The following is a 72,089-nucleotide window of genomic DNA, read 5'->3' on the forward strand; positions in this document are numbered from 1 at the left end:
GTGGAGTAGTCAGGAGGTCTCGTGGAGAGTCTATTGGAGAGTTAGGTGAGGGGTGTTAGGATGGGTCAGTACTACAGCTACCCAGAAGTTAGAAGTGATTTTAATTCTTCTAAGTTTTCCTGGATAACTATTACTGTAAGACAGTTGGAGCCATCCGAAGTTTGCAATTTAAATTGGTGTTTTGGATGGTTCCCATTGCAGGGCAATTGCCCAATGGAAGTTTGAGCTTCCCAGGAAATTGCTAAATTGCTGTACAATCCTCATGGCCTTATGTGGGACTTTGGGAGGGAGACGACTTCCAGCTTATCTTTGGGGTAGTCCCTGGGTACGACGCCTCGGAGTTCAGAAGTTATGGGCATATAGTTTATGCACATGAAATTCTATGAGGTTATTTCTAATTTAAATGTTATTTTAATTTTGGTAGACATTTGATAAAGTTCTACTTTAGCTTTTAAATAAGGTTGAGGTGCTTGGATAAATGAACTTGCTCAAATGAAAAGCAACTTTGTAATGGGCAGCAAAAAAATCCTGGCATTTTGAGTGGTGGGAATTTGCAGTTTGTCTGTTTTGAGTTCTCTGCAACGCATGTTATTCATCAATGATTGAGGTCTGGAATTCCTGACCAAATTTTCAGCGCAACTATGGCAAAAGAGCACTCCTGCTCCTCCTTCAACAACTTTCCACTGCCAGCCACTGTTTAATTTTCGGGAAAAAGTGGCATCCATTTGTGCATTGCTGACAGATTGTCATGAAGAGATATTAATGTGTATAACGTTATTGGAAATTATTTTTAAATTGGACTTGTAGTTGGGTCTGTGTCGATGTGTGTGACGTACGTAGCTTAATTGGATTAAAGCCAGATAGTCTGGGTGCTTTTATGTACCGTAGTTTGAGATGTTAATTAGACAAATGTAAGGATAGAAGGTAAAGAGTACATTTGCATTTGCTGAATAAGCCATTCAAAAGAACGGGTAAAATCTTGCACCTAGCTGGGAGACGTTAAGCAATGTGTTTATATTGCTAATAAAATTGGTGGAATGAAAGGATTATTGTTAGGAGAGGTAAAATTTAAAAAACCTAGTAATACAATGGAAAATTTACATTCAGAAGGAAAGCTAGGTGTAAACAGAAAAGAGTTTGTGTGTGTGTAAGGCAGAGGCATTTAAGACCTAATCAGCCTATACACCTCCAACTAATTTGCAAAGGAACCTCATTTGGACTTCATAAGGTCAAATGTGCTTTGCCTGGTGTCTGCTTAAAGTCTATTGGTTACTGTTGCCTTTGTGGAGATTTACCTGAGGGTGGTTAATTTGGGGATTTGTTAAAAAGCTATTATAGTAGTACTTTGTAGCCATGTGTATGTGTTTAATTTGTTGCTAAATTAATAAATGTTTAATTTAGTTTTAAAGAAAAACCACGAGACTCGGTGGTCTTATTCCTACTGAATTCAAAGTCTGCAACTCGAAATTACAAATTGCAAAAATGGGTTATGACAGTTGTTTCAAGTTTCCCTCTGGGATTTGAACAACTCAGCCTTTCCCATCGGCTGTGTCATAACACACATCTACCGTGACAATGGCATATATTGTGAGGTCACACAGTGAGGTAAAATAGAAATGTAATCTTGTTGCAAAGACCCCTAACGTCTGCAGTATTTTGCTTTTGAAATCATACGGTAATTGTGATCAAAGTCTTCAAAGGCTCAATTCTTCTAAAATATGGGGTTTGATATTCCTTTACTCAACACTTTTTCAAGCTTCCGGGACTTACTGTGTAGCTTTGTAGCCGTGGGTGGCACTGTCATTGCTTCCAGCAAATAATTGCTGAAGCTGTAAGAGCAGCAGGGTAGATTTTTTACTGCTTCATGGGAGCATGAACCAAAATTGGCAAAAGATTTGTTTTTTCCAGACATTAAATAATTGTTTTTCACTCCCTACTTTGCTGTATTGAATGCTAATGCCATCCCTTCATCAATAGTGGGGGAAAACAGAGGCCTCTTCTGAATCTGCTGTCTTGGTTATGCTTATTAGAGCGAGGACAAACTTCAGAATCTCGAGAAAATTTCTGGAACAACTGTGTTCCGCCTACCAATATCAAGGTTGTAAAGGTTTAACATCTTACTAGCACACGATCAGACGTGACAATAAAAGTTTGGTTAAAGAGCAGCTTTATTAAGAGAAAGGCAGAATAGGCTTCTACATCTAAAGCAGCGATTTACAGAAGAATGTGAGCTATCAACTTCCATGTTGTGGCTGGACAGAGGAGTGTACTCCTTCTCGTTATCACAGAATCACAGAATCACACAGTGCAGAAGAGGCCCTTCGGCCCATCGAGTCTGCACCGACACGTGAGAAACACCTGACCTACCTACCTAATCCCATTTACCAGCACTTGGCCCATAGCCTTGAATGTTATGACGTGCCAAGTTGTCATCCAGGTACTTTTTAAAGGATGTGAGGCAACCCGCCTCCACCACCCTCCCAGACAGCGCATTCCAGACCGTCACCACCCTCTGGGTAAAAACGTTTTTCCTCACATCCCCCCTAAACCTCCTGCCCTCACCTTGAACTTGTGTCCCCTCGTGACTAACCCTTCAACTAAGGGGAACAGCTGCTCCCTATCCACCCTGTCCATACCCCTCTTAATCTTGTATACCTCGATCAGGTCGCCCCTCAGTCTTCTCTGCTCTAATGAAAACAACCCAAATCCATCCAACCTCTCTTCATAACTCAAATATTTCATCCCAGGCAACATCCTGTTGAATCTCCTCTGCACCCCCTCCAGTCCAATCACATCCTTCCTATAATGTGGCAACCAGAACTGCACACAGTACTCCAGCTATGGCCTCACCAAGTTTCTATACAACTCCAACATGACCTCCCTACTTTTGTAATCTATGATAAAGACAAGTGTCCCATATGCCTTTTTCACCACCCCACTAACATGACCCTCTGCCTTTAGAGATCTATGGACACACACGCCAAGGTCTCTTTGTTCCTCAGAACTTCCTAGTGTCATTCCGTTCATTGAATACTTCCTTGTCAAATTACTCTTTCCGAAGTGTATCACCTCACACTTTTCAGGGTTAAATTCCATCTGCCACTTATCTGCCCTTTTGACCAACCTGTCTATACCTTCCTGTGCCCCAAGACACTCGGCCAGCCTTTGTGTCATCCGCAAACTTACTAATCCTACCCTCCACATAGTCATCTATGTTGTTTATAGAAATGACAAATAATAGGGGACTGAGCCCAGATCCCTGTGGTACGCCACTGGACACTGGCTTCCAGTCACTAAAGCATCCTTCTGTCATCACCCTCTGTCTCCTACAACTAAGCCAATTTTGAATCCACCTTATCAAATTACCCTGTATCCCATGTGCATTTGCCTTCTTTATAAGTCTCCCATGTGGGAGGTTGTCAAAGGCTTTGCTGAAATCCATATAGACTACATCAACTACACTACCCTCATCTACACATCTGGTCATCTTCTCAAAAAATTCAATCAAATTTGTTAGGCATGACCTCCCTCTGACAAAGCCATGCCGACTATCCCTGATCAAACCTTGCCTCTCCAAGAGGAGATAGATTCTCTCCTTAAGAATTTTCTCCAATAGTTTCCCTACTACTGATGTGAAGCTCACTGGCCTGTATTTCCCTGGCTTATCTCTACAACCCTTCTTAAATAGCGGAACCACATTAGCTGTTCTCCAGTCCTCTGGCACCTCTCATGTGGCCAAAGAGGAATTAAAAATTTGGGTCAGAGCCCCTGCGATTTCCACCCTTGCCTCCCTCAGCAGTCTGGGACACAAATCATCCAGACCTAGAGATTTGTCCACTTTTAAGCCTGCCAACACCTCCAATACCTTGTCAGTCCCTATATCAATTTGCTTAAGAACCTCGCAGTCTCTCTCCTCGAGTTCAATACCTTCATCCTCATTCTCTTGGGTGAAGATGGTTGTGAAGTATTCATTCAACACTCTAGCGATGTCCTCTGGCTCCACCCATAGATTGCCCCCTTGGTCCCTTATGGACCCTACTCTTTCCCTGGTTATCCTCTTCCCATTGATATACTTATAGAGTATCTTGGGATTTTCCCTACTTTTACCAGCCAGAGCTTTCTCATATCCCCTCTTTGCTCTCCTAATTGCTTTCTTAAGCTCTACCCTGCACTTTCTGTAGTCCACAAATACCTCCGCTGATTTGCTTCCCTTTTACCTGCTAAAAGCCTCTCTTTTTCTTCTCATCGTATCCTGAATATCTCTGGTCATCCATGGTTCTCTGGGCTTGTTACTCCTTCCTATCACCCTAGAGGGAACATGTTGAGCCTATACCCTCCCCATTTCCTTTTTGAACACCCCTCACTTCTCCTCTGTAGATTTCCCCACAAGTAACTGTTCCCAGTCTACTTTGGCCAGATCCTGCCTTATTTTACTAAAATCCACTCTCCCCCAATCCAAAACATTTTTTTGCAACTTGTCTATTTCTTTGTCCATAACAAGCTTAAATTGCACCATGTTGTGGTCGCTATCACTAAAATGCTCCCCCACCATCACCTCAGCCACCTGTCCGGCTTCAATTCCCAGAATTAGGTCCAGCACTGCGCCATCCCTTATTGGACGCTCTACATATTGACCTAAAAATTCTCCTGTACACATTTCAAGAAATCCACTCCATCCAAGTCCTTAACACTATGTCTATCCCAATTAATGTTGGGAAAGTTGAAATCACCTAATATAATTACCCTATTGTTATTGTTTTTACACACCTCCGCAGATTGTGCACATATTTGCTCCTCAATTTCCCGCTGACTATCTGGGGTCTATAATAAACACCTAACAATGTGGCTGCCCCTTTATTATTCCTAAGCTCTACCCACAAAGCTTCATTCGATGCCCCCTCCAAGACACCATCTCTCCTTAGTGCAGTAACTGACTCCTTAACTAATAATGCAGTGCCTCTTCCTCTTTTACCCCCTACCCTGTCTCGCCTGAAGATTCTATATCCCGGAATGTTGAGCTGCCAATCCTGCCCCTCCCTCAACCATGTCTCAGTGTTGGCTACTATATCACAAATCCACTTGTCAATCCTCACCCTTAACTCATCTGTTTTACCTGTAATACTCCCGGTATTAAAATAGAGGCCATCCAGCCTTGCCTTACTCCCTTGAAACTTAATGCAGCTGTATTCCCTCTGACTTGATTGCTTTACTGTATTATGATGTGTCCCTATTCTGCTAACATTCTGTGTCCCCTCCCCCTGCCGAATTAGTTTAAACTCCTCCCAACAGCACTAGCAAACCTGCCCGCAAGGATGTTAGTCCCGCTCTGGTTCAGATGTAGACCCTCTCGCTTGTACAGGTCCCACCTTCCCCAGAAACGGTCCCAGTGATCCAGGAATCTAAAACCCTCCCACCTGCACCAACTCTTAAGCCACGTATTCATCTGCGCTATTCTCCTATTTCTGAGCTCGCTAGCACGTGGCACTGGGAGTAATCCAGAGATTACAACCCAAGAGGTCTTGCTTTTTAGTCGACAGCCTAACTCCCTGAATTCTTGATGCAAGACCTCATCCCTCTTTCTACCTATGTCATTGGTACCAACATGTACCATGACCTCTGCCTTATCACCCTCCCCCTTCAGGATGCCCTGCAGCCGTTCAGTGACATCCCGGACCCTGGCACCAGGGAGGCAACACACCATCCTGGAGTCACATTGACGGCCACAGTAGCGCATATCTGTTCCCCTGACTATAGAATCCCCAATTACTATTGCTCTTCCTCCCTTCCTTCCCACCTGTACAGACTGTCTGCTTGTGGTGTCAGAAGCTTGGCTCTGTCTGCACTCCCTGGAGGAACCAGCGCCCTCATCAGCCTCCAAAATGGAATACCAATTTGTGAGCGGGACCCCAGAGGACTCCTGAATACCTGCCTGTTTCTCTTGGACTGCCTTGTGGTCACCTATTCCCTTCCTTCCTCAAGTCCCTTCATCTGTGGCGTGACCACCTCTCTAAACGTGCTATCCACGATGCTCTCAGACTTACGGATGCTCCACAGTCTCCCCAGCCACCGTTCCAGCTCTGAAACCCGAGCTTCCAGGAGCTGCAGCCGAACACACTTCCTGCACACATGCTGGTCCCTGGCACCGGAAATGTTCCCAGCTTCCCACATGGAGCACGATGAACACACCACGGCTTTGAGCTCTCCTGCCATGACTTATCCCTTTAAATTAAACCTTTCAAATCAATTACTCTAGGGCCCTTCTTTCCTGATCCTCGTTACTCTAGAATATATAAACTATAAACCACAAAAAGACCTTAAACTATAAGCAATTAAAATAGTAAATACCCTACCCACTACTTACCAGTCATTCCTTTCCCTTGTAGCCTCTACTGCTGCAGCAGGGCAAGACCACGTTCTGAAGATTTAAGAAGTTGGATAGCAAGGAAAAAATGCAAAGAGCGCCTCTTCCCCTATGCACCGAATTCCCACTGTGCACCAAATTGCCAATACCCACACTCACTCTGGCTGTGTCTCACTCAGGGTGAGTGTCTCACTCAGGATGAGCTTTTTCCCATGTTCGTTTTCTTCTTGCGTCGCCTTCAGGCTTCTGTCGTTCCTCCTCCTCCTTTTCACAATGGCAGTCAAGCTGGGCAGGAGCCTCAATTTAGGCTGGAACTTGTCCAGCAGAATTCCCTGATGCTACAAATTAGAGGCTGCAGCAGTTAATGAAGGTGGCTCACCACCACCTTCTCAAGGGGGCAATTAAGAATGGGCAAAAAAAAAAAAATACCGGCCTAGCCAGCGACGCCCACATCCCGTGAAAGGTTAATAAAAAAATAACTGTCCCTGTGCATTCCAGTACGCAAGCATACATTCTTATCCAATTACAGGTGTGCTCATATGAACAGCACTCTCCTGTCCATGAGTGCACACACACACAAACGGACATTCCCACATACTCCGGCTCCTGGAATTCCATGGTCTTACACTTCTAATGAGTACAGGCAGGTTCAAAGTGCAGCAATTTCTCATGATTTTATCACTTTTCGGATCAATACCCAGGCAAAAGTACAAAATTCTTACAAACTCAATGCACAGACATAATTCTTACAAGGTTCATGTGCCATAATAAAAAAACTCTTTCTTGAAGGCAGGTATTTCAGAAACACCACCATGCAGATAACAACAGGACAAAGTGAGTAATGGAGCACTCTCCCATTTGCGCCTGTGGCAGGATTACCCTGGGTCAGGCCTAAACCTTTGAGTGAGATTAAGGTCCTTTACATCTGGTGTAATAACTTGAATTGAATCACGTTGCTCCAGGCACTGAGTGGTGTGCCCTCCTCCAGTAGACGCCCGCCTGTTGGGGATGGAATTATCATTCCCACGCCCCTCCACCGTGCTCAACCCGAGATCCACCAACCAATTGTTACACCAGAGGAAGCAATCAGAAACACCAGTCAACCGTTACCTTCTATCCCAACAACCTATTGAGATTTTATTGCACCACATGTTTCTAAAAGTTGTGGGTTAAAATGTCACTTTGGACCATTAATTATGAAAGTATTCATGCAACATGCTTGCATAAAATACATAAACATATTGGCAGGTAAAATCAAAGAAAATCCTAAGGGTTGAAATTTTCCCCTGTCGGGGGAGGGGTTATGCGGGGCCGGGCGGGAGTGAGTGTGAACCCGATTGGCGCCCCCGATCGGGTACGCGATGCCAGTAAAGCCCCGCCCAGCGTGACGCTCGCCCGGAAGCGCTGAGTGCTCCCTGTGCGGTGGGGGTGGGGTGGGGGGAAGTACACAGAGGTGATTCAGGGAGATTTGTTCAAGGTTCAAACACTTAAGTAAAGAATTGGAAATATTTTAAGATATGTCCCCTCATGTGACAGTGTCACATGATCTGGGACATGTCAGGGAACATTAATTAAAAACTTTTAAAATTTTATAAACACTTCATGAAACCTCATCCCACCCGTGGATGAGGTTCCATGAAAAATGCGAAGGCCGCCTGGGCTCTTCGCCTGCCCCCCCGCCAACCTTAATGTTGGACGGGCAGCTCATTTAATTGATTTAATTAGTTTTAAACAGGCCTTAATAGGCCTTTGACAGTTCTGCGGGCGCACAGCCGACACAGCTGCGCCCCCACCAAACTGACAATCTAAATAACGCGCGGTGACTTCGGGACGCCCGCCTGACGTCACCTCGCGATATTTTATGTGTCGGCGAGCGGGCGCCACCTCTGCTCACCAACCGGAAAATTCTCCCCTTAGATGTTTTACCAGTACATTAAGAGCAAGAGAATAACTAGGAAAAGTTAGGGCCTATCAGAGATGTACATGGTAACTTGTGCGTTGATGCTGAAGATGTGGACATGGTTCCCAATGAGTACTTTGACTCTGTCTTCACTAAGGAGAGGGAGGATGCAGACATTCTATTTAAAGAGGAGGAGTGTGAAATATTCAATGCAATAAGCGTAGTGAGAGAGGAAGTACTGGAGGACTGGCATCTTTGAAGGTGGATAAATCACCAGATGGGTTGTATCCCAGGCTGTTGAATGAAGCCAGGGAGGAAATAACGGATGCTCTGAGGATAATTTTCCAATTCTCAATAGATATGGGCAAGGTCCCAGAGGACTGGAGGTCTGTGGATGTTGTACCATTATTTAAAAAGAGTGCGAAGGTTAGGCCAGAAAATTATAGGCCGGTTGGTCTGACTTTGGTGGTGGGCAAATTATTGGAAATAATTCTGAGAGACAGGATAAACTGTCACTTAGAAAGGCACAGATTGGTCAGGAATAGTCTGCATGGTTTTGTTAGGGGAAGATCGTATTTCCCTAACATAATAGAATTTTTTGAGGAAGTGAGAAGGAGCATTGATGAGGGCAGCACAGTTGATGTTGCCAACATGGTCAGGAAAGTGAGACCTCATAGGATACAGGGGCAGGTGGCAGGTTGGATGCAAAATTGGCTCAGTGACAGGAAACAAAGGGTAATGGTCAATGGATGCTTTTGCGAACGGAAAATGGTTTCCAGTGGTGTTCCACAGGGCTCAGTGTTGGGTCCCTGGCTGTTTGTTGTATATTTTAATGATTTAGACTTAAATGTGGGAGGCATGATTGGGAAATTTGCAGATGACACAAAAATTAGCCATGTAGTTAATAGTGAAGAGGATAGCTGTCAACTCCAAAATGATATCCATGGTTTGATCGAGTCGGTGGAAACGTCAAATGGAATTCAATCTGGAAAAGTGTGAGGTGATGTATTTGGGGAGGGCAAACAAAGCAAGGGAATACTCAATAAATGGGAAGTTATTAAGAGGGGTTGAGGAAGTGAGAGACCTTGGAGTGCATGTCCACAGGTCCTTGAATGTGGCAGGACAGGTGGATAATGTGGTCAAGAAAGCATATGGAATGTTTTCCTTTATTGGGCGAGGTATTGAATACAAAAGCCGGGATGTAATGATGGAACTGTATAAAACGCTGGTTAGGACACAGCTGGGATTTTGTGTACAGTTCTGGTCACCACGTTGAGGGAAGAACATAATTGCTCTGGAGCGAGCATAGGGGAAATTTACAAGAATGTTGACAGGGTTTGAAAATTACAGCTATGGTGAGAAATTGGATAGGCTAGGGTTGTTTTCCTTAGAACTAGAGGAGTCTAAGGGGTGACCTAATTGAGGTGTATAAAATTCTGAGGGGTCTAGATAGGTAGACAGGAAAGACTTGTTTCCCCTAGCTGAGGGGCCAATTACTGGGGGGCATAGATTTAAGGTGACTGGTAGGAGGATTAGAGGGGACATGAAGGAAAACTTTTTCACCCAGTGGGTGGTGGGTGTCTGGAATTCACTGCCTAAGTTGGTGGTTGAGGCTGAATGCTCAACTGATTTAAAAGGTACCTGATCTGCATCTGAAGTATTGTAACCTGCAAGGCTATGGACCAGGTGCTGGGATGTGGGATTAAAATGAGCGGCTAGTTTCTTTTTTTTCCTTTCTGTCTGGCCGGCACAGACATGATGGGCTGAATGGCCTCTCTCTGTACTGTAGCCTTTCTATGGTTCTATGGTTCTAAAGTTCCTAATACGTTAATGAAGGTTACAATAATGCTCAAAGGAATTGTTACTGAAACAGACCGTGCAATTTCAATCCATTAACATGCTCTAGCCTATCTAATTTAACATTAAACATTTTACTTGCTTCCATTAGTATTTTGAACATAATGTGTGCCATTATTAAATGTATAACCCATAACAAATGTAATAATAAATGTATAATCGTCATAACCCATAATATCAAATATTAAAGACAAATTTGGCAGTCTGATATAATCCCGATTAATTACGCTTTAGCTTTTAGTTTACTGGTTTGAATTTTTAACATCTATTACTTGTTCTTGTCCCTTTAACCTGTCAGAAATTTATTTTATAGTATGTTTAATTCACAAATACAATTCAGCAACACAGCTTGACTCCTTCATGTAACTTCTTTCCAGTGAGGTGCCCTGAATGACATCACACGAATACTGTATTACAGAATACAACATAGTACTGATTTAACCTATTAAACCAATAAGCAAACAAGTCATTTTTTTAAAATGATGTAATGACTTCTCCATAAAGAGAAATCAACTCACGTAATCAAACTCATGTCAAAATTTACAATTAGCAAGTGCAGTTTGTATTTCGCTATTGGAAATTTGTCGACACTTTGCTCAATCTATTCTGCAAGGAACTGTGTGGCTTCCTGGATTAAAACGATGCCCTTTCCCTCCTGGGCCACAGTTAAGTTTCAATTTTGATTGATCGATGGGATGAAATTGTCCTCTCTCTGATAAGGTAAAATTCAGAAAGTTCTTGAGTAATGAGCTTGAATGGTTGCAATCCATTTTCAAGGTATAAAGCTAAAGTGCACAAGACTATTTGGCGTTAAGAGACAATAAACGGCCCAATGTGGATGGAGTTCACCATCTCAGCTGGCATCGGGCATCATGGCGGGCATGAGCGGACAATATGGCGAGAAGGCCAAAAATCACTTCACAACGTTGTGAAACCAGTTTGTGGCTATCCGCTCCGCCCGTCAATGGTGGGCCACCTTTCCTGCTGTCGCAAGTCGGGAACGTTATTTTAATACATCTGCATCTTATTATAAGCCCTGCTCGGCAGAGTCATCCCCCCCCACCTCAAATTTACCGCCCATGTCAACAGGAAAACACGCCGGCCCTGAAAACACCTTGACAAGTGTGACATGCAGAGGTCGGGACTGTTTGGGCCTTGCTCACATTGCGGACATCCAAGGAGCAGAAGATACTGGAGCCCCACAGCTACTGGGTCCTGGAGGAACATGTCCGCTGCATGCTGGGTGGATTTTCATGGACATGGCTCCGCTGTGAAGCAGCTCGTGGGAGGTGGGAATTCACAATTGATGCCTGGGATCTTCAGGGTCTTGGCTATAGGCTGCTACAGATGATCGTCAATCGGGTGGAGAGGAAGGTCCAGCTATCAGTGGGAGAGGAAGGTGTAGAGAGGGTGGTGAGGTTAGGAGGGGGAGAAACGTTGGTGCAATCGTGTTGGGATGGAGGTGAGGTCGGGAGGTAATGGAGGGAGCACGGTGGGGAGGAGAGTGTAACTGGAGAGAATGCGGCAACTGGGCAGGTAGGTGTAAGGGGGAGGAAGGTGTAAGGGAAGGAGTTCGGAGGGGAAAAGGAGTTCGGAGGGGTGCAGGACTTTGTGTGGAGGAAGGAGTTTGGAGGCGGGTAGGACTTTGGTGGGGTGGAAGGAGTTCAGAAGGGGAAGGAGACCAGAAAGGGGTAGGAGTTCGGAGGGGGGGAAGGACTCCAGGGGGAGGAAGAAGTCTGGGGGGGAGGAAGGAGTCTGGGGGAGGAGCGTGTAAGGGCAGAGGAAGGAATAAAGGGGGGATGTCCAGGTGAATGTGCAAGGGAGGGGTCGGTGGAGTCAGTGACTGCCTCCTGGGGAGGGAACTGAGGACGGACGTGGTAGGAGGGGATGGGGAAAATGAGGGAGGACAGAGTGAGCTGGTAAAGTGGGAGGGTGAGGGTGCGATGGGGGTGATAGAAGGGACGGCGAGGGTGGCTGGTGGGGACTCAGAGGCAGACACGAATGCTGGGGGTGGGAAGGAGGGGGTCGAGGAGGTCAGTGTGGATGGGGGTGGGATTCTCGGGAAGAGAGTGAACGTGCATGTTCACCTGGACATCCTGGAAAGAAAAGGGTTCTGGTTGGTAGGTGATGGTGGGGAGGTGGAAGGTGATGGCAGGGGCGTGAAGAGTGATGGGGGAAAGGACATGGGTGACTGGGGGAGGGGAAAGGATGCGGGAGCTGAAAACAAACCTTACAACAACCATGCACCTGAAATCAAAAGTGAGCGGAGCCTTGTGATGGGCGGGAACAGGTGCTGCCTGGGAGTGTGATCAGTGGGTGGGCGGAGAAGCAGGTCGGCTCAGATGGACAACTGAAAGCGAACCCCCATCAGGCAGCACTGAAAATGCTCGGGACATTGAGATGAGTGTGATAGAGGAAGGCTCCGCGTGCGTGGGAGAGTGCTTGCACGAGGCTCCGAAAGGCCCTGCCACACACACACTTCTCCCTCCATGATGCAAGTTGGAATTTGAAATGGCTTTGGAGGTTGCTAAGACTTTTTTTACAGATGGAAGATGTAACCCTGACTGGTTTACAGAAATTAAGCAAGAGTAAGCTAATGGAATTGATGGGTAAGCTGGAGTTAGAATTACCCGTAGGGGTGAGGAAAGCGGAAATAGTTGAGATAATAGTGCTGCATTTGAAAATGGAAGTGAAGGAACCAGAGGAGGTTGTAGATTCAGACGGAGACAAGCTTGCCTGGGCACAGTTTCAGTCACAACAGATGAAGCTGGAACTAAAATTTTGGGTGAAGGAAAAGGAAAACGAGAGAGCATTTCAAAAGGAGCAAGCAGAACGGCAGGAGTGAGGAAGGGAGTGAGATAAGGCAAGAGAATGAGTGGAAAGGGAGAGGGAAAGGGAATACCAGCTTAGACTGCTGGAACTAAAACCAAAGGCTGGCTTTGACTCTAGGGAGATTATTAATGGGGAAGAAACTGCCACCAAGCAAAAGCCCAGTGGGGAGATGTTTAAGTTTATACAAGCCATCCCAAAGTTTGAACAAAGGAATGTAGAGGCTTTATTTATTTCATTTGAAAAGGTGGCTGAGCAAATGAAGCAGCCAAAAGAAATATGGATATTGCTCTTACAGGGTAGGTTGGTGGGTAGAGCTCATGAGGTTTATGCATCGCTATTGGAAGAGGTATCTATGGATTATGATGCAGTAAAAAAGGCTATTCTGAGTGCATATAAGTTGGTCCCTGAGGCATAGAGGCAGAAATTTCAGAATATAAGGAAACAGTCTGGCAGACCTATATTGTGCTCCTCCTGCTCTACATGGGAAGCCGGGAACATTTCCAGTGCCCGGGGCCTGCATGTGTGTGGGAAGTGTCTCCAGCTGCAGCACCTGGAAGCCCAGGTTTCGGAGCTGAAGTAGCGGCTGGGGGCACTGTGGAGCATCCACGAGGCAGAGAGTATTGTGGATAGCACATAGAGAGGTGGTCACACCGCAGGCTAACACTCTGCAGGCAGGAAGGGAATGGGTGACCACCAGGCAGAGCAAGGGGACTAGGCAGGCAGTGCAGGAATCTCCTGTGGCTATTCCCCTACAAAACAGATATACTGCTTTGGATACTGTTGGGGGGAGTGGCCTCTCAGGGGAAAGCAGCAACAGCCAAATTCGTTGCACCATGGTTGGCTCTGCTGCACAGGGGAGGAGTAAAAAGTGTGGGAATGCAATAGTTATAGGGGATTCAATTGTAAGGGGAATAGATAGGTGTTTCTGTGGCCGCAAACGAGACTCCAGGATGGTATGTTGCCTCCCTGGTGCTAGGGTCAAGGATGTCTCAGAGCGGCTACAGGACATTCTGAAGGGGGAGGGTGAACAGCCGGGGGTCGTGGTACACATTGGTACAAACGACATAGGTAAAAAAAGGGATGAGGTCCTAAAAGCAGAATATAGGGAGTTAGGAAGTAAGTTGAAAAGTAGGACCTCAAAGGATTACTACCAGTGCCACGTGCTAGTCAGAGTAGAAATAGCAGGATATATCGGATGAATATGTGGCTGAAGAGATGGTGTGAGGGGGAGGGTTTCAGATTCCTGGGACATTGGAACTGGTTCTGGGGGAGGTGGGACCAGTACAAACTGGACGGGTTACGCCTGGGCAGGATCGGGACTAATGTCCTAGGGGGAAATATTTGCTAGAGTGGCTGGGGAGGGTTTAAACTAAAATGGCAGGGGGATGGGAACCTATTCAAGGAGTCAGAAGAGGGAGAAAAGTGATAAGCAGAGAAATCAAGGGCAAGAATCAAACAGGGCTTCAGTGAAAAATAGTGGGAACGGGACAAGTAATGTTAAGAAGACAAGCCTTAAGGCTTTGTGCCTTAACGCGAGGAGCATTCGCAATAAAGTGGATGAATTAACCATGCAAATAGATGTAAACAGGTATGATATAGTCGGGATTACAGAGACATGGCTGCATGGTGACCAGGGATGGGAACTGAACATCCAGGGGTATTCAATATTTAGGAAGGACAGATGAAAAGGAAAAGGCGGTGGAGTTGCATTGCTGGTTAAAGAGGAAATTAACGCAATAGTAAGGAAAGATATTAACTCTGACGATGTGGAATCTGTACGGGTTGGGCTGAGAAACACTAAGGGGCAAAAAACGTTAGTGGGGGTTGTATATCGACCTCCAAAGTGTAGTGGTGATGTTGGGAATGGCTTTAAACAGGAAATTAGAGAACGCATGCAATAAAGGAACATCTGTAATTATGGGTGAATTTAGTCTGCATATAGATTGGGCAAATCAAATTAGTAACAAGACCGTAGAGGAGGAATTCCTGGAGTGTATCCGGGATGCTTTTCTGGACCAATACGTTGAGGAACCAACTAGAGAACAGGCCATCCTAGACTGGGCATTGAGTAATGAGAAAGGGATAATTGGCAATCTAGTTGTGCGAGGCCCCTTGGGGATGAGCGACCATAATATGACAGAATTCTTCATCATGATGGAGAGTGACGTAGTTGATTTTGAGACTATCTGTATCTACCTGTACTACCTGTATCTTAATAAAGGAAACTACAATGGTACGTGGCGCGAGTTGGCTATGATGGATTGGGAAACATTACTTAAAGAGATGATGGTGGATAGGCAATGGCAAACATTCAAAGAGCACATGGGTGAACTGCAACAATTGTTTATTCCTGTCTGGCGCAAAAGCAAAACAGGAAAGGTGGCCAAACCATGGCTTACAAGGGAAATTAGAGATAGTATTAGATCCAAGGAAGAGGCATACAAATTGGCCAGAAAAAACAGGCCTGAGGATTGGGAGCAGTTTAGGATTCAGCAAAGGAGGACCAAGAGATTGATTAAGAAGGGGAAAATAGAGTACGAGAGTAAGCTTGCAAGGAACATAAAAACTGACTGTAAAAGTCTCTATAGGTATGTGAAGAGAAAAAGATTAGTGAAGACAAATGTGGGTCTCTTACAGTCAGAAACAGGAGAATTTATAATGGGGAACAAAGAAATGGCTGACCAACTAAATACATACTTTGGTTCTGTCTTCACAAAGGAGGACACAAATAACATACCAGAAATGTTGGGGAACACAGGGTTTAGTGAGAGGGAGGAACTGAAAGAAATCAGTATTAGTGGGGAAATGGTGTTGGGGAAATTGATGGGATCGAAGGCCGATAAATCCCCAGGGCCTGATGATCTGCATCCCAGAGTACTTAAGAAAGTGGCTTTAGAAATACTGGATGCATTGGTGGTCATCTTCCGAGATTCTATAGACTCTGGAACAGTTCCTATAGATTGGAGGTCAGCTAATGTAACCCCACTATTTAAAAAGGGAGGTAGAGAGAAAACAGGGAATTATAGACCAATCAGCCTGACGTCGGTAGTGGAGAAAATTCTAGAGTCCATTATAAAAGATTTAGTAGCTGAGCACGTGGAAAACAGTGGCAGAATCGGACAGAGTCAGCATGGATTTAAGAAAAGGAAATCATGCTTGACAAATCTACTGGAATTTTTTGAGGATGTAACTAGTAGAGTTGATGAGGGGGAGCCAGTGGATGTGGTTTACTTGGACTTTCAGAAGGCTTTCGATAAAGTCCTACATAAGAGATTGGCGTGTAAAATTAAAGTGCATGGGATTGGGGTTAGTGTATTGAGATGGATAAAAAACTGATTGGCAGACAACAAACAAAGAGTGGGAATAAATGGGTCTTTTTCCGAATGGCAGGCAGTGACTAGTAGGGTACCGCAGGGATCAGTGCTGGGACCCCAGCTATTCACAATAAATCTATTGATTTAGATGAGGGAACTAAATGTAATATCTCCAAATTTGCTGATGACACAAAGCTGGGTGGGAGGGTGAGCTGTGAGGAGGATGCAGAGATGCTTCAGTGTGATTTGGACAAGCTGAGTGAATGAGCAAATGCATGGCAGATGCAGTATAATGTGCATAAATGTGAGGTTATCCTCTTTGGTAGCAAAAACAGGAAGGCAGATTATTATCTGAATGGCTATAAATTGAGAGAGGGGAATGTGCAACGAGACCTGGGTGTCCTCGTACACCAGTCACTGAAGGTAAGCATGCAGGTGCAGCAGGTGGTAAAGAAGGCAAATGGTATGTTGGCCTTCATAGCGAGAGGATTCGAATACAGGAACAGGGATGTCTTGCTGCAATTATACAGGGCCTTGGTGAGACCACACCTGGAACATTGTGTGCAGTTTTGGTCTCATTATCTGGGGAAGGATGTTCTTGCTATAGAGGGAGTGTAGTGAAGGTTTACTAGACTGATTCCTGGGATGGCGGGACTGGCACATGAGGAGAGATTGAGTCGGTTAGGATTATGGAATTCAGAAGAATAAGGGGGGATCTCATAGAAACCTATAAAATTCTAACAGGACTAGACAGGGTTGGTGCAGGGTGGATGTTCCCGATGGTGAGGGAGTCCAGAACCAGGGGTCACAGTCTGAGGATACGGGGTAGACCATTTAGGACTGAGATGAGGAGAAATTTCTTCACCCAGAGAGTGGTGAGCCTGTGGAATTCGCTACCACAGAAAGTAGTTGAGGCCAAAACATTGTATGTTTTCAAGAAGGGGTTAGACATAGCTCTTGGGGTGAAAGGGATCAAAGGATATGGGGGGAAAGCGGGAGCAGGCTATTGAGTTGGATGATCAGCCATGATCATAATGAATGGCGGAGCAGGCTCGAAGGGCTGAATGGCCTACTTCTGCTCCTATTTTCTATATTTCTATATTGAGTTTGAGAAGATAAAACAAAGTAATTTTGACCGTAATTCTTTGATACGGGCGTTAAAAGTAGAGACGACATATGAAGCTCTTAGGGAAATAATTCTCTTGGGAGAATTCAAAGATTCATTCTCTCCTGTTGTTAGAACCCATGTTGAAGACCAGTCAGTTATAACAGCTAGACAGGCGGCAGAGATGGCTGACGATTATGAGCTGGTCCATAAATCTAAACACTTTTTCGGTCACATAAACCAGAGAAGGATAGAAGGTGGGAAGGTGAAGAGAAGGCAAATAGCCAGGGAAGAGAAGGGACAGTTGGGAATTCCTGGGAAGTTTCTCCTCAGACCAAGAAAAAGGGTGCTGAGGGTGGAAGTGAGATTCAAAGACCTAAGTGCTTCCATTGTAACAAGGTGGGACACATCCAGGCAGATTTCTGGAGATTAAATGGAAGACCTATTGCAGTCGTAGAATCACCTGTGGATTCCTCAGGAAAGGTTTAATCAGAAGAGGAAATGGTTGTTAAAACTGTTGCAGTGATACTGGTGTAACATGTTCCCTCAGTACCTACGAGAAAGAGAGAAATGGTTCAGGATAGTCCAGAGAATTCTCCTTTGATTATTGGTAAGGGAAGTCAGGTTATTGGAGGTTCTGGAGTTTTGTCCCAAAGGGATAAGTGTTCCCTTACTCCACCAACAAAATAAGTAAGCAGATCAAAGTTTTGAGAGATACTGCGGCAGATCAATCATTGATGGTGGCTGATGATACAATTTGTGTTCCAGGTAGTTTTATGCAGGAAAATGTATTAATAAGGGGTATTAGTGGAATTTATGAACCTGTTTCTTTGTGTAAAGTCAACTTACAAAGTCACTTCGTAACTGGAATTGCTATGGTGGGAATTATTCCTAAATCATCTATTGAAGCAGTAGATTTAATTCTGGGTAATGATTTGGCTAATGGAGAGAGCAATGTGGCGACGACTGTATTGCAGCAGGAAGTTGATCATGCTGATCTTAACAAACTTCAGAAAATTACTGTGGCCAGAAATGAAACACTTACTGCAGATAACAAGAAATTCAAGGAAAACCTGCTCAACATAGAAAACCAAATTTTGAGTGTGAAAGAGGAGTTTGCTAATGAGAAACGAGAATTGGTGAGAACATCGGAGAACCAGTCACACAAAGTGGAACACTCAACTGAGGAATTGAAATGTCTAAATGATAAACTTATAGAAGCAAATTTTGCAAAGGTCAATCTTCAGATAAAACCTGATGAAATTCAAGCATCAGAAGTTGCAATGAGACACCCTGGAAAATACCTTGAACAAGAAAAGGAATCGTTGGTAAATCAAAGTAATTGGTTGAATGTAAAATTAAAACCCAAAACTAACAAGCTGTTGGAACTTCATCAGAAAAAGGTGAATCAGCTTTTTGAACTTCAATGCAATCTGGAGAAGATGAAAGAGAAGTTGTGTGGCATGGAGTGTCACAGTTCCAAAGTTGTTCCTGTGAATAAAAACTCTTGCTAAATTGTGGTCCAGTTGAGTAAAGAACTGACCCAAGCAGTATTGCTGATGTATCAACCTCAGTAATGGGCGGTGCAGAAACAGCTAAAGCACTTGCAGAATTGGAACTTAAGAATAGTCAACAAAAAGGACTGAAAGTGCAAAATGACTCTTCCAGGTCAATTACCAGAGACATTGATCTACAAGTGATTACCGGTGCTAATACACAAAATACAGCAGTTGGAATCCAGGCAAGAGGACAGTTTGCAGAAGGTGGGGGAGGTGATGGCATAGTGGTATTGTCACTGGACTAGTGATCCAGAGACCCAGGGTAATGTTCTGGGGCACGGCAGATGGTGGATGGTGGAATTTGAATTCAATAAAAATCTGGAATTAAAAGTCTAATGATGACCATGAAACCATTGCTGATTGTCGTGAAAACCCATCTGGTTCACTAATGTCCTTTAGGGAAGGAAAACTGCCATCCTTACCTGGTCTGGCCTACATGTGACTCCAGACCCACAGCAATGTGGTTGACTCTTAACTGCCCTCTGAAATGGCCTAGCCAGCAACTCAGTTGTATCAAACTGCTGCAAAGTCACAAAAAAGGAATTAAACCGGACCGACCACCCGGCATCGACCTAGGCACCGGAAACGACACAGCAAACTCAGCCATGTCGACCCTGAAAAGTTCTCCTTACAAACATCCGGGGGCTAATGCCGAAATTGGGAGAGCTGTCTCACAGGCTAGTCAAGCAACAGCCTGACATAGGCAACCTCACGGAATCATATCTTACAGATAATGTCCCAGACACCACCATCAGCATCGCTGGGTATGTCCTGTCCCACCGGCAAGACAGACCCAGCAGAGGTGGCTGCACAGTGGTGTACAGTTGGGAGGAAGTTGCCCTGGGAGTCCGCAACATTGACTCTGGACCCCATGAAGTCTTATGAAATCAGGTCAAACATGGGCAAAGAAACCTCTTGCTGACTACCACATACCGCCCTCCCTCAGCTGATGAATCAGTGCTTCTCTGTGTTGACTACCACTTGGAGGAAGCACTGAGGGTGGCAAGGGTGAAGAATATACTCTGAATGAGGGACTTCAATGTCCATCACCAAGAGTGGCTCGGTAGCACCACTACTGGCTGACCTGGCCGAGTCCTAAAGGACATAGCTGCTAGACTGGGTCTGCGACAGGTGGTGGGGGAACCAACAAGAGGAAAAAACATATTTGGCGCCATCCTCATCAACCTACCTGCCGCAGATGCATCTGTCCATGACTATCGGTAGGAATGACCACTGCACAGTCATTGTGGAGACGAAGTCCTGCCTTCACATTGAGGATACCCTCCATCGTGTTGTGTGGCACTACCATGGTGCTAAATGAGATAGATTTCGAATGGATCTAGCAGCTAAAGACTGGGTATTCATGGGGCGCTGTGGGCCATCAGCCGCAGCAGAGTTGTACTCAACCACAATCTGTAACCTCATGGCCCAGCATATGCCCCACTCTACCATTACCATCAAGCCTGGTTCAATGAAGAGTGCAGGAGGGCATGCCAGGAGCAGCACCAGGCATACCTAAATATGAGGTGTCAACTTGGTGAAGCTGTAACTCAGGACTACTTGCGTGCCAAACAGCATAAGCAGCAAGTGATAAATGATCCCACAACCAACGGATCAGGTCTAAGCTCTGCAGTCCTGCCACATCCAGTCATAAATGATGGTGCGCAATTAAACAATTCACTGGAGGAGGAGGCCCCACAAATATCCCCATCCTCAGTGATGGGGGAGCTCAGTACGTCAGTGCAAAAGATAAGGCTGAAGAATTCGGTACAATCTTCAGCCAGAAATGCCGAGTGGATGATCCATCTTGGCCTCCTCTGGAGGTCCCCAGCATCACAGATGCCAGTCTTCAGCCAATTCGATTCACTTCAAGTGATATCGAGAAATGGCTGAATGCACTGGATAGTGCTAAGGCTATGGGCTGTGACAACATTCTGGCAATAATAGCGAAGACTAGTGCTCCAGAACTTGCAGCGCCCCTAGCCAAGCTGTTCCAGTGTAGCTACAACACTGGCATCTATCCGGCTATATGGAAAATTGTCCATCTTTGTCCTGTACACAAAAAGCAGGACAAATCCAACCCGGCCAATTCCGCCCCATCAGTCTACTCTCAATCATCAGTAAAGTAATGGAAGAGGTCATCAACAGTGTTATCAAGTGGCACTTGCTAAGCAATAACCTGATCATTGACAACCAGTTTGGGTTCCGCCAGGGTCACTCAGCTCCTGACCTATTACAGCCTTGGTTCAAACATGGACAAAAGAGCTGAACTCCTGAGGTGAAGTGAGAGTGACTGCCCTTGACATCAAGACAGCATTTGACCGAGCGGGCATCAAGGAGCCCTAGCAAAACTGGAGTCAATGGAATCAGGAGGGAAACTCTTCACTGCTTGAAGTCATACCTAGCACAAAGGAAGGTGGTTGTGGTTGTTGGCGGTCAATCATCACAGCTCCAGGACATCACTGAAGGAGTTCCTCAGGATAGTGTCTGAGGCCCAACCATCTTCTGCTGCTTCATCAATGACCTTCCTTCCATCATAAAGTCAGCAGTGGGGTTGTTCGCTGATGACTGCACAATGTTGAGCACCATTTGTGACTCCTCAGATGCTAAAACAGTCCATGTCCAAATGCAGAAAGATCTGAACAATATCCAGACTTGGGCTGACAAGTGGGAAGTAACATTCGCGCCACACAAGTGCTAGGCAATGACCGTCTCCAACAGGAGAGAATCTAACCATCGAACCTTGATGTTCAATGACATTACTGTCACTGAATCCTCCACTATCAACATCCTGGGGATTATCATTGACCAGAAACTGAACTGGACTAGCCATATAAATACTGTGGCTACAAGAGCAGGTCAGAGGATAGGAATCGTGCAACGATTAACTCACCTCCTGACTCCCCAAAGCCTATCCACCATCTACAAGGCACATGTCAGGAATATGATGGAATACTCCTCACTTGCCTGGATGAGTGCAGCTCCCACAACATTCAAGAAACTTGACATCGTCCAGGGCAAAGCAGCCCGCTTGATTGGGACCACATCCATAAACATTCACTCCCTTCACCACTAATGCTCAGTAGCAGCAGTGTGTACCATCTACAAGGTGCGCTGCAGGAATTCACCAAGGCTCCTTAGACAGCACCTACCAAACCCATGACCACTACCACCTAGAGGGACAAGTGCAGCAGATAGATGGGAACACCACCACTTAGAAGTTCCCCTCCAAGTCACTCACCATCCTGACTTGGAAATATATCACCGTTCCTTCACTGTCGCTGAGTCAAAATCCTGCAACTTTCTTCCTAACAGCACTGTGGATGTACCTACACCACATGGACTGCAGCGGTTCAAGAAGGCAGCTCACCACCACCTTCTCAAGGGCAACTCGGGATGGGCAATAAATGCTGGCCCAGCCAGCGAGACCCACATCCCATGAATGAAGAAAAAAATCCAAGCCTGTAGCGGAGGGCCATGATATAGGTTGTGGTATTTACAAACGAGTTGAATGTTTAGACTGAACTATGAAACTCCAATTGGGAGAAAATAACTGATGCTACTCAAAGAGAAGTGGAAAAGACCTGTTCGAAATAGGATTGGGAGAAACAACAAGATCACAAAAAGTTTAAAGCTCAAACCAAGCAGAAGTACAAAACCCTTCTGTGTGAACAAAATAGCATCTCAACAATATCCATGAAACGGCAAAAAGAGATTTCAATCAGAGAAGAAATGAAATGTTAATGCACAGAAATACCATTTTGACTTTGCTAAATCGAAATGGGTATTTACTGCATTCGAATTCAGAAAATGAGCTTGAGAATGGAATTACGCCTACAGTTGACAAAAAGGACAATTGGGCTCTGGGCTTATATGAAACATTCTTTGCTGACTTAATGAGGAAGAAGGAAACCAAGGGTTGAGTTATGATAACGCTATGATGTACAAATTCTAGTAATCTTGTTGCATTTATTGATTTTGTTTCAGTACATTTTTGTAATGGTACAAATGTTGTATAGTCGTGAAATGAGATGAAAAATGTATTTGTATGGTACGTAATAAGCTGTTTTGTTAGATATTTATGATGTTAAGTTTGTGTGTGGCGGATGTAAGGTCATTGTAAAGAAACCTTCACTGATGTGGAGCTTTCTTTCTTTCAAGGGGTCCAGAGTTAGGAACTAGAGATAGTTTAAGTAAATTATATTTGTATTCGTGGATGTTAGGAATGAGTTTTAGCTTTACCTTTAAGTTTAATTTGTATTTCTGTTTTGGTGTGTTAAAAAGGGAGGAACTTGAGTTTTAATTTCACTTTAAAAGATGTCTGTATTCTACTGAGGTTTTATGACTCTTGAAGGGGAGGAAAAACATACACAAGGTTAAAAGAAACTGTGCTGTTGCTTAGCAACAGGAGTCCAGGGGGAGGGATCCACAGAGGCAGAGATAAACAGAAAAAGTAGTTTCAGTTCAGTTGAAAAAATTTGCCAGCAGAAGTAGCATAGGAAAGAGGCAGATAGCACACCCCAAACTAAAGGTGAAGCCAGGAGCCTGGAGAAACTGGACACAGGAGAGGGAACTGCAGAGAGAGCAGATTTCACAAAAGAACCGGAAGGTCCCAAAGCCAAGGAGGGAGTAGAAAGGAGGAATGCCCCAAGAAGAACTTCTAGCCATAGGAAGAACGAGGAATCTGGAACAAGATCCTGTTCAGTGGAAGTAAAGGTAAGGAGTAGAGAGGAAGGCTCCAAGCTTGAAGGGAGAAAGCTGCAGGACGCAGGCATAAAGCAAAATATACTTCTGAGAAGCCAGAAGATCCAAGGAGACAGGCATAGGTTTGTAACTCTTTACTGTGGGCTAGTGAAGCAGTGGTGGTCTGTTGGCATGTCTGAGTCTGAGAGAAATTGCGTGGAAGGCAAAGCTTGAATGTGTGTGCCTTTCCAGGGGACAGGAACATTGGAAGGAGAATTTGAAACCCTGGAGGTGGACCCTTCTGGAAGGCATCTGAGAGAAAGCATCATTTGGGAGAAGATTCCAAAGTGAGTTCTTCAAGAGTGGTGATTGGAAATCCTCATGTGAAAGATGGAGTTCAGTGAGACCAGTTGGCTCATGGTGTGACAAGCGTCTGAGGGGAGTTGATGAGAGATCCATAGCATCTGGTTGTGGTGGCATCTGGCACTTGGTTTCAGAGTGTGGTGTGCCTGAACGCAGGTTGCCTATTGGTTTACCTGGCTTGTATTTACTGTGATCATGAGAGTATAAGATAACTTCTGTAACTTGTGTTATCCCTACAAATCTGAATATATCTGTAAAGGTATAGTTGTGGGTGAAGGAGTATTGTGATATAGTTCATCTTTTCTTGTTTGATAAATGTTTTATTCTTTTGTGAAAAGGTCATCAGCTGACTCCTGTGACTCTGTTCAGTAGCTGCCCTCCACCTTTCTAAACAAAAGATAAAAGTTAGGTTCTACCAAGCCGGGTTCCACACTGAGATCTGACTTGTCCAGTCTTAACATCAGCTGGCATCAGAACAACTGTGACATCCATCATCCAACTACTGCTGGGTCGACCTCTGTTTCTGCTGTCCTCCACTTTGACCCCTAGAAGGGATCTCTGTAGCTTTTCAGCTCTGATCAATTGGCCAAAATACAGACATTTTCTTGGATGTCACTTTTTAGAGTTCTTTTTGTTCTTGCTGTTTCAAATACCTCTTCATTTGTCTTATGGTCCGTATAAGGAATTTTTAGCATATACATTAGTATCCACAATTCAAAGGTCTTTGTTTCCTTCCACAGATTGTTACTGTTTCAGAGCACACAGGACAGTAGATAGAATGTAGCATCTTATGAGTTTTTTCCTTGTTACAAGATTGAGTTTCTTTGTTGTTAACACATCCTTCCTCTTCACAAAATTTATCTCTATCCTTCTTCTAACTGTGAAGATGGATGTTATTTTTTAAAAACATTTTTTGGGAATATGGTGGCATTCTGTAAAGAAGGGCATGTGTGTGTGTGTGTCCATGGGTAATTAAACTGGGGACAGGTTCACAGAGACAGCTTGTCAATGGGAGCAGAGAGATGAAAGGTAAATGATCTAGATGCATGCATTTGTAATGAAAGGCTATGGTGAAGTTAAATGTACGAGTAAATAATTTGGGTTTTAAAATTTGCATTAGGTGTTAGATAAGGACTTGACTTTTCAGCTGTTAAATTTCAAAGGGAGTTAAAGGGACTTTTACAACTTACAAAGTTTTCATCAGTAAACAAAGGAAGGTTATTAAATTTTTTTTGGCCTGAAAGTGAAGGCAATAGAAAGATTTTTATTTTTTGGAAAAGCTGAGTTCAGAGCGTGCGGAGGATAATGGAATCTAAGATGAAAGGGAAAAAGAATATTTGAGGAAAGAGTTTCAGTTGAGTTGGGGGTGGCTGTGTGGGGAGAAGTCCTGAGGCTAGCTGTGTGCTGAGACAAGTTGTGAATTTAAAGCCATCCAGTTTCAAGCCAGAAAAGTCTTTGTTTTCAGAAAGCAGTCTGTTTCTGAACTTTCTTGGATTTCCACAGCAGAGTGGAAGAGAATGAGAAGTCACGTGGTAAACCTTACTAAAGTAGCAGTAGTTTTTGCCTTGGGTAATATGGCTGGATTTTTATGGTTAAAAATCTATAAGGGAGCTGTTGCCAAGTAGTTTACATGTGTGTTCTGACCAAGTGAGTTTTTTTGGGGGAATGTTTTGTAAGAATATGTTATGTAATCTTAATCTTGTGTGCTTAAGTTTTTTTTCTTATTGTTAATAAATCTTTTAATTTTAAAATCCCAGAAGTGTTCCTGGGATTCTATGCTCCTGGGGTCAATAGTTTCCACTTCATTTTCAAATTACAGAAAAAAAGGTTATGATCAGTAACATCAGCTGCGGTCGTAACATAACTCCTGCATCGTATCTGCCATCTTCTGTTATCATTTGTCCTAAATATACAAATTTATCTACTTGTTCCAGTGTGACACCATCCACTTCAACCTTCACTCTAGCTTCTGTTCATGTATTCCTTCTATCATTGTTACTGAAATGTGACATTGACAGTAAAGATGTAAGAGTTACCCAAAGCCTATATAGGGACCAAGTACCAGCATCGGGCTAGAAGATAGACAATCAGACATGTTTCAAGGGAAGAGAGGAATATGACAAGGCGGTATAGTGTCGCCATAACCTGTACACAGAACAAATATTCAGAGAATTAGATATACCTCCAGGGGTTAAAAAATGGAGTCAAGAACATAACAAACTTGCGGTATGCTGGTGACACAGTGCTACACGCAGAATCAGAAGAGGAAATACAAAATATCGTTGGTCAAGTAAAATCTACAATTGAGGATGAATACACATTAAGTTACAAAGCTCAGTTAAAAAGAGTTACAACCGTAATGTTGATATTCAGGTGTCTTACAAAGAGTATGTTCTGAATCAATGCATATAAGTTGGTTTATTGGATGAAGCACACTTCTCTAGACTGACAATTTATGGCATTGGAAAGATTTTTTATAGTGTTAATTATGTAACTAACAAATCAATCAACTAAAAAATTGAATTGGTTTCTGTCTCACTGTTTTATTGCAGCTGCAATTAAAGGAGCTATCACGGGAACTAGAATTTACTCATAATTTCATTCCCAAGAATACACACACTGCTTTGCTTAGAAAGCAATGGTCCATGCTAGATATCATTCAAGGCAATCTTATTTCTGTATAGTGCCTTATTGTCAGGATTGATTTTTTATTGCTAAAGAGTCACTGTAATTCTTTAAAATAGTTCAAGTTTGCAGCAGCTAATTAATCCTTATCTTAATTATAAATTGCAGTTTTCTGGGTTTAGACCTTTGACTTTTCAAGATGACTGATGTGTAATTACACTCTTGAAAGTTTTATATCAGTTATTATCTTGTGCTATTAGAGAGAATTGCCACTTCAAAAAATTATTGATTTATCAAGAAATACAATAACAATTTCACAATTTCATTGGAGCTTTAATGACTGCTCCCGCTGAGAATAGCAAATGAGAAAAACTGGGTGGAGAACAATAGACAATATCAGCCTGTACTAGACAATAGACACTAATAGCCTGTATAACACAATAGACAACATCAGTGCTGCACTAGACGATAGACAACATCAGTGCTGTACTAGACAATAGACAACATCAGCGCTGTACTAGACAATAGACAACATTAGTGCTGTACTACACAATAAACAACATCAGCGCTGTACTACACAATAAACAACATCAGCGCTGTACTAGACAATAGACATCAACGCTGTACTAGACAATAGACAACATCAGCACTGTACTAGACAATAGGTAACATCAGTGCTGTACTACACAATAGACAACATCAGCGCTATACTACACAATAAACAACATCAGTGCTGTACTAGACAATAGACAACATCAGTGCTGTACAATACAATGAACAACATCAGCGCTGTACTACACAATAGGCAACTTCAGCACTGTACTACACAATAGACAGCATCAGTGCTGTACAATACAATGAATAACTTCGGCGCTGTACTACACAATAAACAACATCAGTGCCCTACTACACAATAGACAACTTCAGTGCTGTACAATACAATGAACAACATCAGCGCTGTTTACACGATCGGCAACTTCAGCGCTGTACAACACGATAAACAACATCAGTGCCCTACTACACAATAGGCAACTTCAGCGCTGTACTACACAATAGACAATGTGAGCTCTTTTCTACAGAATAGCAAACTTTTCATTTACACTCATTGTTAATCTTAACAACCCCTTTTGGCTCAGATACAACATTTGTCAATTGTGTATGCTGAGCAAGTCCATACTTTTCCTGCAATGTGCCTTACAGATGATTGTCATTGTTTTGAGAAGGTAATTTAGATCATTCTGCTGATGCTCTTTGTTGGAAAAGCTGAGGAACTTTTCCATTTTAGCATCATTATAGTCTCAAAAGCATTATTTGAAGTACACTTGCTGTGAAAGAAGTCCTGCATTTCAGAGACATGAACCAGATCAATACTGAGAATGTTATTTTTTAATATTTTGGGGGAATATTGTGTTATTTTGTAAAGAAGGCTGGGTGCCTGTGTGCGTGTGTGTGTGTGTGATTTAACTTAGCTGGGCAAGAGTTTGATGGGAGTTAGGTTGTTTGGGGGTTTGGAAACATGAAAAGGATAGAGATGTTAAGTTGAGTTACAAGTAAATAGGTTCGATCTAACATTTGCATTTTTAGATAAGTTGAGAGGTTGTTTGAATATCAAAGGGGAGTCAGAGGGATAAAAGGAACATGTTTGCATCTTGCAGGAGTTCATAGGTAAGCATGTGGTGAGGATATGATATTTTATTGACCCAAAAGCACAGACCAGATGGAAACATGAAAGGTCTTATATTTAGAAGGGTTTGAGTTTCAAAGAGGTGTGTGAGAACAATGGAACAAAGATGAAAGGGAAAAAAAAGGTATAGTAGAATTGCTGTTGGGATGGATAGCTGGTGAACTGGAGGTGGATGGAGATAGCTGGAGCTGTTTGAGCTGCTGAGATAGCTGGAGCGCTGGGCAAGAGGAGGATGCAGTTTGAATCACCCATCAAATCAAGCCAGCAAAGTCAAAGTTCTGATGAAGAGTCATAGGGACTCGAAACGTTAACTGTGTTCCTCTCCGCAGATGCTGTCAGACCTGCTGAGTTTTTCAAGCTATTTTTGTTTTTGTTTCAGGTTTCCAGCATCCGCAGCATTTTGCTTTTATTTCAGCAAAGTCAAATGCTGCCAACCTTCACACCTCCCTCCACCCAGGCCTGTTGCCAGGAGGCTGTCTTAAGGCCGGGCTATTCCGCAATTCTTTGGGAGGTCTAGAGCTTCTTCAGCAAGTAATCAGCAAGTAATTAAGAAGGCTAATGGAATGCTATCCTTTATTATGAAAGGGATTGAACATATAAGTAAGGATGTTATGCTTCAGTTACACAAGGCATTGGTGAGACCATACCTCAAACACTGGGTGCAGTTTTGGTCTCCTTATCTAAGGAATGATGTAAATGCATTGGAGGCGGTTCAAAGGAGGTTTACTAGATTGATACCTGGAATGAGTGGGCTGTCTTATGAGGAAAGGTTGGACAGACTGGGCTTGTTTCCACTGGAGTTTGGAAGAGTGAGGGGTGATTTGATTGAAGTATACAAGAACCTGAACGGCCTTGACAAGGTGGATGTCGAAAGGATGTTTCCTCTCATGGGTGGGTCCAGAGCTAGGGGGGGCGTTGTTTTAAAATTAGGAGCCATCCTTTTAGGGCAGAGATGAGGAGAAATTTTTTCTCTCAAAGGGTTATGTGACTTTGGAATTCTCTGCCTCAGAAGGTGGTGGATGTGGGGTCATTGAATATTTTTAAGGCAGAGGTAGATAGATTCTTGTTAGGCGAGGGAATCAAAGGTTATCGGGGGCAGATGGGAATGTGGAAATCAAAACACAAGAAGATCAGCCATGATCTTATTGAATGGCAGATGAGGCTCGAGGGGCCGAATAGTCTACTGCTGTTCCTATTCCTTATGTTCTTATGTTCAGTGCCCCTAGCTGACCTCTGACAATATGCTTGAATAGACCTTTAACTGGCTCAGTTGTCTACCCACCATTTATGGATGGGCAGCCCTGTCATTCCCCCAATCTCCGATCCTCTAGACCCCCCCATTCCACCTCCAGGGACATGGCAGTGGGGTTAGGGGTGGTGGGGCAGGTTGCCAGCTATGAACTGGGCACACAGGTCGCGAAGATGAATATATATATATATATCCACTTGCCCCATTGGGTCCTAAAAATGCAGCACACAGCCTGAAACTGAAGGGATCGCTGTGCTAATAGCGCATTACTGCATTGAAGTTCCACTTCTCTATCTGGCCTCAGTCATCATGTGCAATTCTTCTCTTGTAAATCTGAAGTCAAAAATGTTAAGGAATAGAATCAATGGACGGGATTTTCCGATCCCACTGCCGGTGGGTGTGATAGGTGACGTGCGCGGAAAATATGGCGGGACCCATTTCACGCCGAACTGAAGGCAGGTCACGATCGTCCGCTCAGCCCGCTGATGCCGGGCCGCGTTTCCCACCATCCTGGCAAGGAGCTAATTGTTCTACATTAGCGTTTAATTAAAAGGCCATCCCGCCAGGCTCTTGGAACCCTCACCGTATCGTCCATCCACGTTGGCGGGAAAGCGCGCCGACGTATTTCACAACAGCACACGGCCGACGTGCACTCGGCGGCCTCCACTCTGGGGGGACTGAGGTGAGTGAGCTGCAGCGTTCTCCACAGCTCGCCCGTTGTTCACAGGCCTCAGGGCCCCAGGGACAGGGGAAACTGATGCCCAGCCCCACAGGTGATTGCTGAGGGGGGGATGGTCAAGCGCTGTCCTGGCGCTGCTTCCTGCGCACCGGCAATCGAGGTGGGGGTGCAGGGTAAGCGAGGGAAATGGCCACGCATTAGGGACACCTGTATGAACTGACCATGCCTCTGCAACTAAGATAGCTCAGGCGCAGCCACAGTGATTTGATTGGGGTCGGGCTCCTAGCCTGCCCAACCAAGCTAGCGTCGGGGAGGCACCAAAGGGCCACCAAGCCCTCCATGCCTTAGCCCCCGCCCCACTCCCCCACTCCCCCAGCACAGACTTCGAGTCCTTCACCATTTTACTGGACCGCAGAGCAGTTGGGCTGCACACGTTGTACAATCTCCTTGCCAATGCTGGCCTTGTAGCCGTCACTGCTGGGGGCGCTCACAGCCCCTTGTAATCTCAGTATCCCAGTTTGGACCAGCATCCCCCATGTCGCAGGTTGACAGGGCAGCCATGCAGTGCAATCATTTCTGGCCATCCAAGGAGTGACCAGCACTCTCCGGGAAGCATTAAGAGGTCACACAGGGCCAGGAAAGGTGCTAAGTACAGCCATGATAACCACGTCTCTCTTTCTCTCTTTCATGCTCAGGAGGACCACATGAGGATCATGGATCCTGGTGACCTAGCTGTCTGCCTGATGGCCTACAGAGAGTGAAGAAGACGGAGGAGAGAGTGACTGAGGCACCTGGCTGTGCAAAGGCAGGAGCAAAAACCTCATGAAGAAGGGGCATCAGAGGCTCCCTCACACACACTGCCCAGGAGCGACAGTGAGCTGTGGCTGGTCAGCGCCTAGCAACTGCGGTGCTCAATTTCTATGCCGGTGACTCCTTTCATGTCTCCACAGGTGACCTCAGTGGGATTTTACAATTCGCCAACCACAAATGCATCCATGAGGTCACGGATGCCATCTTCTCCATGGTACACAACTTTGTGCATTTCGCCCGGGACTGGGACAGCCAGGATGCTGGGGCCATTGGATTTGCCCTGACCTTGGGGTTCCCACAGGTGCAGGGTGTAATCGACTGCATTCATGTGGTGCTCAGGTCGCCATCGCTGCACACGGTGGACTTCATCAACCGCAAGGGCTTCCACTCACTGAACATGCAGCTGGTGTGCGACCACCAGAAACACATCCTGCAAGTGTGCGTACGCTTTCCAGGGAGTGTGCATGGTGTCTACATCCTGAGTCGCTTGCAGATCCCTGCAGTCTTCCAGGGTCCACAGAGACTGCAGGGTTGGCTCCTTGGGGACAAAGGCTACCCACAGAGACCGTGGCTGATGATACCCATGCGGCGGCCTCAGACTGCAGTAAAGCGACGCTATAACGAGGCTCATGCTGCAGCTCACAACCTGGTGGAGCAGACCATTGGGATGCTGAAGATGCGGTTCCAGTGCCTGGACCAGTCCGGTGGAGCCCTGCAATACAGAGGGTGTAACGCATCATCATCATCTGCCATGCCCTATACAACCTGGCACTGCAATGGGGTGAGAAGCTGGCTGAGGAGGAGATGCAGGAGCTGGAGGTCTCCTCCGATGAGGAGGACGCTGACGGGGATGAGGGTGAGGGGGTCCTCAGTGGTGATGATGACTGTCTAGACAAGGCAGGCACACTGGAGATGCGCTCACAACTGTCAGATTTGTGGAGGATGATGACAACATGCAGTGAGGTGCCCCCATAGATACTCACATCGCAGTTGTGAACATTTGACTCCAGTCTGGCTCATCTCAGCGCCAAAACCCTCTGTGAGAATGATGACAACATGCAGTAAGAACACTCCATAGATCTTCAAATGACCCCTGAGAATGTCTGACTCCTGTCTGGCCGAGGGCAGCTCGCTTGCGCTCCATGATCAGACCATCTCAGAGATGCAGCCATGAAACCTCAGACGCATCTGATGCTGTGTCCGCCTTCAGCACCTCAGCCCTTCAGGAGCTGGTGCGCAGCATCACTGGTCACAGATGCTGGTGTGAGGGGGCCAGCCCCATCTTAAAGGTGCTGAGAGGACACAGAGAGTATGAGAGAACTCTGTGGCGTCTGCCCACTATATTCTGGCAGCAATGACCAGCATTGCCGAGGTGCAGGCATCAGTAATGTTTCCAGGGAGTGTGAGGCTGGACCATCACTTTGGTCTGAAGGCTGCACAGAGCACAGGGAAGAGGCCCTGGACTGAGACACCTGCCTTTATCTTGTACAGAAAGGTTTCACATCTGAGTGACATGAACACTGCTCATCAGGACAAGGAGCCAGAGGCAGGGAGACATTCTTGGGAGTTTATTGGCAATAGTGAACATTATGTGCAAGTGATTAACACCCGTGCCCAGGCTGTGCAGCTAATTCATAACTTTCCTAACCCTGCCGCTACGTCTTGGTGTTCCCTGGACATCCACGGTGGAAGCAGCCTGCTGGCTGTGATGCCCTGTCTGTGATGAATTTGGCAGGCGTCATCTGGAGGGCCGAGCCTTGGAGGGCCCCGGCCTGCTTTTGGGGTCCTGCTGTTTGGCAGTGGCACCCTCCTTGGCCTGTGGAGCTAGGGCTGTGGAGGTCACAGGAAGAGGGGATTCGGATGGGCTGGACACTCCCAGAGTCACCCGGGTGGTTGGCCCCAGAGTGTGCACCTGCTGATCCTCCTTCCTATGGGTGCCTGAGGGCCCCTGGCTGACTCCATGAGCGGAAGGGGTAGCTGGAGTGAGATTGAGCTACCCAGCACCACTCTCACATACACACTGTTGGAGGACAACTATGGCATGAGCGATGGAGTTGAGCCCATGCAGCAGTGCAGGAGCATCATCCTGGACCAAGGTCTTCATGGCGTCTGCCATCCTACCAGTGTTGACCTCGGTGCGTTGGCATGCCGGCACTAACACCTCAGAGTGAAGATGAACGGTTTCCTCCATCGTGCCTTGCAATCTGAGGAGTGCAGCGGACATCCCTTCTTGATGTTCCCGAGCTTGCCTTTGCAGCTCCAGCAACTGTGCCATGACTGAGTCCAGAGGCTCATCATCTGACTCGGACTCAGTAATGTTCTGGCCTCCAGCAGCCCTCCGAGTGCTGAGGACCTGGGAAGTCCCTGCCCCCACCTGCTGTGGATCAGACAGTGCGATGCGCTCACCAGATTGTGATCCTGAGGCTACTGTAAAGCTAGGGCCCACCGAGGTGTGTGTCTCTGCACTGGTGGAGGGTGAGGGTGAGCGCTGTAATGGGACTTCAGGGAGGGAGCCTTCAGATTTCTCTTCAGAGGTTTCTTCGGGGCTTGATTGGAGGCCCTGGGTCATGGACTCTGTCGGCTGCTTCCCAGATGGGCCTGTGAAAGCAAGGAGAGACAATTAGTGCTTGGCAGTGGCCTGTGAAACAGGACATATCACTCACAGCATGGTTGTCTGATGGATGTCCCGGTCATTGCCGGCCAGCTGGATGGCTCTGTGGTCCCATGGACGGGATGAGTTGATGATGGTGTGTGTGAGAGAGTGAATGGTGATGTCCCTTGCACTGGCAGTGAGTGAGGGCCCTGTGGATGTGTGATGGGTTTGTGAGTGAGTGAGTTGGGAGTGATGAGAAGAGTGACTTACCCTGGCAGAACGGAGGAGATCATTCATCCTCTTGTGGCACCGGGTGGCTGTCCTCTTCTGAAGGGTGTTGGTGCTGACCACCACTGCCACCGCCTCCCAAGCGGAATTGGTGACATTGTTACCCATCCTGCGGGGGTAGGGCACATCTCGGTGGGCCTCCATGGAATCCAGCAGTCACTTAAGGGACCCTCCGTTGAAGCGGGGGGGCTGCAGTCTTTTTGCCTTTGCTGGCCATGTCTCCCGGACAGCGGTGGTGAGCTGGTGGTGATAAGCTCTTTGCTGGCGGCTGCCTTTTAAAGATGACGGCTGGCGTGATGCAACAGGGGGGTGATGGCGAGCGAGGCGAATGAGACCCTGCCCGCCATGGAAACGGCGTGTTTCGCGGGAGTGAATATATAATGAGGCGGGCTCGGGGAGATACGGTGTGAAACCCGCCATATTCATCAGCGGGTAGGACTCCATTTTACCCGCCCACTACTGCACTTAGTGCAATTCTGGGAAAATTCAGCCCAATGGCTTTAGTGTTGTCAAGGCAATTTTAGGTCAAAGTAACAATATAGCAATAGTGAGCATTTTAACAAAATCTATGACATAAATATGTCAAATGGTTTCGTGCATTATGCATCCGTCCCTAAAGCAATTCGTGCAATCATTCATCATTGTACAAGCATGCGCGGTAACCAAACCATAAGCAGTTTTATAATCAGCATTCTGAGTTCACAGTTTCTTCCTAAAATAAAAAGACACTCATTAAAATGAAAGGAGGGAGTGTAAAAGAATCTCAGCATTTCCACTGTATTCAACGTTATTATATTCAGTTACATCAAAGCGGCCAAATCTTAAAGTACAATCAAGAGTCCCCAATACTGAAATCAGTTTGGATTCCACCAAGAATTGGTTAACTGGGAAAACTAAATCAATTCCGCCTAAGGAAACACACATTTACTGAATCATGAATACTTTCCTGTGCTGCGCAAATTTGGTATCTCAATCTGAGTCTGTGAGCTGAGACGATATGATTCTACTGGGAAGTCATAAGAGTCTTCTGTGTAAAGTTACAGCAAACCAATTGCTCTATTTGGTGTGATGCTTCTTTACAGAGAAGGCAGAAAGGGGGAGAGCATCTAAGCTATTCTCAGACACGTCCAACAGTTAGTTAAGGACCAGCATAGCCTGAAAACAAACTTTTGCTTGCCTGTTAGCATTATTGGTTAAAGAATCAATTACAGCTGTGAGGAGGGGTGATATACTAAATGAAGCATCAAATGAGGCCACATTTGGGTTGAGCTCAGAAATAAAAAAGGGGCAGCCACACTGCGAGCAGTGTACTATAGACCCCAAAAAGTGGAAGGGAGTCAGAAAAGCAAATACGTAGACAGGTTTCTGAGTGCAAAATCACTAGGACTTCAACTGCTCAAATATCAATTGGGATACAAACAGTGTGAAGGGCACAGAGGGCACAAAATTCTTGAACTGCATTCAAGAGAACTTTCTTAGGCAAGTTGAAAGAAGCCCAATGAGAGGGGGTGCAATTCTAGATTTAGTCTTAGGAAATGACGTTGGGCGAGTGGATGAAGTAGCAGTGGGGGACCATTTTGGAGATAGTGACCATGATACAGTTAGATTTAGCATCATTATGCAAAAGGACAAAGAACAGGAGTAAAAGTTCTAAATTGGGGGAAGACAAATCTTACAAAGCTGAGAGGTGAGCTGGCGAGAGTGGACTGGATACAATTATTAGAAGGGAAAACCATGTCAAATCAGTGGGAGGCATTCAAAGGCGAGATTCTACGGGCACAGGGTAGACATGTCCCCACAAAGAAAAAGGGCGGTACTGCCAAAGCTAGGGGCCCCTGGTTATCCAAAAGCATAAAGGCCAAGATAAAACAGAAAAAGAAAGCTTATGACGGTCACAAAAGACTTAATACTGTAGAAAGCCTAGAGGAGTATAGAAAGCACAGGGGTGAAGTAAAAATGGAAATTAGGAAAGGAGACAGAGGATATATAAAGAATTAGCAGATAAAATGAAACAAAGTCCTAAGATGTTTTACCAACACATTAAGAGCAAGAGAGTAACTAAGGAAATGGTAGGGCCTATCAGAGATGTAGATGGTAGCTTGTGGGTTGATGCAGCAGATGTGGTCAGCGTTCTCAATGAGTACTTTGTCTCTGTCTTCACAAAGGAGAGAGATGATGCAGACATTCTAGTTAATGAGGAGGAGTGTGAAATATTAGATACAAAAAGCATAGTGTGAGAGTAAGTAATGGAGGGACTGGCATCCTTGAAGGTGGCTAAATCACCAGGGCCAGATGGATTGTAACCCAGGCTGTTGAAGGAATCCAGGAGAGAAATAACGGATGCTCTGAGGATAATTTTCCAATCCTTGCTAGATACAGGTGAGGTCCCAGGGGATTGGAAGTCTGTGAATGTTCTATCATTTTTTAAAAAGTGAGCGAAGGATAGGCCAGAAAATTATAGACTGGTCAGTCTGACTTTGGTGATGGGCAAATTATTGGAAGCAATTACTGGAGAAACTGTCACTTAGAAAGGCAAGGATTGATCAGGGATAGTAGGCATGGTTTTGTCAGGGGAAGATCATGTCTTATTAACTTAAAAGAATTTTTTGAGGAAGTGTATAAAATCCTGGAACAGTATAAAACGCCGGTTAGGCCACAACTGGAGTACTGCATGCAGTTCTGGTCACCATATTATAGGAAGGATGTGATTGCACTGGAGAGGGTGCAGAGGAGATTTTTTACCAGGATGTTGCCTGGGCTGGAGGGTCTGATCTATGAGGAAAGATTGGATAGGCTGGGGTTGATTTCCTTGGAGCAGTGAAGGTTGAGAGGGGACCTGATGGAGGTGTATAAGATTATGAGGGACATAGACAGGGTGGATAGGAAGGCACTTTTTCCATTAGTAGAGGGGTCGATAACCAGGGGGCATAGATTTAAGGTAAAAGGTAGAAGGCTAAGAGGGGAGTTGAGGAGAAATCTTTTCGGCCAGAGGATGCTGGGAGTCTGGAACTCACTGTCTGAAAGGGTGGTTGAGTCAGAAACTCTCGTAACATTTAAGAAGTATTTAGATATTCACTTGCGTTGCCATAGCCTCCAGTGCTATGGGCCAAGGGCTGGAAAATGGGATTAGTGTAGTCAGATCTTTGTTGACTGGCGTGGACATAATGGACCAATGGCCTCCTTCTGTGCTGTAAATGTCTATGAATCTATGAGTCTAGTGCAGTGGACATTGTCAACTTGGATTTCAGTAAGGCATTTGACAAGGTCCCACATGGCAGACTGGTCAGGAAAATGGGATACAGGGGAAAGTGGCAGGTTGGATCAAAAATTGGCAGGAAACAGTGACAGGAAACAAAGGGTAATGTTCAATGGATGGTTTTGTGAATGGAAAGCGGTTTCCAGTGGTGTTCCACAGGGCTCAGTGTTGGGGCCCTTGCTCTTTGTTGTATACATTAATGATTTAGACTTAAAATGTGAGAGGCATGATTGGGAAATTTGCAGATGACACATAAATTGGCTGTGTAGTTGATAATGAAGAGAATAGCTGTTGACTCCAGAATAAAATCAATAGTTTGGTTGAGTGGGCGGAAAAGTGGCAAATGGAATTCAATCCGGAAAAGTGTGAGGTAATACATTTGGGGAAGGCAAACAAAGCTAGGGAATACTCAATAAATGGGAAGTTATTGCGAGGGGTTGAGGAAGTGAAAGACCTTGGAGTGCATGTCCACAGGTCCTTGAAGGTGGCAGGACAAGTGGACAAGGTGGTCAAGAAAGCATATGGAATGTTTTCCTTTTTTGGGTGAGGTATTAAATACAAAAGCAGGGAAATAATGATGGAACTGTATAAAACGCTGGTTAGACCACAGCTGGGATTTTGTGTACAGTTCTGGTCACCACATCACAGGAAGGACACAATTGCTCTGGAGAGAGTGCAGAGGAGATTTATAAGAATGTTGCCGGGGCTTGAAAATTGCATCAATGAGGAGAGATTAAATAAACTAGGGTGGTTTTCCTTAGAACAGAGGAGGCTAAGGGGTGACCTAATTGAGGTGTGCAAAATTATGAGGGGCCTAGATAGAGTAGACAGGAAAAACTTGTTTTCCCTAGCTGAGGGGTGAATTACTAGGGGGCATAGGTTTAAGGTGATTGGTAGAAGGATTAGAGAGGACATGTGGAAAAACTTTTTCACTCAGTGGGTGTTGGGCATCTGGAATTCACTGCCTAAGTTGGTGGTTGAGGCTGAAACTCTCAATTCATTTAAAGGGTAACCAGATCTGCATCTGAAATGCTGTAACCTGCAAGGAAATGGACCAGGTGCTGGAATGTGGGATTAAAATGAGCGGCTAGTTTCTTTTTGCTCTTTTTAGCCAGTGTAGACATGATGGGCTGAATGGCCTCTTTCTGCACGGTAACTTTTCTATGGTTCTGTGGTTCTATTTCTTCATTGGTAATTTGCACATGGTGTTGTGTGTAGTTGTCCTTCGTTTTTTGATGTGAGTCTGTTTACTGTTGATGCATTGTGCTTGATTGATTAAGCCTGGGTGTGGATTCAGGGAAAAGTAAACAAAGCTGTAGAAAGAACTGGAAGCCAGAGCTGTAAGCATGGAGTAGACATTTTAAAGCACTGTGAATGAAACCTGTCACACACATGGAAACTAGTGTTATCTCTGCATAGATCCAAGATATAAAATATTCAACACATGGTACTGTAGAAATCTAAAATAGTCATAAATAATAACAAAAATGAAGAAAGGGCACACTTTAGATTCCTTTTTTTATTCATTCAAGGGATGTGGGCTTTGCTGGCTAAGCCAGCATTTATTGCCCATCCCTAATTGCCCTTGTGAAGGTGGCAGTGAGTCACCTTATTGAACCGCTGCAGTTCATGTCATAGAGTCATAGAGTTATACAGCATAGAAACAGGCCCTTCAGCCCATTGTGTCCATGCCGGCCATCAAGCACCTGTCTATTCTAATCCCATTTTCCAGCACTTGGCCCGTAGCCCTGTACGCTATGGCATTTCAAGTGCTCACCGAAATGCTTCTTAAATGTTGTAGGTACACCCACAATGCTGTTAGGAAGGGAGTTCCAGAATTTTGACCCAGCAACCGTGAAGGAATGGTGATATATTTCCAAGTCAGGATGGTGAGTGATTTGGAGGGGAACTTCCAGGTGATGGCATTCCCATGTAGTTGCTGCACTTGCTCTTTTAGATGATGGTGATCATGGGTTTGGAAGGTGCTGTCTAAGGAGCCTTGACGTGTTTCTGAAGTGCATCTTGTGGTGCAAATGTTACATGTCACTAGTCAGCCCAAGCCTGGATATTGTCCAGGTCTTGCTGCATTTGGACATGAACTGCTTCAGTATCTGAGGAGTAGCGAATGGTGCTGAACATTGTCCAATCCTCATCGAATATCCCTACTTCTGACCTTATGATGAAAGGAAGGTCATTGATGAAGCAGCTGAAGATGGTTGGGCCTAGGACACTACCCTGAGGAACTCCTGCAGTGATGACTGACCTCCAACAACCACAGCCATATTCCTTTGTGCTAAGTATGCCTCCAACCAACGGAGAGTTTTCCCCCTGATTCCCATTGACTCCAGTTTTGCCAGGACTCCTCGATGCCACATTCGGTCAAATGTGGCCTCTTGATGTCAAGGACAGTCACTCTCACCTTGAGAGTTCAGCTCTTTTGTTCATGTTTGAACCAAGACTGTACTATGGTCAGGAGTTTGAGTGGTCCTGGAGGAACCCAAACTGAGCATCAGTGAGCAGGTTATTGCTAAGCAAGTGCCGCTTGATAGCACTGTTGATAACCCCTTCTATCATTTTACTGATGATCGAGAGTAGACTGATGGGGCGATAATTGGCCAGGTTGGATTTGTCCTGCTTTTTGTTTACAGGACATACCTGGGCAATTTTCCACCTTGCTGGGTGGATGCCAGTGTTGTAGCTGTACTGGAACAGCTTGGCTAGGGCTGCAGCCAGTTCTGGAGCACAATTCTTCAGTGCCATTGCCAGAATATTGTCAGGGCCCATAGCCTTTGCACTATCCAGTGCCTTCAACCATTTCTTGATGTCACATGGAGTGAATAGAATTGGATTAAGACTGGCATCTGTGATGCTGGGGACCTCTGAAGGAGACTCGAGTGTTGAAACTGTCAAACTGAATATGCACTGACCTGAGTTGCATTTTTGTGGGCTCTGTGATCACAAAGGACAGCCAACCATATTTAATATGGCTGAGCTGTGGATATGAGGAAGCAGCCAACTTTTAATTCTGTTTACATTTGACCCAAGTCTCTTCAGCAGAAAATTGATAATAATGGACAGTACTGTTCTGCTCCCGACTTACATTGTTGCTGGTGTTCCAAATAATCAAGCATCAAATGAGAAAAGACTTATGTTGTTTGGAAACAACAGCCATCAACTAGGCATGCAGGGGACAACATTTTGTCATTGTACGGCTGCAAAAGTGACCATTTGGCAAGAGGATGTTAGAGTGGGAGGAGGTTTGGGAGGAACATAAGTGCCTGAGGAAATTTTTCTAAGTTTTAGACATTTCTTTATTCTTTCATGGAATGTGAGCATTGTTGGCAAAACCAACATTTCTTGCTCATCCTAATCCCCCTTGAGAAGATGATTGTGAGTTGTCTTCTTGAACTGCTCCCATCAATTTGGTGGAGGCATAACACAGTGCTGTTAGGAAGGGGCTTCCAGGACCTCAACCCAGCAAAAGTAAAGGATCGGCATATTGTTCCAAGTCAGTACGGTATGTGGCTTGGAGGGAAACTTGCATGCGGTGGTGTTCTCATGCATCTGCTGCCCTTGTCCTGCTAGGTGATAGAGGCTCCGTGTTTGGAAGGTGCTGTCGAAGGAGCCTAGGTGAGTTGCTGTCATGCATCTTGTATATGGTACAGACTACTGCCACTGTGCATCAGTGGTTGGTGGAGTGAATGTTGAAGGTGGTGGATGGAGTGTTGATCAAGTGGGCTGCTTTGTCCTGGATGGTGTCAAGCTTCTTGAGTGTTGTTGGAGCTGCACTTATCTAGGCAAGTGGGGAGTATTCCATCACACTCCTGACTTGTGCCTTGTAGGTGGTGGACAGGCTTTGGGGAGTCAGGAGGTGAGTTACTCGCCTCAAACTTTCCAGCCTCTGACCTGCTCTTGTAGCCACGGTATTAATATGGCTAGACTAGTTCAGTTTCTGGTCAATGGTAACCCCCAGGATTATGACGGTGGGGATTCAGTGATGGTAATGTGGTTGAATATCAAGGGGAGGTGGTTAGATTCTCTCTTGTTGGGAGCTGGTCATTGCCTGGCATGAATGTTACTTGCCGCTTATCAGCCCAAGCCTTAATGTTGTCCAGGCCTTGCTACATCTGGACACAGACTGCTTCAGTATCTGAGGAATCATGAATGGTGCTGAACATTGTGTAATCATCAATAATCTCCACTTTTGACCTTGTGATGGACGATAGCTCATTAATGAAGCAGCTGAAGATGTTGGGCCTAGGATGCTACCCTGAGGAACCCCTGGAGCAATGTCCTGGAGCTGAGATGATTGACCTCCAAACAATCACTTCTAATTTTGTGCTAGGTATGACTCCAATCAGTGGAGAGTTTACCCCTGATTCCCATTGACTTCAATTTTGCTAGGATACCCCGATGCCACTCAGTCAAATGATACTTTGATCAGGGACAGTCACCTCACCTCAACTCTTCAGTTTAGCTCTTTCGTCCATGTTTGGACCAAGGCTGTAATGAGGTCTGGAGCTGAGTGGTCCTGGCGGAACCCAAACTGAGCATTGGTGAGCAGGTTATTGCTGTGTAAGTGCCGCTTGAGAGCACTATCGACGACACCTTCCATTTCTTTTGCAGATGATTGAGAGTATACTGATGGGGTGGTAATTAGCTGGGTTGGATTTGTACTGCTTTTGTTGATAGGACATACCTGGGCAATTTTACAGATTGTTGGGTAGATGCCAGTGTTGTAGCTGTTACTGTTGTATAAAGACCAGCATAGATCATTTGGGCCATATGGCCTGTTTCTGTGCTGTGGATTTGATGTAATTCTATACAAATTAAGTTGAAGCACCGTGGGTTAATATCTGGGTGAGATTGTCCTTTGTGGTTACTTTAAGAAGAGTTGGACGGTAACTGTGTGGCAATTATGCACATTCACCACCCAACCATAAGAATGTCATTTTCCGCTTGTTCGCATGGTGATTTACTACTGGCAATAAACTGAGCTACCCAATGGGATATAACATGTAATAATCCAAATTAAACTGCTTAACAACCAGGAAGTACCCACTTGATTTTTGTTAACGAGTGTGGCATGGAAAATGAAATGATGAACCGAACAATTATTTAAATCACGTTTCAAAGAGTGCAACCTTAATTTTTTTTGGTGAAACATATTGAATGAAGAAAGGAAATGTGACTAAAATGTACCTAATGTCTATATACAAACCTTGGCTGCATTTTCGCAAAATAGGAATAACATTTTGAAAATTAAAATGGGTGCAGGAGACTCCATAAATTTTCTCAATGGGTTGAAATGGACGGGCAAGGACAAGGGCCACATGATAACAGCTTGTAAAACAAATGGAAGGGCATCTCAAAGCCACTGATAATATTATTGGCTGAGTTAGACTATGTATTAACCAGAGTTGGATTCCCAGGGTAAGTACGCAGATAAGCCCCATGTATCTGGGCGAAGTGTCTGACGTTGACCTCAGTGTCGGAAACATTCATGGAGTGTTGCCGACCGTGGAAATGAGCCCTTCGGAAGTTTAAACTTCCCGGGCAATTTCAGCACAGGTGTGTGCAGGGTCCTGCTGCGCATCTTCCGACTTCAGTTCCCATTTGACAATCTAGATACGGGAAGATTTGAGCCAATGTGTTACATTCGTGATAAAATCTAAGGAAAAGAGATTGTGTTATTGCTGCAGAAAACAACAGTAAAAGCCCAGCACTCTGCATAGTTCTGACCAACTAGTCGTAGAGAAAATTTTATAGGCATCAACAATTTAATTTATGGGGTAAAGGAAATTGGGCTGTTTGCTTTGGAAAAGAGGTTACGTCAAGGTGATTTTGCATTTTCCAAAAAAATTGTGAAGGGAATTGGGGAAAAAGAAATAATTTAGGTAAATACCTGGAGAGAATGGCTGAAAATTAGTGTGTTGTGAATTAGAAATGAAGTCAAAAAGAATATTTACACCCACTGGGATCTATATGAGTCATGGAACATGTTATCAGGAAAAGCTGTTGAAGTGTCAGATTACTTTGGTAACAGAGGAGGGATTTAAAGTTTAAAGCCAATGGGCATGGAGCAATCGATTGCATCATCCTTGATTTAATTTCTTTGAAAACCCCTGGCTATGTTTCAATCCTGTCACTCTGCCACAGAAACAATTGGCAGTTTTATCAAAGGCCTGAAACTTCCAATTATCACCATCACCCCCAGATGGAGTCCTGAAATATAAAATGACCCCCTCCCTCACCACCCCCCAACCCCCCCCCCCCCCCACCACCCCCCCCCCCCCCCCCCCCCCCACCAAGGTCAGAAATTGGTGCAGCTGATGGGCACGACTTTGCAGTGGGTTGAAGCCCCACCATGCCAAATATGCACCCCCTGACTTGACTGCCCACTCACCCATTCATTCACTTATCCACTCACTCACCCACTCACTCACCCACTCACTCACTTATCCACTCACTCACCCACTCATTCACCCACTCACTTATCCACTCACTCACCCACTCACTCACTTATCCACTCACTCACCCACTCACTCACTTATCCACTCACTCACCCACTCACTCACCCACTCACTTATCCACTCACTCACCCACTTATCCACTCACTCACCCATTCACTCACTTATCCACTCACTCACCATTCACTCACTTATCCACTCACTCACCCACTTATCCACTCACTCACCATTCACTCACTTATCCACTCACTCACCCCCCAACCTTCACTCACTTGTCCACTCACTCACCCACTCACTTATCCACTCACTCACCCACTCCCACTCACTTATCCACTCACTCACCCACTTATCAACTCACTCACCCATTCACTCACTTATCCACTCACTCACCCACTCACTCACTTATCCACTCACTCACCCATTCACTCACTTATCCACTCACTCACTCATTCACTCACTTGTCCACTCACTCACCCACTCACTCACTTATCCACTCACTCACCCACTCACTCACCCACTCACTTATCCACTCACTCACTCACTTATCCACTCACTCACCCACTCACTCACCCACTCACTTATCCACTCACTCACCCACTTATCCACTCACTCACCCATTCACTCACTTATCCACACACTCACCCATTCACTCACTTATCCACTCACTCACCCATTCACTCACTTATCCACTCACTCACCCACTCACTCACCCACTCACTCATCCACTCACTTCTCCACTCACTCACCCACTTATCCACTCACTCACCCATTCACTCACTTATCCACTCACTCACCCACTCACTCACCCATTCACTCACTTATCCACTCACTCACCCACTCACTCACCCACTCACTCACTTATCCACTCACTCACCCACTCACTCACCCACTCACTCACTTATCCACTCACTCACCCATTCACTCACTTATCCACTCACTCACCCATTCACTCACTTATCCACTCACTCACACACTCACTCACTTATCCACTCACTCACCCACTCACTCACCCACTCACTTATCCACTCACTTATCCACTCACTCACCCACTTATCCACTCCCTCACCCATTCACTCACTTATCCACTCACTCACCCACTCACTCATTTATCCACTCACTCACCCACTCACTCACCCATTCACTCACTTATCCACTCACTCACCCATTCACTCACTTATCCACTCACTCACCCACTCACTCACTTATCCACTCACTCACCCACTCACTCACCCACTCACTTATCCACTCACTTATCCACTCACTCACCCATTCACTCACTTATCCACTCACTTATCCACTCACTCACCCACTCACTCACTTATCCACTCACTCACCCACTCACTTATCCACTCACTCACCCACTCACTTATCCACTCACTCACCCACTCACTCACCTATCCACTCACTCACCCATTCACTCACTTATCCACTCACTCACCCACTCACTCACTTATCCACTCACTCACCCACTCACTTATCCACTCACTTATCCACTTACTCACCCACTCACTCACTTATCCACTCACTCACCCACTCACTTATCCACTCACTCACCCACTCACTTATCCACTCACTTATCCACTCACTCACCCACTCACTCACTTATCCACTCACTCACTCACCCACTTATCCACTCACTTATCCACTCACTCACTCACCCACTTATCCACTCACTTATCCACTCACTCACTCACCCACTTATCCACTCACTTATCCACTCACTCACCCATTCACTCACTTATCCACTCACTCACCCATTCACTCACTCACCCATTCACTCACTTATCCACTCACTCACCCATTCACTCACTTATCCACTCGCTCATCCATTCACTCACTTATCCACTCACTCACCCATTCATTCACTTATCCACTCGCTCATCCATTCACTCACTTATCCACTCGCTCATCCATTCACTCACTTATCCACTCACTCACCCATTCATTCACTTATCCACTCACTCACCCATTCATTCACTTATCCACTCGCTCATCCATTCACTCACTTATCCACTCACTCACCCACTCACTCACTCATCCATTCACTCACTTATCCACTCACTCACCCATTCACTCACTTATCCACTCGCTCATCCATTCACTCACCCACACTCATTCGTTAAAATATTTGGGACCTTTAAAAAGACAAAGTATCTGGGCCCTTGATTTACAGATGTGCAATTGAATCCCATATGATACCCAGCGGCATTAAAATATCATCAAGCAATTTCAATCCAGCTTAAAGGCCCACTTGAACAAGTCAGAGCTGTAAAAGCAAAATTGGCCAAGAAATTTGTTGAAACTGTTCCCATTTTACAGATGGAAAATAGGCACTTATGCATCCAAAATGGCGAGTGCAATGAGAACATAAGAGCATAAGAAATAGGAACAGGAGTAGACCATTTGGCCCCTCGAGCCTGCTCCACTATTCAATAAGATATTGGTTGATCTTCTTGTGTTTCTATTTCCACATTGTCATCTAACCCCAATAACCTTTGATTCCCTTGCCTAACAAGAATCTATCTACCTCTGCCTTAAAAAATATTCAATGACCCCGCCTCCACCAACTTCTGAGGCAGAATATTCCAAAGTAGCACAACCCTCTGAGGGAAAAAAAATTCTCCTCATCTCTGTCCTAAAAGGGTGACCCCTAATTTTAAAACAGTGCCTCCTAGCTCTGGATTCACTCACAAGAGGAAACATTCTATCGCCGTTGTGGTTGTTGCAGGTCAGTCATCTCAGCTCCAGGGCATCACTGCAGGAGTTCCTCAGGGTAGAGTCCTAGACCCAACCATCTTCAGCTGCTTCATCAATGATCTTCCTTCCATCATAAGGTCAGAAGTGGGGATGTTCGCTGATGATTACACAATGTTCAGTACCATTCATGACTCCTCAGATACTGAAGCAGTCCATGCCCAAATGCAGAAAGACCTGGACAATATCCATGCTTGAGCTGACAAGTGGCAAGTAACTATTGTGCCATACAAGTGTCAGGCAATGACCATCTCCAACAAGAGAGAATCCAACCATTGCCCCTTGATATTCAATGGCATTACAATCACTGAATCTTCCACTATCAACATCCATTGACCAGAAACTGAACTGAGCTAGCCATATAAATACTGTGGCTACAAGAGCAGGTCAGAGGCTAGGAATTGGTGCAATGAGTAACTCACCTCCTGACTCCCCAAAGCCTGTCCACCATCTACAAGGGACAAGTCAGGAGTGTGATGGAATGCTCCCCACTTGCCTGGATGAGTGCAGCTCCCACAACGCTGAAGAAGCTTGACATCGTCCAGGACAAAGCAGCCTGCTTGATTGGCACCACATCCACAAACATTCACTCCCTCCACACCGACGCACAGTAGCAGCAGTGTGTACCATCTACAAGATGAACTGCAGGAATTCACCAAGGCTCCTTAGACAGCACCTTCCAAACCCACAACCACTACCATCTAGAAGGACAAGGGCAGCAGATAAATGGGAACATCACCACCTGGAGGCTCCCCTCCAAGTAACTCACCATCCTGACTTGGAAATATATCAGCCGTTCCTTCACTGTTGCTGGGTCAAAATCCTGGAACTCCCTTCCTAACAGCACTGTGGGTGTACCTACACCACATAGACTGCAGCAGTTCAAGAAGGCAGCTCACCAACACCTTCTCAAGGGCAACTAGGGATGGGCAATAAATACTGGCCCAGCCAGCGAAGCCCACATCCCGTGAATGAATAAAAATAAAACCTTGTCAAGGCTGTTCAGAATATTGTATACTTCAATCAAATCACCCCTCACTTTTCTAAACTCCAATGGAAACAAATCCAGTCTGTCAAACTTTCTTCATAAGACAGCCCACTCATTCCAGGTATCAATCTAGTAAACCTCCTTTGATACGCCTCCAATGTATTTACATCCTTCCTTAAATAAGGAGACCAAAACTGCACATGCTTTTTGATATGTGGTCTCACCAATGCCCTGTATAACTGAAACATAACATCCTTACTTTTATGTTCAATCCCTCTCGTAATAAAGGATAGCATTCCATTAGACTTCTTAATTATTTGCTGTTCCTGCATACTAATGTTTTATGACTCATGTACTAGAACACCTAGATCCCTCTGCACCATCTGTGCTGGAAGTACACTGCCTTAGTGTTAAAGGTCCCAGTACAGGCACCCAGAACTTGCATCTTAAAACAGATATTAGGCATTGGCATATGTAAATGGAATAGGGCTAATTCTGAACCTGTGTAACCTTATAAAACAGGTGATAGTGAATCACCAGCCCAATTTACACACCTCATCAATTTTATATGCATTGTTACCATACGTTTTACATTGTCGCACCAAGTCAGAATCACCCTAACTGCGTGCTGTCTTCTGATTCTCACAATTTATTATTCTTCCATGGGATGTGGATATCTCTGGCTAGATCAGCATTTGTTTCCCATCATTAACTGCCCTTGAGAAGGTGGTGGTGAGCCGCCTTCTTGAATCTCTGCAGCCTGTGTTCAGCAATTGGCAATTTGGAAACATCCTTGCTGTTTTGTGCTATTGGACATGAAATGTAACAACCAGCATGTGTGGCAATCACTGCCAAAGTACATTAACAGTAGTTGTCGTACAAGAGATGAGCTTGGTAACTCGTTGCTCATAAAAGAGTGTCAAATCGGTTCCCTCATTGGCACTTCATAGGACACAGTAAGTCAAGGGGTGAAGCTGTATTTCATTTTGAAATGGACTAACATGAACAGCACTGAAGAAAATATAAATCCCAATTAACGCTTTCAGTGTTGCCAGCACAATAACTCATTGGATGAAAGGGGTGCACCAGACCTACCAGCCATCAGCACTGCTTCTGTTTCGAGCATGCAAGGATCGCATCACATCATGAACTGTCACATTTTTGACACCACATTTTTGCCATGCAATTGGACAAAAACTTCATTTTAAAACAAAATTCCCATTTCATTTAACTCTTTCCCAGTCATTCCGTGTGCAGAAAAAAAGGTAGAGGGAGCAGACCACTGTTAATGACACTGAATGATGCCCTTGAGAACCACAGACCTGGATGTCAGGAGGTGGTTGAACAAACTCCAGCAAATGGGTATTTTTTGAGTGGTTAGGGGTAAGAATGATATAGCCACTGAGTCGCCCAGATTTTGCGATTGTAAAGAAAGCGAAACCTTTAGCTTTCACCTTAATTGCCTTGTGAAACTGACAGCAACTTCTGGGGTAAGATTTTTCACTTGGTGGACGTGCGCCTGACCCAACCGAGCATAAAATGACCAGCGTTAAAATTCCAAGTCAAGCCCGATGTTGCTGCGCACTTGCGCAATACTTCGGTTGGCGGGCATGCGCCGGGGTTTAAAAGACCTATTAAAGCCGTTAAAAAGTTAATTAAAATAAATTTTTCATTGCCCACGGTTGGCGGGCAGGCGAAAACGCCAAGCGGCCTTTGCACTTTTTTTGTGCAAACCTCATCCACGGGCGGGATGAGGTTTCCAAAAGCAAATAAAAATAAAACAAAAGCTTTGATTTTTCATTGACAACACGGGTCCCTGCTCATGTGAGTCACGTGAGGGGATATGTTTCAACACGTTTTTATTTTTTAAATTACTTCTTTCATATGTCTTTATCTCCTGGAGGCAGAGAGCTGCCTCAGGGAGATTATGTAGCGTGCACTCGTGCGCAGGCATGAAGGTCGTGCTTGCCCGGCTCGCACTCCTCCCCACCCACCCTGCACAAGCAGCACTGAGCGCTGCTGCTCATGTTTCACACTGGGTGGGCCTTAAGTGTAAAGCCGCCTTCTGGGCCCGATCGCGGGCAATGGTCGGCTTCCCGACTGCCCCCTGCCCACCACGGCCGAGTCCACACGTCAAGGATAAAATTCTGTCCCTGGTGTTCTGCACATGCACAGTTAAGCACAGAAACTCAGTCGTTGTTTTCACTGATTTCCGTGCTCCTACACAGCGCATGCTGTTGAAGTCCCAACAGACAATAATCTTTTAGAAATCACTGAATGGGTGGGAACGTTCCCTTTTTATGTTGTACTATCACTGTTAAAAATCTCCCAAAAGGTTATTCCTTGCTAATGAAGCGTGACTGAGCTTTAATACCGTACCACTGCTGAATAATCTCTTTTCCATCGGAAAACTAATTTTATACTGAAATATAAGATAAAATTCCTTCATTTTCTAATAAAATAAAAATTACTTCTTAAAACTATGTTTAAGATATTTCAGGTTTAAATGTGTATATCCCAATATTTATTTTGCTTCCTGTAAAATTGATTTCTTGCAAAGTGAAGGATAATCAGTGCATTTAATTCCTGGTGTGCTGTCTGTGAGAATTCTTTAATGTGTTTGGCTGCTTAGTCTGTCTGGTGACATCACCATTGCTGGGTGCCTGCAGATCCCCTTGACTTGGTGCCAGATTCAAATTAACAATGGGAAGGGGGAAATCCATGCCACAAAGATCCCTAAATATTATTTTTTTCCGAAATTAGTGATGAGCATCAGCAATCCACCACTGACCACAAAAGCTGAGCCAATATTTCCTGTTAGCTCTTGTGCTAAGGATAGTGGTTGGCACAATCTAGCAAAATCACTTTCAAAAACAGTTCCTCTGACATGTCTTCTTTCTTCCATAACCGAAGTTTTCCACCCACTGTGGTTGATAGGGCCCTCAACTTTGTCCGGCCCATCTCCCACGCATCCGCCCTCACACCTTCCTCTCCCTCCTAGAATGATGATAGGGTCACCCTTGTCCTCACTTATCACCCCACCAGTCTCCGTATTCAAAGGATCATCCTCCGCCATTTCCGCCAACTCCAGCATGATGCCACCACCAAACATATCTTCCCTTCACCCCCCTGGCGGCATTCCGCAGGGATCATTCCCTCCGGGACACCCTGGTCCACTCCTCCATCACCCCCTACACCTCAACCCCCTCCCACGGCACCTTCCCATGCAACTGTAGAAGGTGCAACACCTGCCCCTTTACTTCCCCCCTCCTCACTGTCCAAGGGCCCAAACACTCCTTTCAATTGAAGCAGCACTTCCCTCAATTTAGTCTACTGCATTCGTTGCTCCCAATGCGGTTTCCTCTACTTTGGAGAGACCAAACGCAGACTGGGTGACCGCTTTGCAGAACACCTTCGGTCTGTCCACAAGCATGACCCAGACCTCCCTGTCGCTTGCCAAGTCAACACTCCACCCTGCTCTCATGCCCACATGTCCGTCCTTGGCCTGCTGCAATGTTCCGGTGAAGCTCAACGCAAACTGGAGGAACAGCACCTCATCTTCCGACTAGGCACTTTACAGCCTTCCGGACTTAACAGAGTTCAACAACTTCAGATCATGAACTTTCTCCTCCATCCCCACCCCCTTTCCGATCCCCCTTTTTCCAATAATTTATATATTTTTAAAATATATTTTTCTTTTCCCACCTATTTCCATTATTTTTAAATGTATTTCCATCCATTGTTTCATCTCCACCTTTTAGCCTATTTCGATCCCTTCCCCCTACCCCACCCCCACTAAGGCCATCTGTCACTTGCTCGTCCTGCTTTCTACCATTAATGTCACCATTAGCACATTTCTTAGCTAATATCCCCACCGTTAACACCCCTTTGTCCTTTTGTCTATGGCATCTTTGGCAATCTCTCCTTTGCCTCCACCTATCACTGGCCCTCTACCCAGCTCCACCTGTCCCACCCCCCTCAACCAGCTTATATTTCACCTCTATGTTCTATGTTCCTTCAGTTCTGATGAAGAGTCATACGGACTCGAAATGTTAACTGTATCCCTCTCCGCAGATGCTGTCAGGCCTGCTGAGTTTTTCTAGGTATTTTTGTTTTTGTTTCAGATTTCCAGCATCAGCAGTATTTTGCTTTTATCTAGCTTAAGTTTGCCTGTGTAAGCTTGATGAGGGAACATGAATGGCCAAACAATGGGACTTCACTTGATTAGCAAATCAAAGCTTTAATCTGGGAAAGCAATGGTCAGATTTAATAGAAGTTTCATCTGCTTGTTGCCGGGCAAGGCAGAGGCCTGGAACTTTTTTCAGTGCTATGCCTGTTTTATGTTTCCATAATTTGGGTAAACCATATTCATTTAATCAAATATGCCCACCTTGATTAACTGACGACCTGACTTTGTGACTTGGTTAAGAACTGTTTCGGTACTGTGACAGGGGCAGATACCTGATTGGAGGGTTTCAAGCATGGAGTCCTGGGACACATGGGCACAGGTTGGGAGGAGACAGCAGGTTCAAGAACTTTGGAGAGGAAAGGGGGGTTCTGCAAGGATGGTGGCATCAAGGGTTTCCCTTTCCAGAAGAGCTGGTCATGGATGATGATGTGGATGATTCGTCTCGGTCTTAGTAGGAACGCACAAGTTTAGAATAATTGACGTTGCACTCTGCAGCAACCCAGGACAGCTGCACCAGGCATTGGCTAACTTGGATCATGGCAGACAAACGAACATGGGTAATGTCTAAAGGGGTGCATGTGTCATGAAATGCATTACTAACGTCCATATCATGTTAACCGTATTAAATTCAGTTGGTTGAGGGCCTTAAGTTGGCAATAATTGGTCACTTAAGGGCCTCAGTAGGCCTAAGGATGGGTGGCCTAGCGGGCATCCTACCCTCCAACCCTCCCCACATATTATGAAGGTTGATGGAAAGATGGTGGGCTAGCCACCTGACATATTTTATGTGACCCCCCCCCATCAAAAACGTGCCTTGTGGTGGACTGTAAAATCCAGCTCTTTATGTTTTGCTAAGTCTGATTGACGTGAAGCTGGACACAAGGAACATGGAGATGCAATGCTTGCTCTGGGTGTTGGGGGGTGGGGGTTATAAATCCAAATCAAATAGAAATTTAGCTAATTTATTTGTGTAAGGTTTATTTGAAAGCTGCAAGAACTGACACAAGCTGACATTTATTGATGATATCAGAGTTTGTCTTCCTTTGAATTGCAGAGAAACTAATTGCACAAGAAGGATTATTTCATGCTTTATCAGATAAATTCTGTTTTAAATTCACTGAGCAACAACTTTCAAGAAGTCAGTAATTAGAGGCATCTTGATTGTTTAATTACCTGGGGTCCCTGGAATGTATGATCATGAGACGAAGCTTAAGGAAGGTGTGAAAACAACATCAAGGTAGGCTCTAACATTGTGATTTGAACAAACAATCAGATGCCCCATTGGACATTTTTAGCTTAAGGTGGATTTTGATAGGACAGTACAATGCTGTCAGTGGAACATCTTGCCCATCTTAGAAAGACGATAATAAAGATCATTGGAAAGAGTGATTTGGTGCTGCAGCAGTAAACTTCATCAGTTGCTGCAGAGTATGATCAACAGGAGGTGACTGCTCACTGGGTGATCGCATATATAACTTCTTGTAAAATATTTGTGATTGATGGGGCTCCACGCAGGTTGCACCAGAATTACAGAATACATCATTCTGAGGGCCTCTGGCATCTTTGGCACTGGCTGCAGAGGTGCTACGGAGTCAAACTTTAAGAGGAAACAGTACACCTTTAAGAATACAACTCTTAAAATTGCTGAAGGTGGACTTCCCCTGAAATACTCTGGTGGCTTTGCCTTGGATTATAGAGCTGGTTTCTAAGAGAATGTGTATGCAGAAATTTTCTGGTTTAGTCTGATGAAAGTTCTGATGAAAGGTCATCAACCTAAAACGTTAACTCTGTTTTTCTCCACAGATTCTGCCTGACCAGATGAGCATTTCCAGCATTTCCTGGTTTTATTTTGGTTTAATCATCTTCTTTCTTAGCAGGTTTCTCCTGAATCCATTTTATATGGTTATAATAAGCTACCAGTGCGTTATTGGTGGGAAACATGGGAATTTGCACTCGAAATAATATTAACCTGCATGGTGTTCAGGATGAACTGCTGAATGAGGCTCTTGCATGCTGTCTGGAAGAGCATTGTGTAACCTTTTTGAAACACTACTGGCACAATGCAGACGGTATGAGATAGGCCTGTAGCCAATTCTCTGCCACCAATCCCCTGCTTGTCATCCTGATTACTGGTGCATCTATTTGGAAGATATATCATGGAATTTCTTTACCCCATGCATACAATGTACAGAGCTATTGCCAAACCAATCGCTGGATAGGTACCGAAAATACTGGCCCTTACTGAAAATCTCCTAAAAATCACAGAAAGCACCTTAGATCTTTCCTTCCGACAGATACATTTGTTGGATAATGCACAGCTCCAAGTTTGATGTTACTTTCCTCTTCCTGTCGTGTTTTCATTGTATCTTGTTTCGTTAGAACCGCAGGGAGAAAGACTTCACTCCTTCACTAAACCATCACTCAGTGTCAAAATCATGAACATATTTTAACACTTTTGTTTTTCCCCGCAGGTTTCTCTTGAGCAGTTTGAAATTTTAACTGCTCGCTTGTTCCATGAAATATAAAGCACAGGGCTTGCTGACTGCATTCACCTGGAGAATTGTAGAAATATAGGATGGAATTGCCCTGTGCGGCGTCATTGAGAAATGACACCTGATTTGTGCGCCCAGTTTGCAGGTATGTATTAACATCCTGCAGAATGTAAAAAATGGGCACCAACAAGCAGAAATGGTGGCAAAGATTTGGAGCCTGAGGAAAACACCCAACTCATATCCCGTATTCCTTTCCTTTGTATGCGAGTTAAAGTTTCAAGCCATACAACCATCATTCAGGCAGGCTAGGCACATCACCTTTAGGAACATTTCACTTAAGCTTTTGAGTTTTTAATATTACATACACTGATACCACAAAAATGTAATCAAAGAAACAGAAAACACAAGGCAGGCCTCAGTGAGGAGAAAGTTAAAAATAAAAACCACTCAGAAATAGCAATAAAGACCGGAAAAATGACCCTGATTCCGGCTGTACCTAAAAATTCTGGGCTTAGCTTTACACCCGTCTTTGAGTCAGTGCAATTGCAAGAAATTTGTATGTATGGCTCTTTAGCCTGGATGTGGAGCCATTATAAGCAGTCGATACGCTTTCAAAGGCAGGAACTCAGTGGCCTAAAAAAGTGGAATATTCTGTCATGGTGCGTAAGCCTTTACCCTTGTGTTTCCTCAGTGTTTTACACCGAAGATTTGCTTTGCACCTCAATTACACATATCCCTGGGTGCAATAACACAGGAAATAAAAAGGCACAATATAACTTCCCGTAAACAAAAGTGTAGATGCAGGAATGACAATTAAGGCCTGAAAAGAAAACGTTTTTACTGCAGAAGTCACCACTTTTCTTTCGGTATCAGCTTAGAACAAGCCTGGGGGCAACATCAGTGCTGGGAAGCCACAATCAATTTTCTACAACTTATCCAACTCTGATTAACTGGTGTCTAATGCATATCTAATGGACTGCTGTTATACAGCAGCAAACTCAGGAACTAAGCAGACCAAGTGAATTCCTTTGACCTCCCTGAAGGAGAAGTTAAAGTCTATGAAATAAAAGGGACTGTGAAAGCATGGATACGAAATTGGCTAAGTGACAGAAAACAGAGAGTGGAGGTAACTTTTTCAAACAGAACAAAGTTATACAGTGGGATTCCCCAGTGGTGGTATTTGGACCGCTGCTCTCCTTGATCTATATTAATGACCTAGACTTGGGTGTGCTGGGCACAGTTTCAAAATTTCAGATGACTCAAACTTGGAAGTGTTGTGAGCTGTGAGGAGGATAGTGATAGACTTCAGGAGGACGTAGACAGGCTGGTAGATACATGGCAGATGAAATTTAATGCAGAGAAGTATGAAGTGATACTTTTTGGTAGGAAGAGCAAAGGGAGGCAATATAAGTAAAGGGTACAATTCTAAAGGGGTGCAGGAACAGCAGGTATATTTGCACAAATCATTGGATGTGGCAGGGGAGGTCGAGAAAGCAGTTCATAAGGCATATAGGATCTTGGGCTTTATCAATAGAGGCATAGAATATAAAAGAAAGTTGTGATGAGCTTTTATAAACATTGATTTAGCATCAACTGGAGAATTGTGTCCAATTCTGTGCACCACACTTTAAGAAGGATGGTAAAGCATTAAGGAGGGTGCAGCAAAGGGATGAGGGGCTTCAATTATGTGGATAGATTGGGGATGCTGGTGTTCTTCTCCTTAGGGAAGAGAAGTTTGAGAGGAGATTTGATAGAGTTGCTCGTTACCATGAGAGGTTTGGGCAGAGTCGATCGGGAGAAACTGTCCCCGTGGTGGAAGGATTGAGAGCTAGAGGACCCCGATTTAAAGTGACTGACAAAAGAACCAAAGATGACATGTGGATAAACCTTTTTAAGCAGCGAGTGGTTAGCATCTGGAATGCACTACCTGAGAGTGTGGTGGAGGAAGGGGCAACTGACGCTTTCAAGAGGGAATCGGATCATTACCTGAAGAGAAATAAAATGCAGGTCTAAGGGAAAAGGTAGGGGAGTAGAACTCGCTGATTGCTGTGGCAAAGAGCTGGTATGGACATGATGGGCCGAATGGCCTCCTCCTGTGCTGTAAACATTGTATGATTCTATGATTAATGGATAGTAGGTATGACTCAGGATCTCAGCTGAATTTCTGCTTAAAAAGTGTAATAAATTCAGTAGAATGCAAGAGCTGAGGAGGAAATGTAATGGCAAGGGAACTAAGTTTAGAAATTTAATTTGTTCTGTACATAAGAATTAGAACATGAATGAATTGCGAATTAAGTAACAGTAATTTTGAAGCTGGAATTCATGGAGCACACATTAATGATTGTCTGCACTCCTGAAATGGGCTCTGGTTGTATATGCAGCTCTAATGTACTTAATCCCATGGATCCAGTTCTACTGTTTTTTTTAATTCACACTTGGGATGCGGGAACTGTTGGCATTGTTACAAACACAGCCCAGCGTGCTAATTAGAATGCAGCAATTCAAGTGCAATAAACTACAACTTTAATCATTGCTTCCCTTGTGGTGTTGGCACTTCCACAATCTAGGATTCCTTGGTGCTAAACTTGGTCAACTGCTAGCTTGATGTTGAGACCTCTCCTCTGGCAGTTGGCTCTTGCCTCCATATTGTTGTTTCTTTAGTGCGCATAGTTTTTTCTTTCTATCAGTGACTCACACTCTGTTGCGTTAGGAGATTCAGTCATATCTTCTGGTGCGTTTGGTTGTCGCTTGTTTCAAGTCATGTGAGGAATGCAGACTACTATATGCATTTTAGACCCACAGTATCCAGTGCTCCTTCCCAGATTTGTAGTTTTAATGTTTTTCATGGAAGGAAAAAGACACAGGATAACCATATGGACATTGTTATTCATGTTGTACAAGAAAACAATAGTAAATGTTATGTTTTCAGTGGAACATATTCTGTTATGAATCTGACCAGAGTAGAAATCATGATCATAGAGAACATATGTGACTATATCATTCCACAAACCACAGCACTCCCAAGGCCCTGCATGCCAGTTTATGATCTCCGGACTTCCCTTCATGTTGCAACTAAATGTTTCCACTTACTCCATAACCCCTATTGGATGTAGCTTTATGTATTGCTTGATGTATAATTTTGCAGAGAAGCTAATGATGCATATTGCCTACTCTAGTAGAATGAAATGCAGAGTACCTAGCTAGCTTAAGATAGAAACACAGGGAACATTTGTATTCAGTTAACTCTAAGCGTAAGTATAATTAGTGAACAATCTTCTTCTGATGTTAATAAGCATGTCTGTCTTTACAAGCCTGTTCTAATGCTTTGGAAATATGTTCATTACCTTCTGGCTGTGCTCCATTTACAGCAATGTACTGGCTAATTGCAGATTAATGCTTATGTGAAACGTATATAAGTGAAACAGGCAGACTATTATAACCTTCTTGGATAGATATTTCTATCAATAGAAGTTGCAATGATACCCACTATTACAAATTTGAACTTGCTACAGATACCTTATTAGTTTTTGTGGGATTAGTTGCTCCAGTTAATGGTCTAAACAATTTACTTTTATAGGAGCTGATTCCTGTTGCCATCTATCTTCTTGCAGGGTAGCATAAGGCAATGATGTAACGATGAAGTTTCATTGTGACCTGGACCAGATACTTGCATATTTCGCACGTGCATCTTTTAAAAGGTGGACTGAGATAACACTAGAAATTAGATTTGATGCATAAAGCCACATTATTTCACAGTAAGGTAAAGTTATACAGCAGCAATTATGATTAAGTTTGCAAATTTCAACAAGTAAAAAATTTATATTCATGCAGTGATATAAAGCTAACGGAAATGCTACAGTACCCCAATTCATTGGCTTTCCTGTCTAATATAATGAGAATAACTTTCCTCCGCGTTCTGCCCTATAGCACCTTCTTTCCCTGTAGACCCCTATTTCTCAGACTACCGTTAATGACCTGGTGATGACCCATGTTTGAGTTCAAATGAATGGGGCTGTTGCAGGAGCTATGAGTGTGAGTAGTCATTGGAATGTCATTATACTTCATTGACTGCAATTGAAAGGAAAACCTTGAGAGATGTATAACAGGTGGCCCATGTAATATTGTTCATTTTATATCATCATCATCACCATTGTGTGTAGAACATTGACCCAGTTGCCTGGATTAAAACCTACCAGCCCTGTGATCCTCTTGAGTGTTACAATTTAGTTCAGAGTCAAATTCATAATTTATATTGGACAGAAGTTCCCCTTGGTAGCATAGTCTGAAGTCCCCAAATGCAGCATCCATATGCAGAAATGAAAAAGAAAGAAGGACTTGCATTTACATAGCGCCTTTCATGACTTCAAGATGTCCCAAAGCACTTGATAGCCAATTAAGTACTTGAAGTGTAGTCACTGCTATAAAGCAGTTGACAGCCAAATCCATATTTGGCAGTGGAATTAATTTTAATTAACTCATTTAATGCACAAATCAGCATACTGAGAACCCTCTTGCTCGTTTAATTTTCAGAACGTTACATAACTTCTTAATTGACAGAAAATGGTCATTTGATCAGAGGAATTGTTCATATATATTTTGTGTTTACCTTTCTCAATTAAGTAATTTTTAAAGATTTTTTTAAAAAAGATTCTTCTGTGCCATGATCTAGTCCTTACTAGGATAATAGGAATTTGCTCTGGTGCATCAGCACTACCAATTTTGCTGTGCCACTAATTGTTACATGGACACTGAATGGTGAAGTTTTCTGCCACTGCTCTTTTTTCTATTCATTTACGGGATGTGGGCATCGTTGGCTGGGCCAGCATTTATTGTCTAACCCTAATTGCCCTTGAGAAAGCGGTGGTGAACTGCCTTCTTGAACCACTGCAGTCCATGTGGTGTAAGTACACCCACAGTGCTGTTAGGGAGGGAGTACCAGGATTTTGACCCAGCGACAGTGAAGGGACGGCGATGTATTTCCCAGTCAGATCTTGCCTCTTGGGAAGCCTATGCCCCTTTTGCTTCCACATGGAAGAGTTGAGCTTAGCAACTTGGGACATGGAGATTCCTCAAGCATAAACCCTCACTTATGGTTTGTATGCAGTGAACTGTTGGTATTTATCGCAAACATCAAGTGCAGCTGTAAACTAGACTTAATCCTTTTAATTCAAACAATACAGTGTTTGTCCATTTGTTGGAGTCATCTTCTTCCCAGAAGGTTGACTGCCATAGATCTCCACCTCTGCCTATCCTGTGTTGCCCTTACACATTCCTTATAGGGTCAACTGCATCCAGTCCATTAAAACATCATCCATTTTCTCTTTTTTCCCTCTCCTATATTTTCCGTCAATCTTTCCTTCCAGTAATTGTCTGTCTACTATCTCCTCTGATATTCTATCTTTTCCCCCTTTGATGCACTAGTTTCTTCTTTACTCCAGCCATTTCCAGCACTTCCTCATTAGTCTTTCTGTCTGTGTAGGATAAATGGAACATCCTCCGGTATGTTCACATCTCAAATGTATTCCGCTTGTTAATAAGTCTCTTTGTCTGTTGTCCATGCCTCCCAGTCATATAAACCAGGTGACAAAATGGAGCACCTCAGGATTCTTTCCTTAAGATTCAGGTTCAGGTTTCTTTGGTGCTAACGTGCCCTTCATTCTGACAAAGCTGGTCTTGACTGTCTCAATTCTCAATTTGGATCTCACAATCTTCAATCGTCGGTGATAATCTGCCCAAGTGTGTGAACATTTTCACTCGTACCACGACTTGTCCATTTAATTGAGTTTTCACTTCCGGGGTTAAGTCTCTGCTCATCGCCAATGCCCTGGATCATTCTTAATCCATGTTCCTCACTCTTTCACTTTGTTTGCAATTTCCTTGGTGTCTTTCCTGACTCTGCAATCCGTGCAGTGTCACTCGTTTTTTTACGGCACTAGCTGCTCTAAGGCAGGTAAATTTAAAGCTCCCAGACATTTTGAGAAGCCAGGAAGGGTGTAAAGAAAGTCAGTAACTTGGGGTAGTGTTTGGAAAGAGGGTGTCAGGTAATCGGGGGGAGGGGTTCAGGGGGCTGTTGGGGGGGTGGGGTTCGAGGGTTAGCTGCGATGATAGGATGGGGTAGCCAAGGGGTTGGGATGTTGGAAGGGTAGTGGGTGGGAGAGGTGGGAGGGTAATCGTGGTGGGGGGTGGGTGGTGGGGGTGGTGGAGAGGTAGTCAGCAGGTTGGGAGTGTGATCTGAGGGTTTGGTGGGGTAGGCGGGGGTCGGGAGGGTAGTCGGTAGTTGGTGTATTGGGAGGAGAGTCTGGGGGGTGGAGTAGCCATGGGGAGTTAAGGGAAGTAGTCAGGAGATAGGGGGTAGTTGGGGGGTAGTTGGGGGACAGCGCAGGTAGTTAGAGTGTTAGGGGTACAGTGGGGCATGTGAGGGTGGCTAGTCAGGGGGTCAGGAAGGCAGTCAGGGGGTTGGGAGAGTAGTCGGGGCTCGGTGGGAGGGTGGTTGGGGTTGGGGCATAATTGGGGGTTTGAAAGGGTAGTTGGGGGCGTGGCAGGGTAATTTGGGGATTAGGGGGTAGACAGGGGCTCAGGAGGGTAGTTGGGGGTGTCAGGGGGTCCAGTGGGGGGGTGGGGTGTGGGTAACCTTGGGGTGTGGTGGTGAGGTAGTGGAGGGGGGTGGGGGGGTGGTTGGAGAGGGTGTCAGTACTATAGTCACCGAGGAGTTAGAAGTGGTTTTAATTCTTCTAACTTTTCCTGGGTAACTAATTTGGTAAGTCAGTCGGAACCATCCAAAGTCTCCGATTTAACTTGGAATATTGGATGGTTGGCAGGGAAGGGTAGCTTCCCATTGGAAGTTTGGACTTACCAGCAAATTGCCACGCAATCCTTGTGTTGGGACTTCTGGTAGGTCCCCCAGTGCATCTCCTGGGGTACCTCCCAGGTATGATGCCCTGGAGATCAGAAGTTATGGGCCCATATAAAAGTGGATAACTTCACATTTTTCCACATTATGTTCCATCTGCCATGTTCTTGCCCACTCACTTAGCCTGTTTAAATCTCCTTGAAGCCTCTTTGCATCCTCCTCATAACTCATATTCCTACCTAGTTTTGTGTCATCAGCAGGCTTGGAGGTTTTACATTTGGTCTCCACATCAAAATCATTGATACAGTCTGTGCATAGCTGGGGCTCATGCACGGATCCTTGCGGTACCCCACTAGACACAGCCTGCCAACCTGATAATGACCCATTTATTCCGACTCTCTGTGTTCTGCCCATTAACCAATTCTCAATCCATTCCTGTATATTTAGCCCAATCCCATGTGTTCTAATTTTGCTTTCTAACCTCCTGTATGGGACCTTATCAAAAGCCTTCTGAAAATCCAAATACCCCACATCCACTGGTTCCCCATTATCTATTCTGCTAGTAACATCCTCAAACAACTCTTAACAGTTTTGTCAAACATGATTTCCCTTTTCATAAATCCATGTTGACTCTGCCCAATTCGACCATTATTTTCTCAATGTCCAGTTATCACAACCTTTATAATAGATTCTAGCATTTTCCCTACTAACAGATCTGTAGTTCCCCATTTTCTCTCTCCCTCCTTTATTAAACAGTGGGGTTACATTTGCCACCTTCCAATCTGCAGGAACCATTCCAGAATCAATAGAATTTTGGAAGATGACCACCAATGCATCCACTATCTCTACAGCCACCTCTTTCAACACTGTGGGTGAAGATAATCAGGTCTAAATGATTTAGCAACTTTCAGGCCCATTCATTTCTCCAGTACTACATTTTTACTAATACTAATTTCTTTCAGTTCCACATTTTCGCTGGCCCCTTGGTTCTGCAGTATTCCTGGAAGATTCCTGGAAGATCAACACAAAATATTTGTTTAGTTTCTCTGCCATTTTCTTGTAACACATGCAGGAATAGCTACAGAAAACATCTGGGTAAAGAATGGCTTTTAACATAGTACAGAAGGGTTATTGCAGCATTATGTTTATGTTACAAGGCACACCTGTCATTTCAGGCAGTCTGTAGTGCATACATGTATGAAGCAAGTGACAAACACTGCATTTGAAAAGGGTAACAGGTTCATCGCATTTTCTACTGCAGAAAGGAGACATTGACTGATATTTCAGAGATAAAAATGCTTCAATTTTGTCACATGTCACCCAGAACAATGAAATGTTAAATTGAGGCCAAGTCCAGCTGTTTTGGTGGTTCATATTCAGAGGAGCAGATAGTTCTCCTGGGGTCCTGTTCTCTCCACTGCATTTGGGATCTTGCAGTGCGCAAAATTGGCTAACACGCTGCCTACCTACCATAAGCCAGTGCAAAATGAACCACTTTCAGAAGTTTGTGAGATTTTCTACAGCAGAATGTGAATGGTTGTTTGGTAGTACAGAACTTGGGTGTTGCTGAAAAAAGAGATATGTTGAAGCTTTTCGTCTTGCACTCACCAGGGCTCTACGCAAGAATACCAACATAAAGGGGAAAACAACAATTTATACAATATGTGAAGAGAGTGATGCTTGGTTGGTCAGTGGGCTCTGATTGGTAGAGGCGTTGCCATGGAGAATGCACCAGTGAGTGCAAAACGAAGAGCCTCGACATGTCTCTTTTTTTCAGCAATACTTAGGAATATAAATGCTTGTCTGTCATGCATGCCATTTGGGTGTATTACAGCTAAAGGGAAAAACAAACTGTTTGAAGTAAAACAGCTTGCTGTGTAATTATTATTGCCACAGGGAGAATGGGAACGGCACAGGTTTTGTGTCTTGGAAACTGTCCAGTGTTCATCCAGGAGAATAACACATTGGACTATTACTGATGATTGTTGGAGAGCTGCCACTGACTCATTTTTGTCTTTGTACATAGGATTTTTGCTTTATTTGTTCTTACTCCCAATTACTTTGATGCAACTGTGGTACCAGCAAGACGTCTGACTTTATCAGCAACCGGGTTGTAATGAAATTTAAGGATAGCACTTGAGAGGTGATGGGCAGAATGCTGTTCTTTAAAACACAATGTATGAGCCACTAAAGAGGGGGAGGTGATGGGGTAGTGGCAATAACACTGGACTAGTAATCCGAGAGGCTCCAGCCTAATTCCCTGGGGCTATGGAGTCAAATCCCACCACGGCAGCTGGTGGAATTTAAATTCAATTAATAAATCTGGAATTGAAAGCTAGCCTGGTGTAATGGTGACCATGAAACGATCAGCAAATCTGGTTTATTAATGCCCTTTAGAAAAGGAAATCTGCCGCCCTTACCTGGTCTAGCCCCCACAACAATGTGGTTGACTCTTACCTGCCCTCAGTTCAAGGGCAATCAGTGATGGGCAACAAATGCTGGCACATCCTATGAAAGACTAAAGAGCACGCGTTTGTTGAAAGCAACAGTTCTAAAGACAGACAGACGAAACAGACAGTTCTATTTTCAAACTTATTTAATGCCATTAGGATTTCTTGCTGCCAATTTACTAGGAAAGTGCTAATGTTTGGAATAAAACAAAATATTAAACAAAAAGGCAGAAGAACGAACAAAATGAGTCATAAAACAGACATCGACATTGCAGACCCATTACTCTTGCTGCAATTCCATGAGAAGTAATGGGATTGATGACCAGGAGTAAACTTTATGGCCTGAATTTTGCACTCATCAGGCGCGCGTGATCAGTGGGCCCGGGATTGGATGGGAAACCGTCCCCCGACTGCGATTGGCTCCCGACCGCGATTTCACCCTGGCTGGCCAATTAGCGGCCAGCTGGCATGAGAGAGGCTCAGCACTGCCGGTGGGGGGTGGGAAGAGGGCGGGCGCCGATGTCGCTGCCGGTGCTGGTGAGGCTCCCACTGAGCTCCCCTGAAGGCAGACACAGCTGCTTCAGGGAGCTGCGGACACCACAGAATAACAGAAAGCACAAAAATGCTGCAAAAAGTGTTCATGCATCACAATCAAGCACCTGGAAGCAGACTTCATAAAAGCCCCTAGATATCTCTTTTTATTTTAAATCCTAACGGACACTTATCCCGCCCAGGATGAGGTTTCATGAAAAACGTAAAGCCCAATTGGCCTGTCCACCAATCGTAACGTTGGACAGGCCATGAAAAAAAAAATTGCAGACAATTGGGCCATTAATGAAAAACAAAAACAGAATTACCTGCAAAAACTCAGCAGGTCTGGCAGCATCGGTGGAGAAGAAAAGAGTCGACGTTTCGAGTCCACATGACCCTTCAACAGAACATTCACCAGAACAGGGCCATTAATGAGGTTAATTTCCCGCTTAATTGTCGATGAGCGCTGTTCTGACTTCTGTGTGCGCCCACCTAGTGGAACATCGCGCGAGCGGGCGGAGACGTCGGGACGCTCACCCGTCTCGCGCGATTTTACGCCCATTTGGGTAAGGCACAAGCCCGCCCGCGGGATGTAAAATTCCAGCCCGTGGGTATCTGCACACTCACAACCTGGTGAACAGACACCAACATGGATTAGAATGTGCCTGACCAACCGAGCACCGTCTTTGAGGAGATACCATTGCAAATGCACTGTGGGACACCCTACAACATGGTGTATCTCAACTTCCAAAATTAATTTGACCGAGCTCGACAGGAAAGGCTCTTAATCAAATTTAAAGTTGTGGGATTCAGGGTAAACCCAGGGGAGCAATAGGTAGCCGACTGAATGGTAGACGACAATGAGCATGTTTTAAGGATTTATTATCAGAACTGGTAGGTATTGGGGAGCACTGGGTAGGGGTCCTTTACTGTTACATAAGGGACGTGGACTCAGAAGCTCAATGCAAAGTGGTCAAATTTGCTGATTATTTCAAACTGCAAACGACAGTTGAATCATCGGATGTAGTTCTGAAATTACAGAATGAATTGGACAAAGTAAGCATGCTTTGGAAGATGAAATTCAATAGTCCATAACACTCCATGAATTTTATTGAAATAGCTGAGGATGAAGCTGAAATACACCCTAAGATGCACTGCCTCAATGTTCATTACTTGAAATGTCAATGACATAAGGTCATAAGAAATTGGAGCAGGAGTAGGCCATTCAGCCCATTCCACCATTCAAGAAGATGTACGTGGGATTAGTGAGCCATTGTACACTGAAAGTTGCGCAGTGGTAGGTTTCTCTATGGGTCTTCCTTGTCTGTTGATACACGTCTTTTAGAATTCACCAGGGGAAATGCATTGGAAATTGCCCCTGAGACAATCTTGGCCAACAATGAGTAGTTACCAACTTATTTTACAAGTAATTTGAATCTTGGTAAACATTTTGAATGGTGCGATGGCACCCATGTTTTCTAGGAGATTGATGGTGTGAAGCATGTTTTCGCCACTCTGAGTCTTGTGCACATCTTCGTTATTTTCAGGTTTGTCAATCGCCTCATGTTTCTGTTTCTGACGGGATACTGGATGATCATTCTTATTACTTGAAGATACCAGTTGTATACAGTCTGTTTGGATCAGTGCATGGCTCTTTACAGTTGCATCAGCTTTTGTTCCAGCGCACTGCTGCTGCCAATGGCCCCTTTATGCCACATGCATTGCAGAATTGGTGGAAAGCTGGGAATTTCGTTGGTGCATGTAGAAGGCCACATCTTCCAAATGTTTTGCTGGGTTTGGGTGTTCTAGTAAGCGTGTCAACAATCAGCATTGTGCTGAGGAGCTGTAAGCTTCATTGGCCTCTTAGATTGCTTCATACTTACGTCCATCCTGGAGTAGTTCTTTGATGCTATACATTTGGGGCTTGTCTAGCAGGTCTTTCTTGAAAGTTTCCATGGGAGTGGATGCAACCAACAACTCAAGAATTCCGTCTGCTAGCTCTGCATCTGAAAAATCACAGTACGTATCCTTTTCTCTGCATCTGCTAACAAAATGGTCTATGGATTCTGTAGGCTGTTGTTGAAATGACAAGAACTCTAGTCGATGAATACGAAAGTTTAACCTGATTCTGAATCGGTCTTATAAGGTGGTCCATATCTTTATGGATCCTTTAGCTCTACTTCTGTTAATCCGACCGTGTTCAACTTGTGTAGACCTTGATTCCCAATTGCTAGGCAAATCTTTGGCTTGTTTGTCCAGTTCAGGCACACCTGAATCAAGAAACCATAGCTCTGTACTCTGGTTAAATATTTTGAATTTGGATAGTAGGTCAGCTGCATCCCAATTTAAACTGGGGAATTTTGTGAAAATTTTAACAATATCCCTTTGACCTTCCTCCTTGTTTTCTTCAATTTATTGTTCAGGAACTCCCAAAGCCACCTGTTATAATCACAACCTTCCCTGGTCCAATTTTATGATGTCTTTGCTTGATTTTTTTTTTGTTTGACTCTTCCTTCCTCACTATCGATCTGGCCTACACCCAGGTCACTCGCCTTTCCTGACTGAGCTAACCCGGGGCTGGTCCTCTTAACTCCCTGTCCCACTCAGTGAACTGGCAGGTGATGTGCTGCAATCTCACCAAGAGGGATCCGTCTGCTTACAGCTCTTTACTTGAGTGCTTGTCTCAGCGCTGTGTCTTCAAAGCTTTTCGTGCTGTCAGCATGCTTGCAATGTTGCAAACCTGTTGCAGTCTGACCAAAAAGTCAAGGGTCATCTCATGCCATGTAGCAAAATCTAAGGCTGTTAACCATGTGCTTAGTCTTGCTGCCACCTGTCTGACCACCGCTGATCACCATGTCGTGTTCTTATAATGATATAAGTGCACCAATCACTCATAAGGGATTGTGTAAACACATTGTGGGTTCATTTATTTAAAGTAGGCACATGTAAAGCTATGTACATGGATAGAAAGCTTGAAGACATCAGCAGCAGGTCTGTGTCTGCTGTGTTCTTCGCAGGCTGAAGTGAAACAGAGGCTGGATAACATGATACACTTCCCTTCTTGTGATACCACGCTGCTACACCTTGAAGGCATATTACCACATGGACTCTCCCGCTGCCCCCACTATTTAGTTTAAAGCCCTCTCTACAGGCCTGTCTATACAACTCACCAGAACATTGCTCCCAGCATGGTTTAGGTGAACCAATGGTATAGCTACCTCTTTCCCCAGTACTGCTGCCAATGCTCCATGAATCGAAACCCATTTCTCCCACAACAATCTTTGAGCACCACATTCAACTCTGATATTTGTTACTCTATACCAAGTTGCTCATGGCCCAGGTAGTAACCCAGAGATCATTGCCTTTGTGTTTTCTGCTTTTTAATTTAATCCCTAGCTGCTCATACTCCCCCCAGCAAAACCTCTTTCTTAGTTCTATCTTTGCCATTAGCACCCAAATGGGCTACAACAACTGGATCCTCCCCCTCCCACTCTAAGTTCCTCTCCACCCCTAAGGAGATGTCCTGAACCCTGGCACTGGACAGGCAACACAGCCTTCGGGACTCATGCTCTCGGCTGCAGAGAACCCTATCTATCCCCCTACTATACTGTCCCCTATTGCAATTACATCCCTTTTTGCTCCACCCACTTGAATGTCCCCCAGTACCATGGTGCTGTTGTCAGTTTGCACAACCTCCCTGGAGTCCCTGCTCTTGTCCACACAGGCTGCAAGAACATCAAACCTGTTAGACAACTGCAACAACTGAGGCTCTTCCATTGCTCCCTTCTGGGTCCCAAACGAGCCTCTCTTACAACCATATACTCCTGTCCCTGAACATGGACCAAACCTGAAGCACCTAGCTTAGGGGAGGTTACTGCCTCCTGGAAAAAAAGCATCCAGGTAACCTTTCCCCTCCCCGATGCATCGCAATGTCTGAAGTTCGAATTCCAACTCATCAACTTTGAGCCGCAGTTACTTGAGCTGCAGGTAATTACCGCACAAAGGTGTTCATCTGATCCCACATACCACAGCTGCAACACAGCACCTGCCCTGCCATCTCTATTTTGTTTTTATTTAACTAATTAGGTTTTAAGTTTAGAATATCTCTCAATGATTATCTGTAGTTATATTATGGAATTGAACTAGTGACACTATATGCTTAATAAACCACTTACATCTCCCCAGGACCGGTTTAAACAACTGCCCAGTTTAGAGGGATGAGATACTTAAAACTCACCAATCACCTAGCTGCGCACTGAATTAACGTCTTGGGCTTCAGCTCTTGGGTGCTACTGTCTCTGCTTCCTCTCTTAGACCACTCCCTTTTGTGAAGGCCAGAACAGCACCTCCTCCGTCACTACACCGAATTCCCTCACCTACCCAGATTTAAGCACTCAGTCTCCTACTGCCAACTTTGTGTGACTTCTTGGGTCTGCTAAACCTCCTGTATTCATGCTAGCTCAGGTTCCAGGGGGCTGAGTCAGCCATTGCTTGCTAAGAAACATGTTCAAACTAATTACCTAATTAACTAACTGCAGCTGCCTCTAAATCTGAAAAAAATACAATTTACTCTTACAGTTAAATGCTAAATGCAAGCTTGACTAGATTTTAGGAAGAGATCAACTCTTAAAACTCCCTCACCTACAAATTCCCGGATTTAAGTTCTCGGTTCTCAGTGAAGTCAGTCTCCAGCTGCCACATTTGTGCAACTTACTTCCAGCTGTCTATTACAAACGTTCAAATTAAATGATACCCTTCATTTCCCCACGATGCTCTAAAGTGCTTCACAGACAATGAATCAGGTTCGAAGATCAGTCACAAGTATTGTTATGTCGGCATAAACAACAGTCAGTTAGTGACAGTATATTCCACAAATAGCAATGGAATACATAACTAAGAGCACATCAGAAAGTCAATTGACTTTAAAGCAGATTCATTGTTAAAATAAAATAGAACAATACAGAAATGCGACAGGTAAATTTGAAAAGCAGAATGATATGACAATAGAATCCGTTTAAAATGTTGAAAGCCAGTTTATTTATAAGGAAAAAGCTTCAAGTCATTTCAGTTAACAAATAAAATTCTCTGCATGACATTTTTGCTCACTCAGAATAGACTTCTCAAACCAATGGAAATTACCTCCAGTTATAAAACACTTACTCCCCAGTGACTGAATCACTTAATTACAATTTCTAAATGCATTAATTCCACTGTACCTACATGAAAAAGCCCATCTCAACAGTGCAATCTTTTGGTGAAGTATGCAATCAATTTTCCGTCAGACTCATAAATAGTAGCAGAGAATATAAAATACTCCTCGGATTAGTCTTTGACTTTCTTCTTTGAAGTAATGTCAAACATCCAGTGATTTAAAGTTCAGTTGGCTATTAGAGCTGTGCTTCAGCATGGGGTTTTCTGTATTCATTAAACTGCCAACCGTTAACAATAGCTAGCCAGTTCCTGAGCGTTTATTCTTTGTTAGGTCAGCCCTGCTTCATTGTTCATGAGTAGCAAAGTGGCCTGGGAACGAGTAGGAGTGGGCTGCTGAGACAGTGCAAGGAGCCTGTAACAAGATGAGATCTGGGAGGGTCAGGCCTGAGAAGCGAACAACTGCCAAAGGCTAGAAAGGGGTGAAGTGTAGTGGATACTTGGAAAGGCAGTTCAGGCATTGCCGGTGGCAAACAGCAACACGCCGAAAGGCATCATGTTTATTAGGTTGCAACATGTTTGCTTCTTTCCTGAGTTTCCTTACTGGACTAGGAGCGTGGCAGCTCAGGCGGGAATTGATTTTTGTAACTGTAATGTTTGGTTGATTCAGTGTTTCCACTATTATAAAAACAATGAACCAGAAAGCACAGATGTGAAGGTGACGTTCCTGGGACTGGAGACAGATTAAATAGCGGTTACACTGGCTGCTTTGCCAAGGTACTGCCAGCCTCCCCATCACCAAAATCAACTGAGTATCCTTGTAGGGTGCCTGGGGTGGGTGGTGAGGGTGTGCTTTGGGTGGGGTGGGGGGTGGGGGGGGCAAGGGGTTGGGGGAGGGGGAAAGGTGGGAGGATGTCCCTGGCTTTCCTAGGAAATTCCTGTTGCTAGAGTCTTGGAAGAACCTTGTGGGGGCAAGCTACTGGTGACATTGGCACAAGTCTCTTTGATACGTCTAAAGTTACTCCAACACTTCACCAAAATATGACAATACTATCAGGTGGCACTTACTCAGTAATAACCTGTTTACTGGCACTTAGTTTGGTTCCTGCCAGGGCCATCAGGTTCCAGACCTCTTTCAGCCTTGGTCCAAACATGGACAGAAGAGCTGAATTCCAGAAATGAGAGTGGCTATCCTTAACATCAAGGGAGCAATTGACCAAGTGTGGCATCACGGAGTCCTGGCAAAATTAAAGTCAATGGGAGTTGAGGTCATGCACTTTGGTAAGAAGAATAGAGGCATAGGCTATTTTCTAAATGGGGAGAGAATTCAGAAATCTGGAGTGCAAAGGGACTTGGGAGTCCTAGTCCAGGATTCTCTTAAGGTTAACTTGCAGGTTGAGTCGGTAGTTAGGAAGGCAAATGCAATGTTGGCATTTATTTGGAGAGGACTAGAATATAAAAGCAGGGATGTGCTGCTGAGGCTTTATAAGGCTCTGGTCAGACCACATTTAGAATATTGTGAGCAATTTTGGGCCCCGTATCTCAGGAAGGATGTTCTGGCCCTGGAGAGGGTCCAGGGGAGGTTTATGAGAACGATCCCAGGAATGAAAGGCTTAACATATGAGGAACGTTTGAGGACTCTGGGTCTTTACTCGATGGAGTTTAGAAGAGTGAGGGGGGATCTGATTGAAATTTACAGAATACTGAAAGGCCTGGATAGAGTGGATGTGGGGAAGATGTTTCCATTAGTAGGAGAGACTAGGACCTGAGGGCACAGCCTCAGAGTAAAGGGAAGACCTTTTAGAACAGAGATGAGGAGAAACTTCTTTAGCCAGAGAGTGGTAAATCTATGGAATTCATTGCCACAGAAGGCTGTGGAGGCCAGGTCATTGACTGTATTTAAAACCGAGATAGATAGGTTCTTGATTGGAAAGGGGATCAAAGATTACGGGGAGAAGTCGGGAGAATGGGGTTGAGAAACTAATCAGCCATGATTAAATGGCGGAGCAGACTCGATGGGCTGAATGGCCTAATTTCTGCTCCAATGTCTTATGGTCTTATGAATTAGAGGAAAACTCTGATGGTTTGGTTGGAATCATACCTAGCACAAAGGGAGATGGTTGTGGTTTTTGGAGGTCAATCATGTCAGTTCCAGAATATTACTGAAGGAGTTCCTCAGGGTAGTGTCCTAGGTCCAACCACCTTCAGATGCTTCATCAATGACCTTCCCTCCATCAGAACTGGGGGTGTTCGCTGATAATTGCACAGCGTTCAGTACCATTTACAACTTCTCTGATACTGAAAAAGGCAATGTCCACATGCAGAAAAACCTGGGCAATGTATAGGCTTGGGCTGATAAATGGCAAGTAACATTCACGCCACATAAGTGCCAGGCAATGACCATCTCCAACAAGAAAAACTCTAACTATCTAACCCTTGGAACTCAATGGCATTACCATCACTGAATTCCCCTTCATCAACATCCTGGGGGTTACTGTTGACTAGCAACTGAACTGGACCAGCCATATAAATACTGTGGCTACAAGAGCAGGTCAGAGGCAGGGAATTCATCGTCGAGTAACTCACCTCCTGACTCCCCAAAGCCTGTCCGCCATTTACAAGGCAGACGTCAGGAGTGTGACTCGACTTCCCTGGATGAGTTCAGCTCCAACAACACTCAAGAAAACTTAACACCATCCAGGACAAAGCTGGTGTTTGATCATTGATTGGTGCCCCATCCACCATTGTAAACATTCACTCTGTTCACCAATGGCATACAGTGGCAGCAGTGTGTAACATCTACAAGGTGCACTGCAACAACTGTCTAAGGCTCCTTTGACAGCACCTGCCAAATCTCAACCTCGACCACCTAGAAGACCAAGGGCAGCAGATGTATGGGAACACCACCACCTGCAAGTTGCTCTCCAAGCCTCCCACCAACTTGGGTTGGAACTGTTTCACCATTCCTTCACTGTCACTAGGTCAAAACCCTGGAACTCTTTCCCTAACAGCACTGTATGTGTATCTACACCGCATTGACTGCAGCGGTTCAAGAAGGC

Source organism: Cetorhinus maximus, chromosome 9 (genome assembly GCF_964194155.1).
Source record: "Cetorhinus maximus chromosome 9, sCetMax3.hap1.1, whole genome shotgun sequence".
In the NCBI taxonomy this organism is placed as follows: domain Eukaryota; kingdom Metazoa; phylum Chordata; class Chondrichthyes; order Lamniformes; family Cetorhinidae; genus Cetorhinus; species Cetorhinus maximus.